A 72089-nucleotide genomic window follows, 5' to 3' on the forward strand; every position below is an offset into this window, starting at 1 on the left:
ACATCATGAAAGACTAGTTTCTCTGATCTAGGCAGATCTATCCTTCTCAAAAGTATATATACACTGTTAACATTCATGTGTGGTTTCATTTTTGTTCAATAAATTTGGGAAGTATTGTACCTACACCCTCATTCTTAAGACAGTCACAAAGTGTGTAGCACATTGATAAATTCGAGAAGTCCTGCAATAAAGAAGGTTTTTCAACTCATTTGACCAGAAAAAACTTATTTTAAGGAAGACTTTTGTGTCAATCAGGAGACACTTAGCAAGACTGCTATATCAAACAACAGATAAACAATTGATAAACACTATTAAATGCTAATGGAGAGTCACTTTCCTCTCCAAGAACACTGGGTCAGAGGCAACTTATAGGTCTTTTTTTTCTCTTTAATTCTAAGATGCAATTTTTCCTGGTCACTTGTCTTGATCACCAAAATATCCTCAGAGAAGACCTTGAAGTTTGCATCTGGATCCAGAAGGTGAGTATATACATCTATATATAAGGTGTGCACGTGTATGTAATATGTATATATAAAACATTGTATATAGGATATATGCTGTGTAACTACAGTTGGCTGACTACAGATCTTGTGCCACATGGTCCTAACTCTGGGAACCACAGTGCCATAGCTGCTGAGCATTTCTGGCTGCTCTCTCAGAAAGAAAGTTAGTTCTGGATATTTTCCCAAGTAAATGTTCCAGCCTCAGAGTCACTGATTGTCATTATTATCATTATCCCATGTCTTACAAGTGACACTTTGTATGTCACAAGCCTTGCAGAAATTCTACAATGTGATTTGCTTTAATAAGTTCAATCTGGTTCTTCCAGAGAGGAGAAAATCTATTAGTGAAAGCATCTTTCATATTAGTTTGCTTTTTTAGGACAGAAAAGGTAAATGACTTTAGAAGTGATCAAAACTATTTATGTACACACCAGATAAGTTTACTGCTAGGTAAATGTCTACAAGCTATTTCCTAAAATGGTGAAGATTGAGAAGAAATTAAGAGTAAATTTTTGGTAACTGTGCCACAATTATATGCACTAATTAAAACATTCCTACCCTCCCGTTGCATTACCTCCAGACTGCTGTAAATTCATTTCAACATTATTAAAGTATTTCAGAATATATTTTATTTTTATAATAATGAATCTGATATGCTCTGATAGTCTTTGGTTTACCAAAAATCATCCATACATCATTCGTTCCATTCACTTAAAGCATCATCTTCATGTATAGGTATTTCTGTTGGCGATTGGTCTAGAGAAGTTGAATCCTTGTATCTCACAGAACTCAGCTCAGAATGTATCTCAGTGGTAGAGGCTTTCGCCCCCCAGAAAGACTTCACTGCCACCCTGGTGGAAAAAGCAAAAATGAAAAGAAAACCATAATATGAAATGAAAACAAAAACTAAATGAGATTTATACTTATACTTCCTGCATACAAATATGCCCTTTATTTACAATTCAATTTAGCTTGAAATGCACCAGTCACATTGTGACGATAGATGAACTTTTAGATTTACCAGAGTTTATTATTTATACAGACAAAACTATTGTCATAAAAATGAATTAGGAGGTTACTATAATAGCAAAATTTTGAAGTTGTAAGAACCACAACTGGGCAACACAAATATTCACTCAAAAACTGTTTTTTGGGGAGTCTTTTTTAGCAATTACCTTATGAAATTATAAAAATTGCATTTAAAAGCTCCCTTGTGGTTGGGGAAACAAGTCATGAGACTGTTTTTAAAAGCATCTTCATAAGAGATGGGGTAACTGAACAAGGATAGTTGGAGGAGTGCAGGGAGTTGGACAGTCTTAAGACACATGCAGGAGATATCCTGGGCAGGGTTTGCAAGTCACTAGATGAGGGAGGGGATAATGACAAGTATGTAAACCAAAGGTGACAAAGCATCCCGGCCATTCACCTACCAATTTATAATTATGAAGATCAATACAAAGATCACAAATACACAAATAATGACTCCTATGGTTAGCACAAAAACAAGGACTGCATCAGTGTCTGGCCTGTTTGATCTTCTCATCTGCAATTCTAAAGAAAATACATACAATTGATGATTATTTCTACTGGAAAGAAACAAGAAAAAAGAAAATGGACATCAAAATGGAAACTTTATATTTGAAAAACAACTCTAGAAAAATACATCAAGAATTAGTAGAAAGAAAATTATTAATGAACTTGCTCTCCATATTAGAAATATCCTCTTAAACATGCAAAAAATGTTGAAAGAATTTGACAATGAACACCTATATTCCCATCACCTAGATAGTCCCATTAATATTCTACTGTTTCTCTATCCAACCATCTTTCTATCAATCCATCAATTTATGGATTTATGTTCTCAGGCACTTCAATATAAATGGAAGACATCTTCCCACTTTTTCCCAAATTCTTCAACAGGCATATCATTACTTAGAGTACAATATTTCCTTAATTTTTTCCTTTGAGGTAAAATTTTCCCATAATGAATTATACAAAGATCTTAAATGTACATTCACTTAGTTTTGGCAAATGAAAACACACAGGTACATTTAACTTTAATCAATTGCAGATCAAGGACATAGAATATTACTATATCCCAGATGCTCCCTTGAGCCTGCTTCCCAATTAACGACTACCCATCCTCCAGGTGCAATTACCGATTTTCTTTTCCACACAGATGGATCCAGTCTGTTCTAGAACTTCATAAGTATGGAAACATACATTGTGTGCTCTTTTGTGTAAGGCCTTCTTTTATCCTGCACAATGTTTAGAGATTCACCCACGCTGTTTTGGGGTTTTTGTTGTTGTTTGTTTGTTTGGTTGGTTGTTTTTTTTTTTTTTTCTGACAGTGCTGGGGATTGAAGGCAGTTCCTTAGGCATACTTGGCAAGCACTCTACCACTGAGTTACATCCCTAGCCCTGCAACTATAGTTTTCTTCTTTTTTTATTCTGAGTAATATCACACAATTTGTTTTATTTTCCCATTGTTCCAGTTGTAGGCTGTTAGAAATAAAACCCTGTGAATATTCTTGTTAAAGTCATTTTGTGAACATAGACTTTCACTTCTCTTGGATAAATACTTGAGAGTAGAACTGCTAGGTCATGTGGTAAATGTGTGCTTTGTTTTCTAAGAAACTATGAGACCTTCCTCAAACTGATTGTACTGGCTGTGTCTGTCTTGCAATTTCTCCCAGATTTTGGTTTGTCTACTCATTTTCCTAATGATTTATTTTAGTGAGCTGGAGTTTTTAATTTTGATGAAGTCTAATATTCAATGTTTTCTTTTATGATGATGATTATTTTGTGAGATGTATCTAAGAAACCTTTGCCTATTACCAAATCATGAAGATGTTTTCCTATTTTTCATTCATAAAGCTTTATGGATTTAGTTTAGCTTTTATACTTAGAATTAGGATACATCTCTAATTTTTGTATATGATAGAAGATTTGGGTTGACATTGTTTTCCATACAAAATCCACACACTGTTCTTAAATAAGAATTCTCTCCCATATCTTTCTGTTCTTTCTGCAAATAAGGCTATTAAAGACACAAAGCTAGTCTACAGTAATAACTGTTACATTGCTATACTGTAAACTTGTGGAAAGATAATTTATACCGAGTTTTAATTATTTTGTGACTTATAGATTTATTGTGGATCTACCTGGTTGGTCCTCAAATTCTAGAATCATAAAAAATTCATGCAGAAAAGGACCACAGAGACCATTTGAACCAAATATCATATTATATATATATCATATATATAAGTAAAGCAAGATCCAGGGAGGTTTGTGATTTGTGAATGCTATGTTTTAACTGTGTTAATATTTTAATTTTGGTAAGTACCACTCTGTCAAAGTTGTCACCTGAATGGGTGATCTCATTTGCTTATTTTTCTGGATTTTCTTCCCTGTCCTCTAAATATCAAGGATTGTAACTCTATTCTTCTTAGCAATTCTAGAGCTATCAACTCAATTTATTGAGCTCTCTCACTAAATGACTTCAAGTATAATTGGGTAATTATATTTATATTTGTATTCCAAATATAAATTAAAAATCTTTTTATTTTGAAGTGATTTTAGATTTACAGAAATGGTAGATTTTTTAAATGTAAATAAAAGATAACTTTTAGGACTAAAACCTGATGAAAAATGCAAAATTCATTTCCATTTATCCACTACCTACAATACTAGCCAAGAGAGGTTGGAGAGTGAGGGATATAAGGATTTAGGTTACTATTATAGTAGTCTACTCTAAAGGGTCACATAGCCTACTTTTATATTTAATATTTTTAAAAAGCTAAATTTCCTATTGAAATTTTCTAATGAAAAATAGGCTGAATTTCAACAAACCTTATGCATAAATCAGTTTCCATGCCTATCACAAAAAAGTACTACAAACTGGATGACTTAAAAACAGCAGAAATTTATTGTTGCATATGTGGTTTCAGAGGTTAGAAATAAGGCTCTAGGGTAGCATCTTTTTTGCCTCTTCAGTTTCTGGTAGCCCAAGACATTCCTTGGCTTGCAGTAGTATAACTCCAACCTCTTCTATTTTCATGTGCCTGTCTCCTCCCTATCTCTATGTCTTTACATGACATTCTTTCCTGTCCTCAACCCTCCTCTTTCTCTCTCCCACCCACCCCCTACTTCATCCAAATTTCCCTCCTCTTATAAGGACACCAGTCATAGTGTATTAAGACCCAACCTACTCTAATATGACCTCACCTTAATTAATTCCATCCACAATGACACAATTTTCAAATATTGCCACAACTGAGTACTGGGAGATTAAGATTTCAAAGTATCTTGGGGAGGTACAATTTAATCTACGATAATGCCTAATACAGAAAACAGCTATTGTGGAAAATATGATATATAAAAAAATGGATAGAAAATTTTAATTAACTAAACTATTATTTACCCTAAAATATTTCAATTCCATATTTGTTTCAAGCTAGTACCACATTGTGCACATTGGACATTTCTAACCAAAACATTTCTTTGATGTCTAAACAGCTAAAAAGGTCTATTAAAGTGGTGTTCCCAATTGTCACTTAAAAAAGAAACTAATAGATACCGAAGCATTCTGAAAACATTTTGTTCTTTAACTAGTACATGGCCTAAGATGACAGCACTACTCCCAGAAGCCCTGGGCTGCTACAAGAGAGAAAAGTCAACTTTGTCTCAATAAAGGACAGGTATTTGAAGGTGCCTTACTTTGGCACTACCAAGTATGTGTTCTTTCTAATCATGAGAGGACTAAACAATCCTACCAGGGACCAAAGCAATGAGGATAAAGTCCAAGAATGGCATAGATATCATAAACTAGGGCAGGTTGAGATATTTTTTAAATTTGATAATGTTCTTTTTCTCCTTTGCCTTTTTTAGCACTTTATTGAAATTATCTTTTTGATGACACCTGACACACCAACAGAGTATTGGTTATTACCTTTCATCATGAAGATTATTTTAAGTTGTTAACTAAAGAACACATCAAAGAAAGTTTAAATAGTACCCTACTTTCATTTCGATAAGAAGCATTAGGTTGTGCAGTTGCCCCAGACTACAGCAGAAGCAGTTTATTTGGAGTTCAGAAATAGCTTCAAAAATCTATAAATTCCCTTAAAATTACAAATCACTTTTGGCATGTTTGTATGTGTGGATATTTTTCTGGGACAAACCTCCAGAGTCTTTATTGAATTCCCAAAAGAACTTGTGGCCAAATCCCCTAAATTCCTAGCAACAAAGAGGATAATATTAAAAATGGTTAAGAGCAACTAAAACAAAAGGAAATAATTACCTGGACACAGAAGACATAATGGATTAAACTGAAAGGATGTGCACGTGGATCTATCTCACAAGTGAAACGCAATTTCTAATATGCAAAATTATGTTCAGGACAAGATTTGCCTTTTGTGACATACATCAAGAACTGTATTATTATATCATCAAAATATTTTCTTCAAATAAATATTTTTAAGGAGAAATGCTCTGACATCATGTTTCATAATTGCATTTATTTTTCTGCACCAAGATTTTTGTAAGCATTCCTGACACTTCTATTTGCCCATTTTTATTTTTATGATGGAAGTCAACAGAAGAATATATTTCAAGGTAAAGGACTGTTCTTTAAAGGGTCAGTTTCATCTTGGAACTTAATGGAAAGGCAAATTCATGTGTCAGCTCTAGCCCAGAACTACTGAGTCAGAAGGTCTAGGGGTCAGACTAGTAAACCAAAACACTGCTGGGCACTTACCATTTGTTGTATAGATTGTGAATTTAATAGTTGCTATTATTTCACCATTTTCCAGGGTTTCACACTCAAAAGCCATAGGGTGAACATCTCTTCGAACTTCTAGGACTGCTGAATCATTTGGAAGTACAACAGGTTGCTATTTTTTAAAAAAAATAAAGTGTCAACATTCTTCACTGTATTAATATTAGAGAACAGTTTATTTCCTTTAACAAAAGAAGAGTCAGCACTGATTCTCTTAGTCTAGTATGGGTTTGAGCATACACAAGAATTTTTGAAGTTAGATAATCTAGACTTCAAATCCAACCCTAGCACTTCCTGTCTATGTGAGTGTTGACAATTTACTATCCCTCAATTACACATCTATAAAATGGTATATTGGTACAAATTACCTCATAGTGCTGTTATGTGTATTAAAAGAGACACTAGCACTCAAGGTACATATGACACTTAAAAAAACTTTAATTAATGTTAGTCACTGTTATTATTATACAATTCATATATAAATCAATGAAAAGCTTGTTTCCAAAATAAATACTTTACAAACAGACTAAGATGAAGGATAGCCAATAACCCCAGAACTCTGAGCTCTCTCACGTCTGAAAGAAAACTTCAGATTCATCAGCTCCTCCACCAAGTTAAGGTATCACCAATACACAGGCAAACTAATGTACAATGACTAACCTTTAAATGAGTTTTTCATAGCACAAAACAGCCCCAGAAGCCTGGGTGCTGTGACTGCTACACTAGTCTGCTACACAGTGGTTCACTCACCCTCACCCTACCCTCAATCCCATTTCTGCTTTTGTTTTCTTTTCCCCTCTCTGAAAAAAGCAAAAACCCAATGCAGAGAACTGCAGAACAAGTTCCTAAAGCACCTAGGTTGTCCTGGACCCACCAAAATTTGTGAATGCAGAACCTCTAACTGGCACCTGCCTGCAACCAGAGCTGCTGAACCCTAACACTACCAAGAGAAATACAACCCTTTCAGGTGAGCATGTGCACTACATGCTCTGGAGGAAACCACATAGTCCAGTGCAACTTCCAGGCAGACTGCACCCCTCACGGACAAAGCTGTTAACCTCATAAATGCAGGGGAAATTCCAGCAATGCCTGGTGAGGGAGAGGCAGGCCAGCAGCAACTTTCTTTAAAGTGCTGGACTGATCCAGCCTATGTAGGTGTGGAATGGTCCAGCCTGTGGAGCCTGGGAAAAAGAACAATTTGACCACCTTGGAGAAACTGGTAGCAAGCTGAAACTAACAGCCTTCCCAGAGAAGAGTGTTTGACCAAACTGATGAACTCCAGCTCCCAGGCTTGCCCTGTGGACAAAAGGGGCTAGCCAGTACTCACACATTAGTAACTCATGGGACCACATCAGATAACCCACTTACTCAGACAAGCTGACTCTGACTGTCCACACCCCTCAAGAAAAGCCTGGGCTTAAGGGGCACCATCAATTGCCATATAGCCAGGCATATCCACCCTAAGGGCAAGGGACCCAGAGAAAGCCTCTGTCTGAAGGGACAGCACCCAGATTCGAAATTAGAGGAAAGTGCCAAGAACACTCATTGAACTTAGAGGAAACCCACTCCTCTCCATAACAAGAAAGAAAATATGGAATATGTACATACATACATTTTTTGTTACTTATCTCCTTTTTCCATGCTGTTGAAATTCTAATTTACTTAGCCCTCTCTTTTTCTATTTTTTCTCTTCCCTCATTTTTTCTCTTTCCTTCTTTTTTTACTTCTTCCTTCTCCTTATTTTCATCTCTTCCCTCTCCTTTTCCCCCCACTGTCTCTATCTTCTCTACACTCACCACTCACTACGTAGTCTATTATATCAACTTTGCATATTACTTTTGTCCTTCCTTCCCTCTGCAATCCCTAACAATAGTACCCTCCTCCACACAACTGAACTATACCTTTATACACATTAGGGCCTTATTACCCCATAGCACCCACACCTCAAACCTCTTCTCTTCCTTGCCCCATCCCCCTGTCTCCTATCCCCATCATTTTAATGATCTAAGTATCAATATCTATGAAAAATCTTATCTCCTTAATACCCACTGTTTATAGGTAATACTGCCAGGATTTTATATTTATGTAAATAACTGATTTAGCATTGAATCCATGAATTTGTTATTACTGAGTTACACCTACAGGTCAGTGAACAGAAATGTTACAACAACCTAGCTAACAACTAAGTCAGCCATAGCCTCAAAATTAAGTGAAGAAAATGTTAACAGGTGATTAAAATCTCCCCACCTCCAACTAATCAAAAACACATGAGTTTTTTATTAAATTTCAAAATAGAAACATGAGGAATAAAAGAAGACAGGGGAATATGACTCCTCAAAAGGTTAACAATCACACAATAGAGGATTTGGTGGACAGTGAAGGGGATGAATCAGTTGTTGAGGTCAGAAGAATGGTGATAAAAATGTTTAACAAGCTTAATATGGAGCTTAGAGCACATACAAAAACAACTCAATGATCCCAAGAGAATACAGAAAAAAATTTGAGAAGACAGAGAAATAGCTAAATGAAATCAAAGAGGATTTCACCAAGCACAGGAACAAAACCAAGGAAACTATTTAAAAACAAAGAGAGATAAAGGAAAGAAAGAAGGCATTTTGAGGAAAGAGGGGCTTAACAATGATATGGAAAGTCTCAAAAAAAAAAAAAAAAGAATCAAACAGAAACCTTGAAAACAAAAATTTCCTTAAGTCAAATAAAAAATACAGTTGAAAGACACTCCAGCACAAGGGAACAAGTGGAAGACAGAATTTCAGGGCTTGAAGACAAAATTGATATTTTTTTTGTTTTGTTTTGTTTTGTTTATTGTTTTATTATTCATATGTGCATACAAGGCTTGGGTCACTTCTCCCCCCTGCCCCCAGCCCCTCCTTTACCACCCTCTCCGCCCCCTCCCTCTCCCCCCCCTCAATACCCAGCAGAAACTATTTTGCCCTTATCTCTAATTTTGTTGAAGAGAGAGTATAAGCAATAATAGGAAGGAACAAGTGTTTTTGCTGGTTGAGATAAGGATAGCTATATAGGGAGTTGACTCACATTAATTTCCTGTGTGTGTGTGTTACCTTGTGGTTAATTCTTTTTGATCTAACCTTTTCTCTAGTTCCTGGTCCCCTTTTCCTATTGGCCTCAGTTGCTTTTAAGATATCTGCTTTAGTTTCTCTGCGTTAAGGGCAACAAATGCTAGCTAATTTTTTAGGTGTCTTACCTATCCTCACCCCTCCCTTGTGTGCTCTTGCTTTTATCATGTGCTCAAAGTCCAATCCCCTTGTTGTGTTTGCCCTTGATCTAATGACAAAATTGATATTAAAGAAAAAAACCAAAAGAATACTTAGAGAAAGACTTAAGAGTTGTGAAAGAAATATGCAAGAACTCTGCGACTCCATCTAAAGACCAAACCTGTGAAACACGGGCAACAAAATGATAGCAGAAAACTTTCCAAATCTCAAGAAAAAGATAACATGCAGGTACAGGAAGTCTTTAGGACACCAAACAGACATGGCCAAAAGACAACCTCTTCACAGCATATTATAGTTAAAATAATTAGCACAGAAAACAAGGAAAGAATATTGAAGGCTGTAAGGGAAAAATCAAATAACATATAAAGGTAAAATCCATCAAAACAACAGCAGATTTTTCAAAGAAATCTTAAAAGCAAGAAGGTCATGGAGTGAGGTATTTTGAGCACTGAAAGAAAACAATTTCATTCCTAGGATATTCTATCCAGCAAAACTATCTTTCAAAATTGAAGGAGGAATAAAAACCATCCATGATAAACAGAAACTAAAACAATACATGACCACTAAAGCAGCACTCTAAAAAATTCTCAAAGAAATCCTACACACAGAAGATGAAAAATAAACATAGTCCTGAAAGGATAAGAATTATTAAATCTCAAGAGAAGAGCAGACAAGTAATTAGAGAATAGCATAGAATTAACTGTACACACACACACACATACACACCCTTATATAACAAAAACAACTAAATGACAAGAATCACTGCATAGTTCTCAATAGTAACACTGAATATTAATGGCCTCAACTTCCCCATCAAAAGAGAGTGATTGGCAAATCAGATTAAAAAGGAAAATCTGACAATTTGTTGTTTATAAGAAACCCATCTTATAGATAGAAATAAACATTGCCTTAGGGTGAAAGGGTAGAACAAGATTAACTAAGCTAATGACCCTCCAAAGCAGGCAAGAGTAACTATATTTGTATCAGCTAAAGTAGACTTCAAACCTAAATTAGTCAGAAAAGACAAAGAAGGTCACTTCATACTGATAAAAGGAGCAATACATCAAAAGGAGATAATAATCGTTAACTTATATGTGCCCAATGTAGATACACTTGACTTGGTTAAACATACACTACTGGACTTAAAAACAAAGGTAGACCCTAACACAATAATAGTGGGAGACTACAGTACTCCTCTATCATCAATAGATAGGTCATCCAGACAAAAATATCAACAAAGAAACTTCAGAATTGAATGACACCAGAGATCAAATGAAACTAACAGACATTTACATAGTATTCCATCCTGCAACAGTACAATATACATTCTCAGCATTCCATGGAACTTTCTCTAAAATAGATCATATTTTAGTCACAAAGCAAGTCTTAACAAATATAAGAAAACTGAAATAACCTGCTGCATACTATCTGAACACAATGGAATAAAACTAGAACTCAACAACAAAGAAACAGCATAAAATACTCAAACACCTGGAGACTGAAAAACATGTTTATTTATGATCAGTGGATCATCAAAGAAATAAAGAGGGAAAATAAAAAAGTTCCCAGGATTTAAGGAAAATGAAAGCATAATCTACCAGAATTTATGAGATACAGCAAAGACAATGTTAATGAGAAAGTTTATATAGCCATGAATGCATATATCAAAAACATAGAACAATCTCAATTAAATGACCTAATGCTGAATCTCAAACTCCTAGAAAAACAAGGATAAGCTAAACCCAAAACTAGTAGGATAGAAATAATGAAAGGGCCAAAATCAATGAAATAGAGACCAAAAAATGATACAAAGAATCAACAAAACAAAAATCTGGTTTTCTGAAAAGACAAATTAGAACCCCTAGCAAATATGAATAAATTAAAGGAACAGACCCAAGTTAATAAAATTAGAAATGAGAAAGGGGTGATCACAATGAACACCAAGGAAATCCAGGGAATCATTAGGGATTACTTTGAAAACCTATATTCAAATAAATTGGAAAATCTAGGAGAAATGGACAAATTTCTAGACACATATGACCATACAAAATTGAAACAAGAGGATATAAATCACCTAAATAGATCCATAGCAAGCAATGAAATTGAAGCAGCAATAAAGAAAATCCCAAAAAGGAAAAGTCTAGGACTTGGCTGATTCACTGCTGAATTCTCCCAGACCTTTATACTAATAATCCTCAATATTTTCCATGAAATAGAAAAGAAAGGAACACTGCCAAAATCATTCTATGAATCCAGTATTACATTTATCCCCAAATAAGACAAGGACACAACAAAAAGAGATAGTTACAGGCCAATCTTTCTACTGCAAAAATCTCTCAATAAAAAACTGGCAAGCCAAAATCAACAACATATCAAAAAGATCTGACCCTATACCATAATCAAGTTGGTTTCATCCCAGGGATGGTTCAACATATGTAAATTGTTAAATGTAATACAACATATTAGCAGAAGCAAGGACAAAAATCACATGATCATCTCAAAAATGCAAAAAAAGCCTTTGACAAAACTCAACATCCTTTCATGATAAATGAGCTAATGAAACTAGGAATATAAGGAATGTACCTCAACAAAATAAAGACTCTATACAACAAGCCTATATCCAACATCATTCTAAATGGGGGAAAATTGAAACCAATTCCTTTAAAGTCAGAAATGAGACATGATGTGCATTCTCTCCACTCTTATTCAACAGTTTAGGAATTCCTACCTAGAGCAATAAGACAGGAAGAATTAAAAATAAAAGGAATTCGAATAGGAAAGGAAGAAGTCAATCTATCCCTATTTGCAAATAACATGATCTTATACCTAAAAAACCCAGAAAAACTCCATGAAAAAAACTCCTAGATATCATAAACACATTCAGCAAAGTAGCAAGGTACAAAATCAATTTATAAAAATCAGTAGCCTTTCTAAATACCAACAATGAACAGACTGAGAAAGAATATAGGAAAATAATTCCATTTATAATAACCTCAAAAACAAACCTGGAAATAATGTTAATAAAGGAACTGAAAGACCTCTACAATGAAAACTGTAAACCACTGAAGAAAGAAATTAAAAAAGACTACAGAAGATGGAACGATCTCCCATGCTTATGGATTGGTAGATTCAATTGTGTGAAAATGGCTATATTACCAAAAGCAATCTACAGGTTCAATGCAATAACATTCATACAGACATTGAAAAATCAACCCTAAAGTGCATATGGAAGCACAAAAGATCTCAAAGAGTCAAGGCAACCTGAGCAAAAAGAGAAACACTGCAGGTATCACTCTTCTTGACTTCCGACTATACTACAGAGACATAGCAATTAAAACAGCACGGTACTGGTACAAAAACAGTCATGAAGACCAATGGAACAGAATAGAAGACCCAGATATGAATCCATACAGCTACACCCACCCGATTTTTTAAAAAGGTGCCCAAAATATATGATAGAGAAAAGACAGCCTCTTCAATAAATGTTGCTGACAAAACTGGATACCTGCATGCAGAAAACTGAAACTAGGTCCATGTCTCTTACTCTGTATAAACATCAACTCAAAGTGGATTAAGGACCTGAATATAAGGCCTGAGACTTCAAAACAACTACAGGAAGTAGTAGGAAATACACTGGAACATATAGGCATAGGCAAGGACTTCCTAAATAGAATTCCAGTGGCTCAGCAAAAGAAATGATGACAAATAGGACTGTAAAAAACTAAAAAGCCTCTGCACACCAAAAGAAACAGTCACAAGACTTAAGAAATTGCTCACAGAATGGGAGATATTCTTTGCCAGCTACTCATCTGATAAAAGACTAAAAAATATCCAGAATCTACAGGGAACTTAAAAAACTCAACCCCTAAAGAATAAACAACCCAATGAAGAAGTGAGCTCATGAATTGAACAGGGAATTTTCAAAGGAAGAAGTGCAAATGACTAATAAATACATGAAGAAGTGCTCAACTTCCCTGGCCATAAAAGAAATGCAAATCAAAACTACACTAAGATTTCATCATCCATTTAGAATAGCGATCATCAACAACACAAACAACAACAAATGCTCTCAAGGATATGGTGAAAGAGGAACCCTTACACACTGCTGGAGGGAATGTAAATTAGTGCAACCATTATGGAAAGCAGAATGGAGATTCCTTAAAAAACTAAACATAGAACTGCCATATGATCCAGTGATACCACTCCTGGGCATCTACCCAAAGGAATGTAAGTCAGGATACAATAGAGACACTGACGTTTATTGCAGCACTGTTCACAATAGCCAAGCTATGGAAACAACCCAGATCCCCAACAACTGACGAATGGACTAAGAAAATGTGATTGATTGATAGACAGATAGATAGATAGATAGATATAAAATAGTTTTATTCATTCATAAGGAAGAATGAAATCATGAGGTTTGAAGGCAAATAGATGCAATTGGAAGACATCATGTTAAGTGAAGTAAGCCAGACTCAGAGAGACAAAGACCAAGTTTTTTCTCTCCTATGTGGAAGATAGATCCAAAAGATAAACATATACACAAAAACAAACATGATCATATACAAACTCATATGCAGAACATGTTTGTAATAGTGGAACTACTTTATAGAACTTGGGGAAGGAAGGAAAGGAAAAAAGAATGATAGAGAGTCAACAATATTGAAATACAAAACATCTGTGCAGGTAGAAGATATACCTGTTGAATAATAGGGGGGTAAGGAAATGGGTTAGGGAGAGTTATGAAGGGGTTGAACTGACCAAAGCAAAGTATATTCACAGTGGGTATACATTGAGACACCCCTTTGAACATTGATTTTGGAATTAATAAAGAAAGACAGGACTATAAAATAGGTACAGTTGGAGGAGATGAAGGTGAGGGACTTCATATACCTACACAAAATAGAATGATTAAACCTCTTGCAATTGCTTTACATGTGGCAGTGAGGGGTTTGTGGGGGGCAGGGAGGAGATGGTGGGGAAGATCTAGCCAATGTATAATGTAAGGCTATTTGGAATTGTCATAATGAATCCACTTTGTACAATGACTATATCCTAATAAAGATGGGGAAAAAAGCCAAAATAAATACTTCATATAAAATGGATGTATTAAAGTTCTGTTTAGTTGCCCCAAGAAATATATAAAGGTTTAACCTCACTATGTGAATTCCAATAAAAATAAATGTATATGATTTTTTTTGGCAGTCCTGGGATTTAAACTTAGGGCATGTGCTTGGTAGATAAGCACTCATCTGCTTGAGCTATGCCTCCAGACCCTTTTGCTTTGGATATTTTTGAGATAGGGTCTTGCCTTTTACACAGGCTGGCATGGAACATGATCCTTCTATTTATGCTTTCCACCATAGCTGGGATGACAAGCATGCACCACCACATCCAGCTATTGGTTGAGATAGGGTCTCACAAACTTTTTAACTGGGCTGGTCACAAACTGTCATCCTCCTAATCTCATCCTCCCAAGTAGCTAGGATTGTAGGCATGAAAGCTGCAATTACAGAATTTTTAAGTTTATTTTTTAAAACTGCTTTGAAAGAGCAGTTTTCTGAGAGTCATGAGAACTGAGAAACAAATTTTGCCACCCACTAGAAAACACCAGACTCTACACATTCATTACTTACTTGGTCTGGTCTTAGAAGTTTCCACATGTACTTGAAACGATTTGCAGGAGATACATGAACACATGCCAGTCTAGCACTTTCAAGACTTTCTGAAAGTGGTTTACCCCCTGAATAAAAAGAAAAATTAAATAATACATAAATATCATTGGGCATAAAATTGCTTTATACATTATACTACTTTTTAAAAGCCATCCTCAATTATACCAAATCTTATAATTGAGTATAGGGGATATGAGGAATGATGGACGCGAAGATAAAGTCATGAAGTGAAGCAGGTGAGGAAACACCATTGTTATCTTCCATGCAGAATAAATTGTGGAGCAGAGGTAAAGGCAATCAACTCAGTGGTCTGTTACACTGAACTTTGAGATTTGTTAGTAGCTTCCAAGTTACAGGTTGGGAAACTTCATTACAGACAGAATAGCATAGAGACAGAATAGTATACTTTGATATAGAATAGCTCTCAGTTTCCAATTTAAGATTTACCAATCTACCAATAAAGTGCCATGACCAAACCATCAAAAGTATTTCACTATAGGACCAATTCAACCACAGACTACTGAGTACTCCAGTGTACTACAAAGGATACATTTATTAAATTTTAGACATCACTGAAAAATGTAAAGCAAAAGCAGAAAGTTCTTCAGAGTTACGCATGTCTAGAGAAGAAGTGAACATTTTATGATTCTCATTCAGTATGTCAATTGATTATCTCCTCACTCAGTGGCAATCAGAGATTAAGGACATTCCCCAGAGTAAACTCATCCCCTCAATCACCCTCCAACCTGAAGTCCAACTCACAGCCACAATCTACAGGTCCACGGCATTCTTCTACCCGGACGATGCACTTGGATTGACCTCCAGGGCATCCATTTGTTAATATAACTTCTCTAATGCCAATACCTTTGGTAAAAGAAGGCAAGTATTATGGAAAACCAATTGCAGAGGGTTATTGCTTTCCCATTTAGGTCTGTCTTCCTCCTTTTCTTTCATTCTTTTTCTCTCTTTTTTGAGACTTTTCTCCTAATTTCAGAAGTTAAATTCCTAACTTCAGTGTGAAAATATTTAGTTTTCTTAAGCCTCTCATTCTGAATTACTTCATAAAAATAGTATCTCCTCAAGCAACTTAAATAAGGAAAAAGATTCCATAAGAAAAAGGATTTCCATAAGAAATGTTACCATAAGAAAAAGGATTCCATGAGCATATACATGTTTGAAAATTATGTATATTAACTTTAAATGAAATTAAAGGAATCATTACTGCCTAAGTTTTGGAAATGTTTAATATGCTAGCAAATTAATGTTACTGTGTGTGAATTTTTTTGATCTAAAATACATTTATAAATATAGTTGTGGCATGTCATTTTTTATTGGCAGCATTTTTCCTTTATACAATACATAAGATGTGTTTCTTACAGCTGATTTGATGAAATACACAGGATTTCCCAAACTTACCTGATCATGGAACTTTTTGGAGTTGGGGAAGGGAGCTTCTGGAGGGAATTCCAGAATCATATTTTACCATAAACAATGCTTTTTTAATATTTAGATTGATAGTCTCTGCATTAAATGCAGACAGGATAACCTACTAATAACCAAATTGCAATTTCCAGCAAGATAGTCTTTTTAGAATTGTCACACATTTTTGTAACAAGAAATCAAATCTTTACTAACAGGTCCTAGAGCTCCACTCAATATGTCTTTTGTTCCCAGAATTGATGGAAATGATAACACTGGATCAGCAGCATATTCAACCATGTCCTGTGATAAGACTGCATGGTCACAGGGTAAGGAAAAGTCCATGGTTAGTTTTTTGTTGTTGTTATTCTGTTTTGGTGGCACTGAGTTTTGAACTCAGGGCTTCATACTTGCTAGACAGGAGCTCTACCTTCAGGTGTGGCGTCACACCTCCAGCAGCCCTTTTGTGTGGATTATTTTTGTGATAGAATCTTATATTTTGCCCAGGCTGGCCTATTTTGTACTTAATGCCATCACTGTGGGGACAGGTGTACACCCCAGTGTGTAGCTTTTTTGGGTTGAAATCAGGTCCCACCAACATTTTCTTTTTTTTGCCTGAGCTTTTCTGGAACCACAATTCTCCCAATCTCAGTCTCCCATGCAGCTAGGATTACAGGTATGTGCCTGGTGGAATAGTCCATCTTGATTTCCTTGACTACCAGATTCCCTCTTTCAGACCTATGAGATGCTGATCATAAAACCCATTCTCCAGGAAAAGAAAGTCTGCAGACTAGACTCTGACTCCCTACAAAGTTAGAGTAAAAACCAATGCAACAGTAACTCTAGCCTATAATTCCAGCTACTTGGGAGGCTGAGATCAGGAGGATTGTAGTTCAAGGCCATCCTGGGCAAATAGTTTATGAAACCCCCATCTCCAAAATAACCAGAGTATAATGAACTAGAGATGTGGTTCAAGTGGTAGAGAGCCTGTTTTGCAAGCACAAAGCCCTGAGTTCAAACCTTAGTTCCAACAAAACAAATACAATGCTTCTCAAACTTAAGAGAGCATCAAAATTGCCTGGAAATCTTATCAAAATGCAAATTCTGACTCAGTCTGTCTTGAAAAGATAGAAACTTCCACATTTCTAACAAGTTCTTTATGAAGCTGATGCAGCTGTTCTGTGGATCTTTTTGAGTACCAAGGGAAAGGACTCTATATCAGATCCCAGGATGGAAGGATGGAAGAGGAAAGGTCTTATATTATTAAAAGAGATAGCTAAGAATGGCTTCAGTGTGCCCCACTTGAATTTATGAATGGCACATCTTTAGTGGCATGTCCGTGTTCCAAAATGCATAAATATTTCCCAAGCAAGTATTCTATGTATCTATTTAGCTAAATAAGGAACACCCAAAAATCTGCCTAGGTATAAAAGAAAACTTTTCTACTGCTAAAATATTGTTTTAGGAGTTAAATACTAAGGTGTTTTTCTTTTCTACCTACTAGTTATTAATTGAAAATATTTTTAATATTTTAGATATGAAATGTTGAGGGACAGAAAGTAGGATATAGGTAGTTAGGGAAAGATGGCAGATTCCACGTGGCACAAGTAGTGCAGGGGCTTCTTTGTCCCAACATGCCCTATGCTGGGAGGTCCCCTGCACTTCTGTACTCATGTGGCACTCATGCACACAGATGAGGGAAAGACTGTATGGCCAGAAAGTGATGGACGCCTAGGCAAATTGAAATGGAAGGCATACCCCACGCCACCTAGGGGAGGGGGAGGGAGGATCTTAAGAAGGGAAATTCTGGGGGATGTCATCAGACTACAAATTCCTGGTCCCTTTCTCACTGGAGAAGTTCCTGCTTTACTTCCACTTTCTATTTCCACAATAAATCTTTGCTAAACTCTCTCACAATTTTCCTGCCTCTTTATTCTTTATCTAGTGGAGAAAAAGAACCTGTACTCCTAGACGGTAGCAACTTTGGAGGCTCATCCGGGAAACTGAGAGACCATCAAGGACCACTATCTCAAGGTAAGTATATGCCAAGCATATACTGAAGAGGAAAATTGGAAAGTGGCCGTTGATTGTCCAGCACTCCTGACATTTGCCAACTTGGAGTGCCCCTTGCCACAACTAGCACAGCTGAACCTCCCAGCAGGTGACCCTTTCTCCCATTCTCTCCCAGAAATGAGAGGTAGGGCCCACTGTCCTAGGCAGAAGTGGGGCTCCTTCTTTTCAGACATTTGGTGAAGGAGTCTGTCTCCCACATTCAACCAATAGATACATCATTTGTGCCTTCTTTGAGTCCCCTACCCATTCTGTTCACCACTTTTCAATTGTTTTTCTCCTCCAGAAGGCTCAGACATGTCCTCTTTCCTTTAATTAGACACTTGACCCATCACACCCCAACAGTACCCCACATGGCTTCAAAATACGTACAGGACTTGATGGCCATGGGAAAAGAGGCAGTCCCTTAAGTGTTAATTAGCCAACTCCTCTGAGCAATAAAGGGAGAACTGGACAGACTCCAACACTGGACCCTAAATCTACCCTTGCCACTCTGCATAGCTATCTGATCACAGGACTATGAAGCCCATTACAAGGCCGACTTCACCACCTCCTCAAGGCCCTTCATTTCTGAAGCCCTATTTAAAATCATGGCCATTGGCAAATGGAGAGAAGAGATATCGGGGATAAAAGAAACAGAAAGGGACAAAACTCAGGCAGGATCATACCAGTAATGGTGACCCAAATCCAGACAGGTCCCAGAGCAACCCTAACTTCTGGTTGCATAGGCAGAGGCGATAGTCAAAGGGGAAGATGTTGACCTTGTAAAAGGGGTCAGGACCTTTTCGGAGGTGTCCTATTAGGGAGACTTGACTCATTGTGTTCTTTTTCTGTCTCAGATGGGCATGAGCTCCTCCAAGATCCCTGAAGGATCCCCCTCACCTGCCTGCTAAAACACTGGGAGGACCTAGATCCCCAGAGCCAGAAGAAAAAGGCCCTAGTATTTTATTGTATTGAGGCCTGGCCCAAATACCTGTTGGGAGACAAAAAAACCTGGCCCAAAGGCAGCAGCCTTAATTACAACACTATTCTACAATTAAAGCTATTCTGTAGAAGGGAGGGTAAGTAGATAGAAGTTCATTATGTCCAGCTTTTCTTTTACCTGAGGGATCACCCTGAATGGGCCAAGAGATATAAACTCGACTCCCAGAGTTTGGCTATGGTCTACTCCAATGTTCATTCAAATGCCTTCAGTTAAATTGAAACCTTCCCTGAGGCATCTCCTAGTGAGATGAACAACCCTCCCCTAAAGACTGAGCTTCTACCCCGAATGGCTGCCCCACCAACTGGGACAGGAATTTATCCAGAAACTGAGGAAGTTGGAGAATCAACTGGAACCCTGTCCTCCTTATCTGGGAAACAAATATACTCAAAGGAAGGAGTTTCATAGGCCTCATCCATGAATGTTTCCCATGAGAACAATACCAGGGGGTGAATATGGGCCTGAGTTTGTTCATATACCCTTTTCTTTTAGTGAGCTAAAAAAAGTAAAAAGAGACTTATGGAGATATACCAATAACTTGGATCACTATGGCCAGGTCTTCCAGCAACTTACCCAACTCTACAGCATGACCACATTACTATTAGACTCTTAGCTCCCTAGAGAAACAGAGGGTCCTCAGTCAGGTGGTAGACACTGGAAACAACTATAATCTGCCAGAAGGTCCCAATGGACTATAGGAGAAATACCCACTGGAGATCAGGCTGTTCCCTTCCAGGACCCCAAACAGGATATGGAGGATGAGAGACATGAGTGGGAAAGAAATAATTTCATATATTGCATACTAGAGGGATTGAGAAAGGCTAAGGTAAAGGACCTAAATTACTCCCAGCTGGCTGCCATCCACCAGGGTAAAACTGAGCCTTCATGGTATTCCTTCAATAGTTGAAGGATGCCATCCAGAAACATACTAATGTGGAACAAGGAACACAGGAGGAGGAGATCATTCTAAATGATAAATTTTTGACACAATCAGCCCCAGATATTCATAGAAAACTCCAAAAACTGGTGGCTGAACCAGGCAAGTCATTGGATCAGTTGGTCCAGGTGGCTACCACTATATTCTATAATAGGGACCTGGAAAAGAAAAGGAGAAAGGACAAACATCAGGAGGTGATGATTGAGGCCATGCAGGTAAATCCTTCAGGAGCACACCCTAACACATGGGCCTACTTCCTGTGTGGACAGGAAGGCCATTTTAGGAGGGTCCCCACTCCACCCCACCGCAAAGGCAAAGACCACCTCTGGGACCCTGCCACATCTGTAAGGGGAACCCCTGGAACTCTATGCACCTGATACCAGACAGGATAGGGTTTACTGCCTTCTGGGGAACAATGATGGGTCCCGGAGCCTCCCATTCAGGTTCCTGTAACTGAGGTTAAAACAGAGGAGCCCCAGGCCATGCTCATGGTCAAATAGTGAAAGATCAGCTTCTTACTGGACACAGGCTTTTCGGCCTTACCCTTTTCCCTTGAACTCCAGTCCAAAAAATAAAGTAACCATTTGGGACATATCAGGCCAGCCCCTAGCATACTATTTCACTCAACCTCTTGCCTGTTCATGGGTCTCCACTTCACTTCCGTCACTCCTTTTCGATAGTTTCCAAGACACTGATCCTGCTTTGGGGGTAGGACCTATTATCCCAATTAATAGTCCAGTTCCTCTTGCCTCCTGGAGAATGCTATTGCCTGCCCTTAATAGAATCTCAGATGGACCCAGCCATATGGACAGAGAGCTGTTCTGGCCACAGTGTAGCTCAAAGACTCCTCCCAATTCCCTTATCAAAAACAGTACTCACTGAGACCTGAGGTCAGAGAGTGCCTGATACCCATTGTCAAGGGACTTAAAGAACAGGGGCTCCTGGTTGAATGATCTAACCATATAATACCCCCCCCGCTTAGGAGTCAGGAAGGGGTCCAACAAGTACAGGTTGGTCCAGGACCTCTGACTGATTAATGAGACAGTAATCCCTATCCACCTTGTAATCCCAAACCCCTATACCCTCTTGGCTTAGATACCTCCTGATACTACCCATTAATTGGTTTTGGACCTCAAGTATTTATTCTTTTGCACTTATTTATACCCCAACAGTCAACTCCTATTCATCTTTGAGGACTCAATCCGAAAAAACAGGTCAAGTCACTTTGACAGTTCTTCCCCAGGGGTTTAGAGATAGCCTCCACCTGTTTGGATTGGCTCTCACTCTGAATCTAGTGGAATAAGCCTACCTACAAACAGTTCTGCTTCTATATGTGAATGACCTCCTTCTTTGTGGGCCTTTGGAGGACACCAAGTCTCAGGCTACCAAGTCCCTTTCCGAATTTCCTAGAAGATCAAGGAAACAAAGTATCTAGGGATAAGTCTCAATTGTGCCAGACGATTGCCTTGGGGAATGACTGGATACAGCCAATGTTAGCCTTCCCCCTTCTTAGGACCCTAAAACAAAAGCCTTTTGGGGGGTATTGGCTATTGTAGGATTTAGATCTTGGGCTATATATATCTGGCCCCACCCCTGTATCAGGCCCTCCAGGGGGCTCAAAAGTACTCCCAGCCATTCATTGAATGGATTGCACTGCCACTAATGCTTTTCATCAATTAAAGAAGGCTCTAGTGAGGGCTCCTGCCCTCAGCCTACCCACACAGGATGCATTCTAACCATACAGCCTCAAGAAAAAGGGACTGGCCCTAGGAGTGGTAACATAGCACCAACGGCCTGCCCCCAGCCAAAAGGATATCAAGTAAAGAATAGATCAAGTAGCTAAAGGATGGCTAGGATGCCTACAGGTGGTGGCCACTGTGTCTTTTGATCCCTAAGGCCCAGAAGTTTGTCTTGAGTAGGCCCCTGACAATTTACACTCCACATAATGTAGAAGGAATTCTAAATTCCAAGGAAGGTTTATGGCTATCTGACAGCCACCTTCTCAAATACCAGTCTCTTTTACTAGAAGGATCTGAGATCACCTTCCAAGCCAGCCAAAACCTCAAGCCTGCCTCCTTTCTGCCTGATGGTGAAAGGAAACCTGAACATTCATGCAAGGAAGTATTAACGGAACATTATGCTGCTAGATGTGTTCTCACTGACCACTCCCTGGACAATTCTGACCTGGTACTATATACAGACAGGAATTCTTTTGTTAGGAACAGGATCAGACATGCAGGATTTGTGGAGGTATCAGATTTTGGCACGATTCAGTCAGGTCCCCTACCCCCAAACACTAGCACTCAGCTTGCTGAACTGGTAGCTCTTACAAAGGCCTTGGAATTATCAATAGGAAAAAGGGTCAATATCTACACCAATTCCAAATATGCCTTCCTAATCCTCCAAGCCCATGTAGCTAATTGGAAGGAATGGGGAATGCTTATCACCACAGGGTGCCCTGTTAAGTATTCACAGGAGCTCCTTTCCTTCTTAGATGCTGTTTTACTACCCAAACAAGTGTCAGTAATCCTTTGCCCTGGCCATCAGAAAAGGAATGACACTATAGCCAGGGGAAACTGAGCCACTGACGAGGCTGCAAAAAAGGTAGCCATGAAGGAGTTCCTAGCCAGTTCTCTTCTATGAGAGGAATCCCTAATTCCCCCAAGGAGGCCCCACTACCAGATGAAGGAAGCCCAACAGGTCTCAATCCTCGATCACAGAGACTGGTGGATCTCACCTAAGAATAGTCTACAGCTTCTTAGGGCACTTTAGTGGAAAGTCTTAAAGTTACTTCATCAACTCTACCATATAGGATTGGAAAGTACCCTAATCTTAACAAGAAAAAAGTTCAAGGGAGTAGGGCTCAATGACACAGTTCAGCAGGTAGTGCAAGGGTGTGAAATATGCAAAGAACAAAACCCTCCAGGCCCCAGGGACACAGAGACAAGGGACTTACCCTGGTGAGGACTGGCAGTTGGACTTTACTCATAAGCCAGGAGGGCCTAGCTCAAAATTGTTGCTAGTGCAGGATGGGAAGAGGCCTTCTCTTGCAAAACTGAAAACTTTAGAGAAGTAATCAAAATTCTAATAACTGAAATCATTCTCCAATTCAGCCTTCCTAAAAATCTCCAGAGTGATAATGGCCCTGTCTTTAAAGCTGAAGTAACCCTGGGGCTCTTGAGATCCTTGGGGATAGACTATCACCTCCACTATGCTTGGCAGCTACAATCCTCTGGTAGGGAGAAAAGTCAGCTCTTAAGGAGATAACTACCAAACTCATCCAGGAAACGTAGTCCCCATGGATCAAACTTCTGCTACCACACTCTTCAGACTTAGAAATACCCCTGGGAAGCAGGGCCTGACTTCCTTTGAGTCTTTATATGGCAGGTCATTTCTTACTAATGACTTCCTTCTCAATCCAGAGACAGCTCAATTGGTGTCCCATATGTCACCCAACTTGCAAAGTTCCAACAAATGTCCTCTGAGATCTGAGAAGGAATTCCCAGGGAACAAATGAGTGGACTCCCTCTATTTTGCCCGGAGGACCTAGTCTTGATTAAATCTCTAGACCCCGGCCAAAACTTAAACACGTCCCCCAACAGCAGTGCAGGTGGCAGAACTAGACTCCTGGATTCACCATTCAAGGATAAAGCACTGGGACCCTCCAAAGAAGGATGTCCAATCGCCATTGGACCAGCTGACCTAACAGTTCCAGATAATGCTTTCTCCTGAGAACTTACCAGGGGATTCAAGCTACTCTTCAAGAAGCAGACTCCTACTTCTCAGATAAGTGATGCCTGAATTTTGGGGGCCTTTGTTGTCTTTGGAATAGTCATAATAATTATTTTTGTGGGGGACATATTCTGTAGCACCCTCTAACTGGACTATCCCAGAGAAACTCTCCTTTTGCTTCTCTTTTTCTTCCATATCTACTCTATTTTGGGGTCTCCTCTATGTCTGAACCTTCGACAAGCTCCTCTTCAAAAAGGCTCTGCCCAATTCAGCTAGGTAACTATGTTCCTTGCATTCCTTTCTCTATTCTCACTTTTCTCCCCCCCATGGGTGGCATCTGGGAGGAAAATTCCTTCCTCTCCCTCTCTTAAGTCTTAGCCAGAGAGAACTCCCCTCTAAAAACTGTTGGCTCTGCTATGAATGGCCCAATGCTGGCAAAATTCCTGAGTGGTTTATCATCAATTTCACAGAATCTTTTACATCTCATTCACTCCCTCTTATAGGGAAGCCTTTAAATTTTACTGTGCCTCTAATTTCCTTAGCAGGAACCACTCTCCTCCCTAGTAGCCTGCCCCCCCTCCACCTTGTGTTGACAGATGTCTCTGAGTATTTGTGGAATACTAGCACACTCTGATTTCAATGTGTCAAGGGACCTCTCCTGCCAAAATCCTAAAAGAACACATGACCCAAACTGCAGTAATATGACAGGCATTCCTTGTCCTTATCCAGGTGACACTGTCACTTGTCAACATTGTAATGGCACCAAAGAGATGTATGTTTGTACCAAATGCCATGATTTCCAAGCTAGCAATTGTACCATCATCAGACAGTATCTCTTGGATCCTACTGCACTATATGGGGCACAGCAAGACCTGCAATTATACCCAGACACAGATTTCTAGGAGTCTACTTAATAATTATATACAGAACCTCACCTGCAAGCTCTGCCTTAGAAATCCCTATAGGACAAGCACCAGGGTGTCCCTGGGAATTTTTCAGCTGACCCTAATCTAAATCCCTCCAACTTCTCTACAATGAAGCTACTCTGTTAATCCCTGGGTTACTTATTCACTGGAGTAACTCTCAATGCCACCAAATAAGGAGCCTTTGGACTCCAATGCTTACATTCTTACCACCGGACAATTAGTTCCTAATGACAAACAGGTTACCTTCTGGAATAACTCCATCTTTCAAACTATGGAGTTCTCCCAACAAACTGGGACTTCTATTCACAGGAATAAACAGGAACCTGTAACCTTAATGGTCTTAGGAATTAAGCCCTGATACCAAACTTGCAGGACTGACCTATGGTGTACTGGCCAATACCATGCCTGCCACCAATTTAACTCATGCTGTGGCACATGTGGCAATGGAAATTGGGCTCAACTTTAAGGATATGCAAAAATCTCTTAACTCTTTAGACAAGATGGTCTTGGACTACCATCTGACCCTTGACTTCCTATTAGCCAAGCAAGGCAGAGTCTGTGCCCTAGCTAACACTTCTTGCTGCACTTACATAAATACCTCAGGAGTAGTGGAACAATGTACCAAATAAATTTTAGAACAAGCAAAATGGCTCAAAGAACAGTCCCTGGACTCTCAGGTGACTAGTCAGTATGGGCCCAGAACCAGTCTTGGTTACCCTCTGTTACTTGGTTCCTTCCCTTTTTAGGTCCTATAGTTGCCATATTGTTATTTCTGTGTCTTTAACCACTACAAAGTTTGCTTCCTCTTGTTTAGAATCTATAAAACTCTGAATGATTGTACATGCAGAGGTCCAATTCCACTAAAGCCATATGGATTGTCCTAAATCCCCCTCAGAGGAACCCTGGCTGGCCGTCTAACTCTGTACCCCCACACAGCAGGAAATGGTCATTGCCCCTGATCCCTAACAGCAGTTAGGGTGCCATCTTAGAAGAGGGAATGAGGAACAGAAAGTAGGATATAATAGTTAGGGAAAGACAGTGGATTCCATGTGGCCTTGGTGATGCAGGGGCTTCTTCTTTCTGACATGCCCTGGGACTGGGAGGACCCCTGCACATCTGTACTTGTGCAGCACTCATGCACACAGATGAGGGAACCAATCAAAGGACACTTCTCACCTTCATGCACATGGATAGGGGATACAATCAGAGACAGAGAAGGACTATGTGGACAGGTGATGGAAGCCCAGGCAAACTGAAATGGAGCGTATACCCCACACCACCTAGGGGAGGGGAATGGGTGGATGATCTTAAAAGGGGAAATCCCTGAGAATGTCAGCAGACTACTGGTTTCTGGGTCCCCTTCTTGTTGAATAAGTTCCTGCTTTACTTTAACTTTCTATTTCCACAATAAATCTTTGCTAAACTCTCTCACAATTTTCCTGCCTCTCAATTATTTGTCCAGCAGAAAAAAAGAACATGTACCCCTAGAGGGTAATGATATTACATTTTTGGTTTATTTTTCCCTTAGAATTTACAATCTAACATGTTACATCTTTTACATATTACTTGTCTGTCTGATCCTACTAAAATATCCATTCCTTAAAGGAAAAAAGTTTTGTTTGCTTTGTTCACTGCTGTATCCTCAGCACCCATAACAATGCCTGACACATATTAAGCAAAACATATTCTTAAAAAAATTAAATGAATAAATATATAATTCTGAAGTATGCCTTTAAATAATAAAGGACAGTATCAATTACTGGAGCGCTCTTAAAAATAATTCTATACTGTGAAAATTTCTCAAGCAAGCATTAAAAGAAAGATATAAATTACAAATGAACAAGCACATAGCTGGGCATGGTGGTGTACACCTGCAATCCCAGCACTCTGAGCCAAGAGGACTGGGAGTTCAAGGCCAGCTTGGGATACATACCCAGACCCTGTCTCAAAACAAACAAACAAAAACAGGTTAATTATAGAGATTCTTCTCATTTTGACTTTGATTCATTGCAAAGATAAGATTAAAACCAGGTTTCACATTACCTTAAGACATAGAATAGTGGTTGCCAGGAGCTGGGGGGAGGGGGAGTGCAGATTTAGTGTTTAATGGGTGTGGAGTTTCAGTTTAGTTTGTTTGGGGCTGAAAAACTCTTAGAGATGGATAGTGGTGATGATTGTACAATATGAATTTGTTTAAAGCCACTGAATTATACACTTAAAATGATTAAAATGATAAGCTTCATGTTAGGTACATTTATCACAATTTAAAAAGTCTATCTTAAATAAAAACAATTCAGGTAAAATTTTTGACCAAAATTCTGATCTAGCTCTGCATGGATTTTCTGCCTTCTTACCTTCCAATTATTGTTCCCTTTATCAAGGGTGAGTCTACTTGAATAAACTTAATTTCACTTATAAATTATCTATTGTTTCCCAATTCATGGCAGTGGTTATCAAAGAATGATCCTCTAACCAGTAAAATCAGCATCATTATAAACTTGTTAGAAATGCAACTCCTTGGTACTATCCACAGGCCGAGTGAGTTAGAAACTCTGGGGTAGACCCAGCAATCTGTTTTAATAATACCTGCAGGCATTTAGGGTAGATGTTTAAATTTGGGAACCTCTTATTTATTATAGCATAGCCTTAATCCCAATCCTATATGAAAGATTTTATGTACAATTTCTATCCACTGAATGATCAAAACAAGTCATATTTTTTTAATATTATCTTCCTCACAAAGCCAATCCTTCTTTTCTCTAAGACATGACATACAAATTGGAGAAACAAAGAATTTGGAATAGACTATTATAAATAAGCATATTTCTTGATAGATTTGCCAACACAGTATGTGGGAAGATATCTGTGAAATGCATAGGAAAATCTCTCATATTTTGAACATCTGTGACACAGAGAAAATTTTACTCGGGTGAAGACAGTTTATGTGCAATAATAATAATAATAATAATAATAATAGTGAGTTGGCTTAAAATAAAATTTAAGAGGTTACAAACTGAAAATACCTTACCTTTTGAAGCAATCAACCTAGTGTTGTGTATAAATTACAATCGGACATAAAAAGCAATGAGAGATGAATGAAATTACACAAATTACAAGTAAACAATTGCCCCCTTAGCTGTTTTTACCTTCCATCCCCCCCCAAATTGCAACATGGGTAATTCATCTACTCTAGGCTACTTACCACATGTGACTGTGCACATTCCGAACTCTACTTCTTTGACTATTGTCTTGTTTGAAACTAAATGTAAAGTGTAAAGATACATTATTTAATCATAAAATTTTTCAAAGTGAAAAACCTCTTACTTGGAGATAGGGGACACAAATATAAATATAGCCCATGGATAACAGATATATTTTCAAATTTTTCTACTTAAACCAACAAAGCCAAGCCATTCCTGACACATCTACTGTCATTATGCACATGAAAAGCAGCCAGGGCCTTTAAAGGAGTCCATTCAGTTAGGAAACAACTCACAAAGGAAGTTTGTGTTTAAGCCTTACATGTAACTTAAAGGTTTTTTCATCAGCTAATACATGGTAAATTAAAACTATTGCAAGTCAGAAAAACACAAAAAACCCTTTGAATTATAAAAAACACTTTTTCTAGTCTCTATTTTCCAGAAACAACAAAAAATGAAGTGCATATTTCCATCTATAAAGGAGTCTTTTTACCAAGTATGCACTAAAATTACAAAAGTTATAGGTTGGTCTTACTCATTTTCCAGGTTAAGATGATAAATTTAAATATTTCTTAGAATTTTATTTAGCAGGGTAATCTATAACTATTTGAGAAGCTAAATATTCTTAGTTCTTAGTTCTAAATCACATATTTCCTTCTTTCTTATTTCTGAAGTTTGACGTGAATTCTACTAAGTCTTCATGGTTCAGATTAGGACTTAAAACTCAATAGAAAAACAAAATACAAAATGAGGTGTCAGAGATAATTTTTAGAAGAAACTATATCTTGGAGTCACAAATTACATGAAAAGTACATTGGACTTGATGTCCAAAGAGCTTTTTTTTTTTTTTTTTTTTGCAGCACTAGAGTTTATACTCATGGCCTACACCTTGAGTCACTCCACCAGCCCTATTTTTATGATGGTTTTTTTTGAGATAGGGTCTTGCAAACTATTTGCGTGGGCTGGCTTGGAACCACGATCCTCCTGATCTCTGCCTCCTGAATAGCTAGGATTACAGGCATGAGCCACTGGTGCCCAGCCAGTGAAGAAGAGCTACTTCTACCACTAATTAGCTGTTGGAGTTTGAGCAAATTAATTAAATTCTGTCAGACCTAGTTAAGCCTTTGAAAAATTTGTAAAGGAGAACCAATCTCATTTGATATTATAAGAATTAAGATAGTGTGTGTAAAAGCATTCTATAAATTGTCTAACATCATAAACGTGCTTCAAATATAATAATTACTCAATTCAAACTCATTTTACCATTATTAATTTCATGTTATTAGATTTTTTCTTATTTTGACTATTGTAAAACTTCAACAGTTTCATAAACACTTTATTCTGTACTTGCAAGTACCAAACCCTGTACCATGAATACATAGTAAGCACTTCATGCATGTAAGTAGATCAATATTGACTTTGTTAAACAAATGATGTAGGCTATCACGAAGATCAAGTTTGAATTCACATTTTTATGCTTGGAATGCTTGAATACTTTCAGCTGGCATGAGATATAAGTTAAAGTTAAATCTGGAGCATAGAAAACCTTGATAAGAGAATGAGTACTGGATTACTTTTAAACATAACCACTTTTCAAAACCCAATAATCAATTATCTCTACTACTCACTATCTATACTACTTTGGAAAATTACTCAATTTCTCCTAACCTGAGTTTTCTTGGAGAGAAAAAAAAAAAACCAAGGAGACTGAATCAGATAGTTTCTAAGGTCCCTTTCATCTTTAAAGTTCTTTAATGTATTGGGTTTCCATTAGATCATTCAGTGATTTTTTTATGGGATTTCTTTAATGGTAGGTCAGGGAAATTATGTGTCTAGATTGCATTATACACCAATGAGTGAAAAAGAAAACTATAGTTTGGATGTCAGTAAAGTTTGATGTGTAACTGGTTAAAGAGCAAGATCCACAGATGGTAATTAATTGGTTGGTGGCAATGTGTAGGTGTGATGTGTCACTGGGTTCTGTCCTATTCAGCCTTTCTATTAATGACCTGTAAAAGAATCCTGATACCATGCTCACTGAATCCAGGGTTCTGCAAAGCCAGGAAGGATAGCAAATATGTCTGATGATAAATCTGGACCTTAAACTGACAGGGTGAAAGAATGGTCAAATCTAACAAAATGTAACCTTAGAAGAATAAAGTCCTGTAAGTACAGTGGAAAGTCAGTTGTCCAAAAATACTGTATGGGTTGTCTTAATTTGATAGTAAAAAAGGTAAAAGTGAACCCAGAGTTCAACAGTGAGTTCACTAGGAGACAAGAATGCTGCCAGGACTCCCTAAAAACCGACTGGGCCTTAGACTGCACTGATAAAAGCCTGTATTCACAATGATGCAGGCAATGATCCTGCTCTTTGTGATCTAGTCAGATACTGGAATTTCTTCTTCAGTTCCAGATTACCATACTGTAACTTTTGGTACCCATCACCAAGGTGCAATGATAATCTTTGAGTTTATTTTTTGAGAGATGATTTGTAACTTTGGTATTTCATTACTTTTAATTTCTGTTAGAATAAAAGAAAAACAGGGACTGGCAAAGTGGCTCAAGTGGTAGAGCACCTGCCTGGCAAACATGAGGCCCTGAATTCAAATCCCAGTGCTGCCAAAATAAATAAATAAATAAAAGCAAAAGAAAATATAGCTATATTTTGCAGAATACAACTTTTTATAGAATAAAACTCATTCAATACAGCCATTATTATGTAGGTCTGTTAGAACCTTTTATAAATCTAAGGGTATATTTATATAAAAGATATAAAATATATTTTAAAAGATATATATGACAGAAAGAAAGGTATATACTTAACAAATATCTTTGATGTCTTATTTATCTTGAAACATTTTATAATTTATGATGATGTTATGTCATCACTTATCACCAATTACAAACTATGTCTTTAAAAGTCTAACATAATAAAATTGAGGAATGTTTGGAATTGCCTAGAAAAGATGATGTAATTCTGAAATAAATCATAGCTATTACACCAGTGTTTTCTTATTGCTTTGTGTTCTTTCAGGAATATATGAAACAAGTCTAGCAGCACACTCCTTGCAATATATCTCTAGCTTTCATTGAACAAAGTTGAGATCTCAGAATTTTTTATTGTTTTCCATAATGGCCAAAAGAAGAAAACTAACAAGAGAAAAACATTCAAAATTATTAAATGAATTAGAAGATGAACACAAAGATGGACAGCAAAATATTAGATGATAAGGATAATGGTAGACTTGATTATTTAAGCAAAATCTTAGTGAGAGATGGTATCTTAGATGACTATTCTGGAAGAATACTCTGTAACTTAAGAATTGATGAGTAGCTAGGTGTCAGTGGTTAATGCCTATAATCCTAGCTACTTGGAAGGCTGAGATAGGAAAGATTACAGTTTGAGGCCAGCCCAGGCAAATAGTTCAAAAGACCCCCATCTCAAAAATAACCAGAGCAAAATTTCCTGGGGGTGTGGCTCAAACAGTAGAATGCCTGCTTTGCAAGCACAAAGCTCGTGAGTTCAAACCCCAGTCCACCAAAAAAAAAGATAAGTGAACATTTTTGTATTCTTAAGGAAAAGGACATAGGGTACATCTTTCAAGAAGAAGTATTTGATCCTAAAATACTTTGTGACAATAACCTTTACCATACTGTTTTTCTAAAAGGATGTGGACAGTATTCTTTTCTTTCTTCATGATATTTATGCACCAACATTTATATGAAAAGATTTGTAAGTGGACAAATCATGATGGCAGGTGTGTATATAAAGGTGACAGAACTGGGCATGGTGACTCACATCTCAGTAAGTGTAGCTACTCAGGAGGCAGAGATAGGGAGGATCAATGGTGGAGGGCCAGCCCTGGCAAAAAAGTTCTTGGGGAGGATCAATGGTGGAGGGCCAGCCCTGGCAAAAAAGTTCTTGAGACCTGATCTCAATAAGACAGAAAGCAGTAAGACAGGAAGAAGAAATAAAAAGAATACAAATTAGAAAAGAAAATGTCAAACTATCTCTATTTGCAGATGACATGATACCTAAAAGACCCTAAAAACTCTACCAAAAAACTTCTAGATATCATTAGCACCTTCAGCAAAATAGCATGATACAAAATCAATTTACAAAAATCAGTAGTAGCCTTTCTATACACCAACAATGAACAGACTGAGAAAGAATACAGGAAAACAATTCAATTTACAGGACTCAAAAAAAAAAAATACCTGGGAATAAACTTAACAAAGAATGTGAGAGACCTCTACAAGGAAAAGTATAAACCACTGAAGAAAGAAATCGAAGAAGACTACAGAAGATGGAAAGCTCTCCCATGCTCATGGATTGGTAGAATCAATATTGTGAAAATGGCTATATTACAAAAGCAATCTACATGTTTAATGCAATCCCCATCAAAATTCCAATGACATTCATCACAGAGATTGAAAAATCAACCCGAAAGTTCAAATGAAAGCACAAAAAAACTCAAATAGCCAAGGCAATCTGAGCAAAAAGAGCAACACTGGAGGTACCATAATACCCAACTTCAAACTACACTACAGAGCCATCGCAATAAAAACAGCATGGTACTGGCACAAAACCAGATACGAAGACCAGTGGAATAGAAGAACCAGATATGAATCCATGCAGCTATGCCCATCTGATTTTCAACAAAGGCGCCAAAAACATACAATGGAGAAAAGACAGCCTCTTTAACAAATGTTGCTGGGAAAATTGAGTATCTGCATGCAGAAAACTGAAATTAGATTCATGTCTTTCAGCCTTTACAAGGACTAACTCAAATTGGATTTATAAGACCTGAAACTTTGAATCTAGTGCAGGAAAAAGCAGGAAATACACTGGACTTAATAGGCATAGGCAATGACTTTCTAAATAGAACTCAAATGGCTCAGCAACTAAGAGAAAGGATTGACAAATGGGACTACATGAAATTAAGAAACTTCTGCACAACAAAAGAAATGGCCACTAGATTGAAGAGGCTACCCACAGAATTGGAGAAAATCTTTGCCAGCTATAAATCTGTCAAGAGATTAATAACCAGAATATACAGGGAGCTCAAAAAACTGAACTCCCAAAAGATCAATGACCCCATGAAGAAATGGGCAAGAGAACTGAATAGCGCTTTTTCAAAAGTCCAAATGGCTAAACAACACATGAAGAAATCCTCACCATCCCTGGCCATAAAAGAAATGCAAATCAAAACCATGTTAAGATTCTACCTCACACCTGTTAGAACAGCTGCTGCCATCAAGGACATAAACAAATGTCATCAAGGATGTGGAGAAAAAGGAACCCTCATAGATTGTTGGTGGGAATGTAAATTAGTACAACCACTATGGAAAATAGTAGAGATGCTCCTCAAAAAACTAAAAATAGAACTGCCATGTGATATGGCAATACCATTCCTAGAGATATATGCAAAAGAATGTGAGTCAGGTTACTAAAAAGGCACCTGCACACCCATGTTTATTTCAGCGTTATTCACAATAGCTAAGCTATAGAAATAGCCAAGATGTTCCACTACTGATGAATGGATTAAGAAAATGTGGCATTTATATACAATGGAATTTTATTCAGTCTTAAAGAAGAATGACATGTTGTCATTTGCAGGTAAATGGATGGAACTGGAAGCATCATTTTAAATGAAGTTAGCCCGGTTCATAAAGCCAAGGGCCACGTTTTCTCTCATATGTGGAATATAGGCCCAATACAAATACAGCAATATTATGAAAAACAGGTCACGCTGAGGGGAGGTCACATACAAAAGAGGGGAAGGGTAAAAGAAGAAAGTTAAGAAGGTGAATATGGTTAATATATTTTCTATACGAGAATGAATACAGAATTTTTAAACCTGTTGAAATCGCCGTAAGAAGAAGACTAATGTAGAAAGGAGAAAAATAGAGGGGATGAACCAATTTGGGTTATAATACATATATACATGGAAATGACATGTATACAATGAAACACCCTGTATAGCTATTTAAACAAACAAAAATGTAATTTTTTTCCACAAAAATGGGAAACAGAAAGGCAAAACAGGGACTGGTACCAGTGGGAGGGGGGAGGATATAAGGAAAGGGTGTAGGAGGGTGAATGTAGTAGAAATATTATGTATTCGTGCAGGTAAATGGAAAAATGAGACCTGTTGAAACTATTCCAGGAATGGGGGAGGGAGAATAAAGAATGATGGAGGGGGTGAATTCAACTATGATATATTGTAAGAACTTTTGTAAATGTCACAAGGTACCCCCAGTACAATAATAAAAATAAATAAATAAATAAATAAAGTGGTGTGGCACTGTGCACCTGTCAGCCCACTTCAAGTGAAGTTAAATAGGAGGATCACAGTACAGGCTGGCCCCGGCATAAACACTAGACCCTATTTGATAAATAACTAATGCAAAAAGGGCAGGGGCCATGGCTCAAGTGTCAGAGCACCTACCTAGCAAGTTGAGGTCCTTAGTTAAAACCCTTGTACTATCTAAAATAAAAAAATAAAGCTAACAGAAAGAATATAGACAAGGAAAGGAATAAAACTCATTGAACTAATCATTCAAATTGGTGAAACTAAAAATGAGCTCGGGTTGGTACCAGTGGGAGGGGACAGGATATAAGGAAAGGGTGTAGGAGGGTGAATGTGGTGGAAATACTGTGTACTCATGTATGAAAATGGAAAAATGAGACCTGTTGGAACTATTCTAAGAATTGGGGAGGGGAGATAAAGGAGAATGACGGAGGGGGTGAATTCAACTAAGATGTATTGTAAGCACTTTTTAAACATCACAATGCACACCCAGTACAATAATACAATAAAAAAACACAAAAAAAATTTTAATGAGGTGGGAACATAGCTCAAGTGGTAGAACACCTGTCTGACATTTGTGAGGCCCTGAGTTCAAACCCTAGAACTGTAAAAAAAAAAAGATAAAAACTAAACAGTTTGCAATTATGCAGCAAAAAAGATGTCATCCCCCTCAACAAAGTGTTTTGAGAATACAAATGTGAAAAAAAACCAAAGTAATGATACATTAGATTCTACTAGAGATGTACTTGAAATCTGGAATCGGTGTTTACGTGGATACAGTCCAGGTTCAGCTAAAGAGCTGAACTTTCAAATTACTTACTTTACTCTGTTACTTTCAAATTACTCTGTCCAGTTAGGGTATGTACAGCTTCAAAGCTAGGCTATATGGAATAAGGTTTTGGGCTTTGCTATGTTGAATTCTTATTAAAATTTTGAACAAAATTGTTTTCTCTAACCCTTTATTCTTTCTTTGTAAATTATTTCTAAACAGACTTAAAAGTGAAAAAAATTAAGAGCCCATTAGGACTTTTACAACAATTCTGGAAAATTTCAGATATTTGAAACCTCTGATTGTTTACAGTTCTAGATTCTCAATCTCTCCAAGAATACTCACCTATGCATCTATTATACACATAAGTTTCCAGAGGGTTCAGACTCCCTGAAGTCCACTGATGTGGACACTGAGAGAATAAGTAACTTACCTATGTTTGAATTTGAATTTGAATGTGTGGTATTATCAGTCCATCACCTGGGGTTAGCCTAAATAATATTGGCATTTTACATCTAGCCATATCCCTTCACTACTTCAATACTAAGATTGTTTGATTACTTTAAAAGCTAGAGTGAAGCAATACTTATTAGAACATGTTCTCTTCTTCTTCACATTTCCAAAGTCAAGGACCTTTTTAAGCTCTTTGTAATGTTATCAAGGCCATACAAAGCTGTATCAATCCCACTATTAACCTCAGGTAGTCAATTGCTTTCTGATGCTGAGGGCCACTATCTGTCATCAGGAAATAAAAGGTAGGCTAATAGACAGCATACCCACTCCATATGTATAGATTAAGGAGACACAGAATGCCAAGGCTATTCAGAGAATCTCAGCTGGGTCATTGGGGGGTGGGGAGGGGGAAGGGAATCATTCTCCCTTAAAGGCTGCAAACCTGTGCAACTGACCTTTTACCTTTCCAGCATGTGAGTTGCTAATCAATACAACATGCACAACAGCTTGTCAAGGTTTATTGCGTAATGAGCCAGCAGTATCAGGCAAATTTATGTACCAAGCACAGGCTTGTTCTCCTTGGCCTTTACCCGTTACCACCTAACAGTGCCATTGGTTGGATCACTTGTTAGGTGTTTTCTACTGCCACCCTTCCTTTGTTTGAAGTTAAACATACACTTAAAACACTAACACGCTGTAAAGGTGGTGAATGGGACATGGGACTTATGGTCAATTTAAACGTGTCACAGTAAGGGGAATTCTGACTTCCTTGGATTTCCCATCCCTAGGGCAAGTGTAGCAAGGAAGAGGACTTCAAGCAACTTGGAACTTAAAAGAGCAAACAAAAAAACCTAAGAACAGGAAGGGAAAATGACTGCAACAAGAGTCAAAGTGATTCCCCACGGTGGGAGGCTGCCTCCACCCAAAATTGTGTTTTTCTGTCTGCAAAGCACATTTAAAATGTTTCTGTATATCCGCTGGTTGGTTTATGCTGCGGTAGCACATCCTTCTTCAAGGCCCTACGGTGCACAAATGGGCATACATGGGGCTGATGTGGATGCAACAGGGCTCTACAGATGGAGTCACAGGCGTCTGCCCTCCACCGGGCCCTCACCATCCTCCTGAACCACGTCCGGGGCCTGGTTCTCCGGGGGAGCCTGGCTATCCGAGATCTCGCTGTCGCTCTCCGCCTCTTCCTCCTCGGGCTCGGGCTCGACCTCGGCCTCACCCGGGCTCTCGGCCTCGGCCTCGTCCTCGCCCTCTCCGTCGCCCTCGCCCTCGTGGCCCAAACCGGGATCCTGGATGGCGGTGCCGTTGGCCCCGCACGCGGACTGGAGGCCCGCCAGGAGCAGCCAGCCAAGGGACAGCAGCACCTCGGCGGAGCAGCCCGCGCCCCCGGGGCTCATGGTTCTCGGCCTGACGGCTCCTGAGAGAGGTGGTTGGAAGACAGGTGCTACGCCACGCGGGATTCGAGCCCCACGCCGCGCCCAGGCAACCTTTGAAGCGTCACGGCTCGTAACCACTTCCCGCCCACGGGACCGCGCCGAGCTCGACGCCGAGAACGCGCGCGGGCGATGCGGGGGAGGCGGGGGCGGGGCCAACGCCAAGTTCACGGCGGCGGTGCGTCCGCTGCGCATGCGCTTGCCAGGGCCGCTCTGGCTGCGGGCTGCTTGCTTGGTCCAAGTTTACCCAGCTGCCTGCCAACCTCTTTCCACGCCCTCTAGATTTCTTCTAAGGCATGCCGTTGTGCTTCCTGCGCCCTTTCCAAACTAGACTCCTTAGCCCCTCCAGTATTCTTCATGGGTCTCAAAATTATCCAAAATACCCAACTTGGCATGTATCAAGAAGGTTGTAGCCTTATTAAGTGTGATTGCCTCAAACTGGATCCATAACTGCAGATGAGGTTTGGTCAGCAGTAGATGTAGGGGAGCAGTCTCGTTCTTACATCTGCATGCAACTCAACCATGTATTCACATTTTAAGATGTTGGGCAGCACCATCAGCCCTGGGCAGGGCTCCTTAGAGATAGACTGGGTAAAGGAAGGGAAAGAGGGAACAGTTGTCAAGCTAATTTGTGCCTGTTACGTTTTTTGGATAACTGATGTTTTGGGTACTAATATGGAACATTCTTGGTCATTTCCATTTTCTTGTGTTTGGCATTTATTTTTCCCCCTCATGGGGAGATACTTTTCCTCATTCTCTTGTCTTCAAGTATTAAGTATCTCTCCCCAGTTTGTTTTGGAAAATACATCTCCTTCAGGTCACTGTCAAAAATGTTAACAAATGCAACAGTTCAAGTATAGAGCCCAATGAGGTCAGTGTGACAAATGCTCCACTAATCCATACATTGATTCAGTCCAGACACTGATTTAAGAATCTATTCCTTTACCAAAAAGGAGTTCATGTCTTTTACTAAGGTTGAATCAGACTAGGAGCAAAAATATCTTAACACCTTAGCATTTCCACTTGAATCAGTAGAAAATTTTAGAGCTTAAGTATAATTCTCCATTTCCTTATGCAATATCAATACATCCAATTATGTCATAGAAAGAAATGTGATTCAACTAATTTCCTCCCATTGGCGGTGTTAATTTCAATGGTCTCATTAACTCAGATTTCTTCTTCAGGAATAGAATCATAGAATTTTTGAGCCAGAAAGAGGCTTAGAAATCATCAAAATACTCCAAGTCCTTCATTATTAAGTGAGGAGATTAAGAAGTGCTTTGCAAAGCTGGGTCTCACAACCATATCTCCTGAATGCTCAGTCAATGCTTGGGGATCCTTACAATTCAGAGTCAACAACGAAGCTGTATCTAATGGGGTCTTTGGAGTCAAGTTCAAGCACTGAAAGCAAATTAACTTTGAGAAGTTTTTTGTTATTCCAAGTTTGATTTCCTCAAGTTGTTATAATGTAGTAGCTTATTGTGTTTGAAAAGATGCATAGGGTATGATACTTTGAGGTTCAATATTTAAAGTCCTATGCCACATGTTATGAAAAGTCATAAACCTCAAGTGAACTTGAGACATGAACCAGCTTTTGGAACATTGATAACATCCAGTCTCAGCAGATTATAAGCAAGGAACATTGAGGTCCTTCAGAGCCACTTATTTGTAGCAAAGGTAGGTTATTTAAAGGGCTGGGTGTGTGGCTGAAGTGGTAGAGTGCTTGCCTAGCAAGCATGAGGTCCTGAGTTCAAATCACAGTACTTCCCAAAGAAAGTTAAAATTTTTATTTGATTTTTTTTCTCACAAAGCCTTCAAGTTTTGAAAAGACACAAACTTCTAAAAATGGTCAGTATTAAAGTTGGAATTGATATTGATAAGGATTCTCTGGGAATGTTTTATATGAAACAAAATATGATCACACCTGACAATACTTTTTTTATGCAGGACATTAAACTGGGAAATCTTTAAATGATCTTGAAAAGACCCTTGTTTCATGACCAAATGAAAGAGCCAAAATTTTTCTTTTTTCAATTCTGAGCAAAAAGTCCAATGTTGGAGGTATCCCAATTCCCAACTTCAAACTATACTACAGTGCCATAACAATAAAAACAGCATGGTATTAGCACAAAAACAGACATGAAGACCAATGGATGGATCAGAACAGAAGACTCAGACATAAACCCACACAGCTACAGCTGATTGATCTCTGACAATGGAATCAAAAACACACAATGGAAACAAGACAGCCTTTTTAACAAATGTTGCTGAGAAAACTGGATATTCACATGTAGCAGACTGAAACTAGATCCCTGTCTTTCACAAGATCAAAGACCTTAATATAAGGACTGAAATTCTGAAACTACTCCAGGAAGCAGTAGGAAATACACTGGAACATATAGGTATTGGGAACGACTTCCTAAGTAGAACTGAAAAGGCTCAGCATCTAAGAGAAAGAATGAACAAATGGGACCGCATCAAACTAAAGAGCTTTTGCACAGCAAAAGAAACAGTCATGAGACTCAAAAGACAGCCCACAAAATGGGAGAAAATCTTTTCCAGCTATTCATCCAATAAGGGACTAATATCCAGAATCTTCAGGAACTCAAAAAACTCATCCCCCAAAGAATCAACATGCCAATGAAGAAATGGGCACATGAATTAAACAGGGAGTTCTTAAAGGAAGAACTCCTTCAAATAAAGGAAGAACTCCAGCAAATACATGAAGAAGTGTTTAACTTCCCTGGTTATAAAAGAGATGCAAATCAAAACTACACTAAGATTTCATCTCCCCCAGTTAGAATGGCCACATTCAAGGGCAATAACAACAACAAATGCTGGCGAGGATGCGGTGAAACAGGAACCCTTATACACTGTTGGTGGGAATGCAAATTAGTGCAGCCATTATGGAAAGCAGTATAGAGATTCCTCAAAAAGCTAAAGATAGAGCTGCCATATGATCCAGTGATACCACTCCTGGGCATCTACCCAAAGGAATGTAAGTCAGGATCCAATAGAGACACTTGTACACCGATGTTCATCACAGCACTATTCACATTAACCCAAGCTATGGCAACAACCCAGATGCCCTAAAACTGATGAATGAAGTGAGAAAATGTGGTATGTGGGGAGAGATTATGAGAAGACTATGAGAACTTGACATAAGCACAGTTGTGCTCAATGATCTACAGGCTGAGTTTGTCATGGCTCCAGCTGCAGAAAGGGGTGAAGGTAAAATGCAACACAGCTGCTTTTTCTAAGTTGTTTACATTCAGAGAAAGAAGTAGGAAAGAAGGTTTCTCTTGTTACAATGCCACACCCCTCCCTGAGAACTGTTGCTCCACCTCCTTGTTTACAACTGGATATAAAAGACTCGCTGAAGGAGGACAGGGTTTTTGATTGGTGGGCTGCTTGCAAGAATGATGCTGCTGCCGCTGCTGCTGCCACTGGCTGTTGTGTGTCTGCGAGTCTGAGGACCCAGACTTTAAAGGGAACTTGGGACAGTGCAAGTCTAAGGAAAGAGATTTTAAAGAACAGAAAAGAAGAAAGACTTTAGAAGTAAGGTTTTAAATATAGAGAAAAAGAAGCAAAGTAAAAGGAGAGTTAATAGAGAAAAGAAGCAATAAAGCTGTAATGCTCTCCATCCAAGTGCCCAGCACACCTGGCCCCAGCTTTGTGCATGTTTGTCTGTCTTTTATCCTTTCTGCATCTCCAGTCGCCCCCAGTTGGTCAGGTAGTGACAGAGCTATGGAGAAAGCTCGTGACAGTGGTATACATACACAATGGAGTTTTACTCAGCCATAAAGAATAGTGACATGTTGGAAAGTAAATGCATGCAATGGGAGGACATCATGTCAAGTGAAGTAAGTCAGGTTCAGAAAGACAAAGGCCCCATGTTTTCTCTCATATGTGGAAGTTAGATCCAAAAGATAAACATATACACAAAAAACAAACATGATCATATACAAACTTATATGCAGAACATGTTTGTAACAGTGAAACTACTCTGTGGAACTCATGGAAGAAGGGAGAGGAAAAGAGAATGATAGCGCATCAATAATATCGTAAAACATAACATCTGTGAAGGTGGAAGATATAAGGAAGTGTATTGAAAGCTGTTGAAAATGGGGGTGGGAGGTAAAGGGGTAAGGGAGAGTAATGGAAGGGGTTGAATGGACCAAAGTAAAATATAATCACAGAGGGGATACATTCAGAATCCCCTTTGAACATTGTCTTAAATATTAATAATAAAAGACAAGACTGTAAAATAGGTTCTGTGCATTTGGGGGTGATAGTGGGATGGGGAGGGTGAATGAAGGAGATTAAGGTGAGGGTATATGGTTGATGGACTTCATATATATATGAAATAGAACAAAGAAACCTCTTGCAATTGCTTTGAGTGCAGCAGGGAGGGGGTTAAGGGGGAGAGCCGGTGGGGGTGACCTAACCAATGTATAATATAAGCCTATTTGGAATTGTCAATATGAATCCCCCCATATGAATATATCCTAATAAAAATTTATAATAACATTTTTTTCTTTTTTGATTGCTCAAAAAAATAAGTAAAAAATTAGGCAAATTGTTGAGTGTTTCAAAGTCAGTTTTAGGATCTCTCATCTTTAAGATAACCTGCTTTTTGAACACAAAATCCATAAACACTAAAATATGCATTTAACTCAAGAAAACAATAATGGCCTAATAAATAAATATCTCCGAAGGGAGTTCAAATAGGTCTCAAAGAGGAACCAAAAGCTATAAAGAATACTGAAAATATATCTACAGTAGCTACAATACCAAAGACCTATAAAATCATGTGTTCCTTGTATAACAAATTAACAAATTGTGTGCTTGTATAAAAAAGGTGTAATATCTGTTCTCAAGGAACTTATACCCACTCTATGTGAAGCTACAAATAAATGAAAGGGAAATTTTTAGCCGGGGTATAGACAAGGTTGACTTTACTCTGACCTATAGATACCAAGGAGCAGGAATTCCAGCCTCAACCCCTGATTTTGTAGTTCTGACTCACCTTCTCTCACCCTCTGCTCACCTCATCCTCCTCTCACTGAGCTCTGCCCAGTTTCTACAGGGCAGGGAAGAGAACCCTGTCTCTTGTGATGCCCTGCCCCTCTCTCCACCCATGGTATTGCACCCATCCTGGTTTTGCCTTTACTGAGCTGACCTTGCTTGAGCTCACTTAGCAGGCCAGTTGGCAGGAAAAAAAATAATTCTTTTATCCCATCTCACTTCTCCTATCCTAGAAGAGTCCATACTCTGAAAAGAAAGACCAATTTAAAGTTTTGTAATTCAAGGCCTAAGTAAAAGGTCACCATAAAAATAAAAGAAATGGTCATAAGAATGAAATTACAAAGCAAAGATTAGCAAAATGGAGAGGCTGGCCACCTCAAAGTGGGACAAGGGAGATGAATACATAAAGGGATTAGAAGTCAATAGACGTTTTGGTTAAGCAAGTTAAGTTGGTGGTATCATCAAAAGACAAGTGGAAATATCCAGTGGGCAGTTTGAGATGAGTACACACAAGTTAGAAGATGAAAACCACTGCCGCATGTTACAATATGAAGTGTATGTGTACATCCAATTAATATAATGCTCTAAGCATAGCTGTGACATTAGAAACTTTACATGGTATTTATGAAAATAGCTGTCTGGGAGATGAATTTGATTTTCCCTTTAATGTACTTGAATTAGTTAAAAAAAAAAAACTTTCAAACCACTTTTGTGATATACCCTGCCTTTAGGGGAAAAGAATTTTCTTTTCCAGAAGCAAGATCTCAGGAGCAGGATTTCTCCTGGGTCTTTTTTGTTTATTTTGGCACTCTTACCACCTGCTGTGTCCTAATTCTCTGTCCATTGCTATGCAGTGGAAGGATGTTGTAATAGAAACTACAGGAAGCCCCCTGGAGTTTTTATAGGAATAGTGGTTTCACATAGTCACAGTACAGCCTCGTAATTCATCACATGCTATGGACTTCTTGCTCTTCTTCTAGCCCCAGGCTTTCCTGCCCCCTGGCTTTCTCATCTAACACAGCTGCCCACAAAGTCCCTCCTCTCTACAGGCCTTCTTAAGGCAATAAGAATTTATAAGGTTTAAGGGAAGTGTAGTACACAAAGGATGTTCACTCTATTTTAATAGGAAGCATTGAAAAACCCATTGAAAATTTAAATTGTTCTGTAGAAATTCGGCCAGCATTTTGAGATAGAAATAAGTATCACATTGTGACTAAGTCTTGATAGAAGACACAGTGCTCTCAAGTTTCTCTCCTTTGCAGGCTGTGTCAGCCACATTTTCTAGGATTGAATAAGGTGCTCTGTTTGTATTTATTCAGGTTATACATGCACAGCTTCACTCACAGCTACATGTGCCCAAATTAATCTTCAAAACAGAATTCCAGAATTTATGCAAACATTCAGTTTCTCCTCCAATTTTTGTGATTCTAAATTTTGGTTCTTTTCCTTTTGAGTGCATGGTAAGAATAAGTCCTCTTGTCTTGGTTACTGAGGAATGAGAACCATCCATGGTCCCATTTCAGTACTGCTCTACCCACCCCCACACAAAACCCAATTTCACTATTTTCCTGTTTCAGCCATCTATCTCCCCACCACACACACAAGAGTCGTGGCCCTCAGCCTGCTTTCTAAACACGGACTCCCAGGTGACAAGATAGGCTGTCCTGGACTTCTGATCTCAAAGATTTCCCTGAAGTCTCCAGCTTTCCTTCTAATTCTTCTCCCTGCTACCACTACAGTCCAAATCCCACAGGGTGTGACACTTCCCCAGTTCCAGGATATTTATTAACAACACGTGGTATATACAAGTCTATTATCTTTTGATACCTTTAGATGTAGTTACACCCAAACCATTATAATTTCCCCACATGTACACTGAGGAGAATCATACAACTAGCTGTCATTAGGTTTTAGGAGCTATTGCCTGGCATCATTAAATATCGGCAGCATCTAAAATACCTCAGTTCTCCATTTCACATTCAACTGGCTATTGTACAGGACTGGCATTCTGAGGAAGAATGCTGCAGAAGTCAGCAATAATAAAAGTTCTGCATTTCCCCAAACTCATAAGACTTACCTTAAAACTATGCCGGGTGTTTTGAGATGCAAATAAAGAGCTTTTTCCCCAAGTGACATATATATATATTTTTTAAAATAGCATTTTGGAGACATCCTAGAATAAGCTGAACATATCTAAAGTATACACTTGGGGAAGTTTTGACATATATGTGTATACTTATGAACCCATTACCACCATGAAGATGGTGACCACATCCATCATCTCAGAGAATTTCCTCATCCTTCTCCTCTATGCTCTGTCCACCTGTCTAAGGCAACCACTGAAGTGTTTCTGTTACTAACAGATTAATCTGTATTGTTTTGGAATCACTCGATATGTATTCTTCTGTGTTTGGCTTCCCTTACTCAGCAAAATTATTTTGAGGCTAATCTTTGTTGTCATGTGTGTGGTAATTGTTCATCCTTTATATTCTGGGTGGTGTTCCAGCATATGGACAATAACACAACGTGTGACACCTTTCCCCTGGTAATTGACAATTGGAAGATAATTCTAATTTGGTGCTATCGTCAACAAAGTTGCTAGGAATAGTTCACGCATGTTTTTGTGTAGCCACATGCTCTGTTCTCTTGGGCAAACAGTTAAGCATGGAGTGGCTAAATTATATGGTAGATGGATACGTAGCTTTTTAAGCAACTCTCAAGCCGTTTTTCAATGTGCTTGTATGATTTTACATGACCATCACCAGTGTGTGACAGTTCTAATTCCTCCACATGCACACTGCAACTTGATCTGATCAGGTTCATTTGGTTTTTCATTCCTTTACCTGTCTTTTTAAGAGCAAAAGTCTTACATTTTTATTTAGTCCACTTTACCTATTTGTTCTTTTATGGGTTTGGTTTGGTGTTTTACCTAAAATTCTTTGCAAGGTAACAGAAATTTTCTCATATATTTCCTTCCAGCAATTTTAGGATTTATATGTAGGTTTATGATCCATTTTCAGTCACCTTTTGCATATGGGAGTTATGGACCGAAGTTCATTTTGTATGTGCAAATATGCAGCTCTCCAGACACTTGTTGAAAAGAACATCACTGAATTGCCTTGGCACTATTGTCATGGATCAATTGTTCTGATCTGTGTGAGTCTATTTCAGGACTCTATTCTGTTCTACTAATCTTATTTGTCTATTTTTACTCCTTGCTCTGTGTTTTGATTACTCTAGTTTCAGAAGAGATGAAGCAGCTTTTCCTCCAGTATGGAGTGAGTATGTTAGTTCTGAAAAAAGAAGTCTGGTATTTTTTGATTCATTCTTCTTAATTTAGGAAGAATAGACTCATTTTCATGAAGAAGTATTTGGACTCTTGAACAAGGTAAATTCCTTTAGGTTTTATTTAACATTTCTCAGTAGTATTTTATAGTTTTTATCATATGAATCTTTTCCATCTCTTGTCAGAATTATCTCTGAATATTTTATATATAATGGTTTTATCAATATAATTGCTTTTGTACCAATATCTGATTATTCATTGCAAAAGTAAGGTAAAAAAAATCTGTGTATTGTGTCCTACAAGCTTGCTGGTTATTTACTAGTTCTAGTAGAGCTTTTGTAGAATATTTTGGATTGTCTACATATACAATCCTGTCATTTGTGAGTAAAGATACTTTTCTTTTAATACTTCTATTTCAATGTGATTGCGTTTTTTTTTATTTTTCCTGATAGGGCAATGGCCACAACCCCTAGTTTAATGTTAACCAAGTGATGAGGGTAGGCTTTTTTTTTTTTGTCTTTTTTCCCAGTCTTAGACAGATAGCATTCATTCTTTCACCTTAACTGTACTAACTTTAGGTATTTTGTATTTGCCCTTTATCAGATTAAAGAAATTCTGGGTTTTTTTTTTTTAATGGCATAATGGAGTTTCAACTCAGGGTCTTACACTTGCTAGTTAATCTAGATTTGAACTCAGGGCCTTGCATTTGCTAGTTAAGTGTACTTACTACTTGAGCTGCACCTCCAGCCCTTTTTGCTCTAGGTTATTTTTCAGACAGGGTCTCTTGCTTTTTTGCCCAGGGGCCAGCCTTGGACTATGATCCTTTTACTTATGCCTCCTGTGTAGCTAGTATTAAAATCATGCATTGCTTTTTGAGATGGAATTTCACTAGCATTTTCACTGAGCTGGTCTCAAACCACAATCCTCTTGATATCTGCCTCTGGAGTAGCAGGGATTATAGGGGTGAGCCATGGTGCCTGGCTGAGGAATTTCTGTTCTATTACTAGTGTTCTGGGGAGAAAAATGATCAAAAATGGATATTTATTTTTTCAGATTTTTTTCTGTATGACTAGAGGTGTTTTTTTTTCTTTAGTTTGGTAATATGATCAATTATATTAATTGATTTTCTTATTCTAATTCAACCTTGCATTCCTAGAATGAAATTCACTAGTCATGATGTATTACTCTTTCATATATTGTTGCATTTGATTGGACATTTTCTTTAGAAGTTTACATCTGTATTGATGAACAGTATTGGTTTCTAGTTTTCTTGTAATATCTTTGTTTAGTTTTGGTATCACTGCAATGCAGGCACTGAGAATGCAGAAAGAGATGAGGATGTTCTTTCTTGTGTAAAATTTTGGAAATTCTTTATAGAATTGGCATTATTATTATTTTAAATGCTTGGTATAATTCACCAATGAATTATTGTCCTGGATTTTTCTTTATGGGAAAATTTTTGACTTCACATTGCATTTTTTAAGAGACATAATGAGGTTTCTTCTAGAGTGTGCTTTGGTAGTTTGCGTCTTTCACAGAATCTGTCCGTTTCAGCTAAGTTGTAAAATCCATAGAGACAACAGTGTTCGTAATATTTCCTTATTATTCATTTGATATATGTAGAATCTATAGTGATATCACATCTCTCATTTATGGTATTGGCAATTTATGCTTTCTCTCTTAGTCTGGCTAAAGGTTTATCAATTTTATTGATATATCCTCAAAGAACAACCTACTGGTGCCAATGACTTTCTTGTTTTTATGCTTTCTAGCTCATTGATGTGGTCAATTAAGTTTTTTCCTTTCTTCTTTGATTATATCTTCTTTTTTTAATTCCTTAAATGAGAGGTAAGGTTGTTGATTTTGAATCATTCTTATTTTTTAAAATATAGTCATTCAGTGTTAGACTCTTCACCCAAGTACTTCATTAGCTTCAGCCCATAGTTCTGGATGTGCTGTGATTTCATTTTCATTCTGCACATAAAATTTTCTAATCTCTATTTTGATTTCTTCTTTGAACCATGGACTATTTAGAAGTGTGGCATTTAGTTTCCAAATACTTTGGACTTTTCTAGTTTATTAAATTTCTTAATTGATTGTATTATAATAAGAGAACATACTTTTTATAACTAAAATTCTTGTACATTTGTTGAAATTAGTTTTATGGCCTAGCGTGTGGAATAAATTGTTTAATGTTCCATGTTCCTTGAAAAGAATGCACATTTTGTTCTTGTTGGGTTAGGTCAAGCTGGATGGTAGTGGATGTCAAGTCAACTCTCTCTTTATTAATTTTATTTCTACTTGTTCTATCAGTTATTGAAAGTGGGGTATTGAAATCTTCAATGATAATTGTGGATTTGTTTCTTGCTTCTTGTAACTCTATTAATTTTTAGGGGCATACATATTTAGGATTTTTATATTCTTGTGATTAATGACCCCTTATCTCCTGAAATAACCTTCTTTATCCTTGATAATTTTCTTTTCTCTGGAATCTATTTTTATATTAAAATAGTCAATCTAGCTTTCTCTTGACTAATGTTAGTGTGGTATATCATTTTCTGTGCTTTTACTTTTATCTTTTTTGTAACTTTATATTCATTTAAATTGTGTTTTGGTGGACAACATATAGTTGCTATTTACTAAATTAGCTTTATATGTTTGGACAATTTAGATGCAGTTGTACGAAGTAATACAGAGAAGTCCTTCCTGTATTTTACCTAGTTTCCCAGTGGTAAGATCTTACAAAACTGTAATACAAATATCATCCAGGATATTGACATTGATACAGTCAATATACGGAACATTTGCTTCACCTCAAGGACTCTTCTTACTGCTCTTTTATAACTGGCCACATCTACTTCTGTGCTGCTCCAACTCCCTTCTGAATCCCTGGCAACCACCAATCAATCTGTGGTCCATAACTATAATTTCATCAATTTGGGAGTATTATATAAATGGAATCACACAGTATGTAACCTTAGGAGATTACCTTTTCTTTTTTTAACTCAGTATGTGTACTGGTAGTTTGTTCCCTTTTATTGCTGAGTAGTATTCCAGTATGACTGTAACACCATTTGTTTAAGCATTCACGCATTGAAGAACGTCTGGGTTGTTTGCAGTTTGGGGCTGTTACAAAATAAGTTGTTATAAGCAATCATATGCAGATTTCTGAGTCAATATAAGTTTTCATCTGTCTGGGGAAATGCTAGGAGGATAATTACTGGGCTGTACTCTAAGTATATATGTTTATTTTTAAAGAAACTGCCAGATTGTTTTCTAGAATAGTCGTACCAGTTTACTTTTTAACAAGCAATGTGATCCAGTTCATTCACCTCCTTGCTAACTATTTTTCTTATTCTAGCCATTTTGATAGGTATATTATATAGTCTAAATGCTAGTCCTTTGTCAAACATACAGTTTGGAAATGTTCTTTCTAGTCTGTAGCTTGTTTCTTCATTCTCTTAAGAGGGTCTTTCATAGGCCAAGTGTTTTCCAGTCTATCAGTGTTTCCACAGACAGATCATGATAGGGTCAAGTCCAGGAACTCTTCACTTAGCCCTAATCCTGACGATTATCTCTTAATCTTGTCCAGAAGTGTTACAGTGCTGTATTTTATAGTTAAGTCTGTGATCTGCTTTGATTGAATTTTGCTTAAGGGGTGAGATTAGCTTTTCCCCTTAGCTATCCAATCACTTCAGCAGTTTCATGAGTTGATTGTGTTTACATCTTTGTCACAGATGGGGCGATCATATGTGTGGGTCTATTGACTATAGCTACAAAATTAATCCTGAAATGGTATAAACTCTTCCCTCCCATTGTATTCTTTGTTCATGTCCTTTTTTTTTTTTTTTGGTTTTTCTAGTTTCCTTGCCTTTTTATAGAGATTTTAGAATAGTCTGTATGTATCTACAAGAACTCTTGCTGGAATTTTGATAGGAATTGTGTCAAACCTGTTTGTCAATATGAGGAGAATTGACTTTTTTACTATGTGAATCTTCCAAGCATGAACATGGTATTTATCACCATTGTTTTAAGATCTTCCTTGATTTCCTTCTTCAGTATTTCACAGCTTTCGCCATATGTCTTATCCAGGTTTTATTAGAATTGTACCTAAATATTTATTTTTTTTAGCAATTACAAATCATACTGTATTTTTAATTCAGTTTTCCATGTGTTCATTGCTTAGATACAGGAATAAGTTTGATTTTGTACACTTATCTTGTATCTTATGAACTTGATAGACTCACTCATTGTAGGAGATTTTGAGCAAATTCCTTGGGATTTTCTATATAGACAAGCAAGTCATCTGCAAATAGAGACCATTCTAACTCCTCCTTTCTACTCCATATATATTTTGTTTACTTTTCTTGCCATCCTGTACTGGCTAGAACTTCAGGACTGGGTTGAATTAGTGTTGAGGGAGCAGACATTTTTGCCTTGTTCCTGATGTTGGGAGAAAGGCATTTAGCCTCTCACCACTAAGTATAATGTTAACTGTCGGTTCTTTGTAGATGCTCTTTTAACAAGTGAAGGAAACCCCACTATTCTTTTCTTGTAGAAATTCTTATCATGGATGGGTATTGAATTTTGTCAAATGCTGTTTCTGCATAGTTAATATGTTCATGTATTTTTTTCATTCTTAGCATATTGATATTTCTTTTCTTTTCTTTTTTCTTTCTTTTCTTTTCTCTTTTTTTGGTTTAGTGATATGGGAATTGAACTCAGGGCCACACACTTGGTAGGCAGGTGCTCTGCCACTTAAGTTGTACTCTCAGCCCGTTTTGCTTCAGTTATTATTCAAATATGGTCTCACGCTTTAGACCAGGGCAGTCTTAGACTGTGATCCTCCTACCTACAGCCTTCCATATAGTTAGACTCACAGGTGAAGTACCACAACCAGCTTCTTGATTGAGATGAGGTCCCACTAACATTTTGCCCAGACTGGCCTTGAACTGCAGACTCCTTTCCTGTGTTTCCATTACAGAGATGAAAATCTAGGAAACTCAGATCTCTAGAAAACTCCATTTGAATGTCTTGATAAGGTGTTGGTCTAACTTTGTATGCAGTGCAATGATGAGGTTAGGTCTCATTGAAAAGATTGGAACTTTCTCTTTAAGGACCCAATTTTGAAGCTCTGAGTCCACATTTCCTGTTTCAAATACCACTTTTGATTCAGTTACTAGAACTTCTCTGAATGTTTATCATTAATAGACTAGTAGGTAAAGTAGTTACCTTAGAGGAACCAAGAATTAGGCTAATAGACACTATTATTAGACATCTTTACAAGGCATTAGATGACTCTCTCAAAGGATAGGGAATGGATGAAAAATCTCTGCACTGCACTCAGTTTTTCTGTGAACCTAAAACTGCTCTGAAATACTCAGCCTTTGGGATGAGGGTGTAGCTCCATGGTAGAATGCCTGCCTAGCCAATAGGAGAAGGGGGACCAGGAACTAGAGAAAAGGTGAGATCAAAAAGCATTAACCTAGAAGGTAACACACACGCACAGGAAATCAATGTGAGTCAATGCCCTGTATAGCTATCCTTATCTCAACCAGCAAAAACCCTCGTTCCTTCCTATTATTGCTTATACTCTCTCTACAACCAAATTAGAGATAAGAGCAAAATAGTTTCTGCTGGGTATTGAGGGGGTGGGGGGAGAGGGAGGGGGTGGAGTGGGTGGGAAGGGAGGGGGTGGGGGCAGGGGGGAGAAATGACCCAAGCATTGTATGCACATATGAATAATAAAAAAAATTAAAAAAAAAAAAGAATGCCTGCCTAGCATGGGCAAGGCCCTAGGTTTGATCTCTAGGTTTTAAAATCCTAACCCTTTTAGAACTTAATATATTACATGAATAGTTTTGAGTTTACAGAAAAATTGAGCAGAAAGTAGAGTTTTACTTGTACTTCCTCAATTCCACCCCACCCTTCAAGTTTCCCCTGTTTTTAACATAAGTGGAATAAATTTGTTACAATTGATGACCCAGTATGGATACATGACTATTAACTGAAGTCCATGATAATGTAACAAAGTTCACTCTTTGTGTTGTACACATGTATCTACAAAAATAAGGTGGAGTTATCATACAGTTGTACTTATATAATGTGTAGAATTTTCAAAATGACTTTTTTAATTTCCATATCTTCTCATAGATTAATAGCTCATTTTTTATTGCTGAGTAATATTTCATTGTATGGATGTATGGCAGTTTATCCATTTATTTATTTTGGTTGATTTCAAATATAAGCATTTGTGTGAAGGTGTTAGTGTAGACGTAGTTTCCACCCTATTTTGGTAAATAACAGACCACAGTTACTAGATGATATAGTAAGAGTATGTTTTCCAAAGTCATTAAGCCATTTTGCATTTCTCCCAACAGTGAGTGAGAGTTCCTGTTGTTCTATGTCCTCACCAGAATTTGGTGTTTCTGTGTTTTGGATTTTAGGTGTATGGTAGTATATCAGTGTTGCTTTAATTTGTGATTCCCTAATGGCATAAAGTTAAGTATCTTTTCATATGCTTATTTGTAAATATTCTTTAATGAGTTGTCTGTTCAGAACTTTTGTCCATTTTTAGTTAGGTTGTTTGTTTTCTTGCTGTTGAGTTTTGAGAGGTTTTTTTGTGGGCTTTTTTTTTTTTTTTTTTTGACATTAGCCCTTTGTCCTATATGTGTTTTGCAAATACTTTCTCACAGTCTGTGACTTGTCTTTTCATTCTTTTAATAGTATCTCTTGCAAACCAGAAGTTTTAAAATTTTAATGAAGCCCAACATCAGTGATTTCTTTCTTTTGGTATTGTATCTGAGAAATCATCCCCAAACCCAAGTTCCCCTAGATTTTTGTCTTCTATGAATTTTATAGCTCTGTATTTTACCTTTAGGTCTATAATCCATCTTGAGTTAATTTTTGTGAAATATATAAGTCTAGATCCAGATTCATGTTTTCCTTTTCTTTCTTTCTTTTTTTTTTGATGTATCCATGTCTAGTTGTTTTCACACTGTTTTTTGAAAAGACTATTTTTTTCTTTTTCTTTTTTGTACTTTCTCCATGTGAGGACTTAACTTGTTTTTAATTAGCATATGTTAATCATACAAAATAGTATTTCATTATTACGTTTGCATGCATGTATGTGATATATTTTGATCATACTCATCCCCTGTATTACCCTCTCTTTTCCCTTCTGCTGCTGGTACACATCATCTTCCCAAACAGACTACCTTCTAGTTTCATGTCTTTTATTTTTTATTTTTTTAATTAATGTTGTGCTGGTGTACATTCTGGAATTTACAAAAGTCCCTGCAATATAGCCTAGTTGAATTCACCTCTTCCATCATTCTTTACCCCCCTTCCCCCTTTCCTGGAATAGTTTCAACAGGTCTCATTTTTCCATTTACATATGTGTGTACACAGTATTTGCACCATATTCACCCTCCTACACTCTCTCCTCTCATCCTCCCCCCTCCCAATGGTACCAACCCCCCAGACAGGACCTGTTCTGCCCTCCTGTTTATGATTTTATTCAAAAAACAACATTTTCATTTGTTTAAAATGGGATTTTCCTCATGACCTTTCCATGTATATGTGTATTATAACCTGAATTGATTCATACCCTCTATTTTTCTTCTACCTTAGTCCCCTTCTTATGGTGATTCCAACAGTTTTAAAATTCTGTATTCTTTTTTGTGTAGGAAGTGCATCAACCATAAAGAAGGAAGTTAAGATTATCCTTTCTCTATTGGATTGTCTTTGCTCCTTTATCAAAGATCAGTCGGCTATATTTGTTCAGGTCTATTTCTCTGCCCTCTTTTCTGCTCTGTTGAACTCTGTATCTCTTTTTTTACCAATGTCACATTGTCCTGATTACTGTAGCTTTATAGAAAAATCTTGGTGCCAGGTGGTATTAGTCCTCTGACTCTGTTATTCTCCTTTAAATACTGTACTGGCTATTCTGAGTCTTTTGTCTTTCCATGTAAAATACAGAATTAGTTTGTCAATATGCATAAAGCAGTTTGTAGGAGCTTTAATTGGGATTGTATTGAATCTACAGATAAAGTTGAGAAAACGTGATTTCCTGAAAATATTGAATCTTCCTATCCCTGTAAATGGAGTATTTCTCCATGTATTTAGATATTCACTGATTTTTGTAGTTTTCCATATATATATGGAAACTATATATATATATATAGTTAGATTTATACTTGTTTTTTCTTCTTAGTACTAATGTAAATGGCACTTTTTATTTTAAATTTTGATTTTTTATTGTTGCTATAGAAGGAAGCAATTTATTTTATATATTGACCTTATGTGCTACAACCTTGTTAAATAACTTATTCATTCCAGAGCTTGTAGTTATTGTTGATTCTTTCGAATTTTTTACATAAACAATAATGTTTTATTTCTTCTTCTACTATTTATATACCTTTTATTTTATTTTATTGTCTTATTGCACTAACCAGGACTTCCTAGAATGATATTGAGTAGGAGTGGTAAAAACAGCTATCCCGATTGCCTAGTTCCTACTTGATCTTAAGAAGGAAGCATAATTTCTCACCATCAAGTATGACACTGAGTGTGCACCACACAAATGCAAGATGTTAATGATACGGGAAACCAAGCTGTGTGGTAGGCTTGAGGGAATATATGAGAATGCTCCGTGCTTTCTGCTCAGTTTTTCAGTAAGCTTAAAACCACCTAAACATATATGAACTTTTAAAAGACATTGTTTTGGGATTAGTTCTAGATTCACATCAAAATGAAGCTGAAGGCACAGAGATTTCTGATTTCTATATTATTCCCACACCAGTCTTTCCTGTTATCTACATCCCCCATCAGCGACACACTGGTTACAATTGATATGCCTGCACTGACACATTATCACTCAAAGCCCATCCCATAGTTTACATTAGAGCAAACTTTTGATTTTTCATAGTTTATCGATTTGTACAAATGTATGATAGCGTATATAGGAGCTCCAGTGGTGCAATCGGTTAGTGTGGTACTTACACGATGGCATACATATCTAGCCTTATAGCATTGTCTGTGCCCTACAATTATTTAAATTTAAATTAAATTTATTTTTAACTGCTACCAAAAAATATAAAAATTATACATATTAGTGTGGTGTTTGCCATGAGATGTTTTGATACATGTGTAAATTGTGGAATATTGGTAGGGGAAGGTGGCTCAAACAAAGTATACGCATGTGAGTAAATGTAAAAATGATAAAATAAAAATAAATAGAAAAAGAAAACACAGAAAAAATAAATTGTGGAATGTTTAGATTAGGTTAAGTATATCTGTCTCCTCAAACATTTATCATTTAAGGTAAAAACATTCAAAGTACTTTTGTCTAGCACATTTTAAATTTTAAATTTACATATTTGTTATTTATTTATTTATTTTGCAGTGCTAGAAATTGGGCATACTACACAAGTGCGCTACCACTGGGCTACATTCCCAGTCAAGTCAATCTTTTCTTACCCCTCCCTCCCTATCCTACAAATTTTGATTTAAAATTTTGAAGGAAGATAAAGTAGGAAAAACAGTGAGTATAGGCCTACCCAAACTTTTCTCAGCCTGATCATGGTAGGGAGTGATCTGGAAGTGTTAGTTACCTCCAGCCTTACTAAGATCGTGGAGCACAAGATTTCAATACAGCTGTTGCCCAATTATGACTATGGGACCTGTTGGGAAATTTTGCCCTAAGAAAAGAAGAGGGAGAAAGTATATTTTAATCATACCTTCAGTTATTTTTAATTATAGAAAAATCATGAGCTATATGCTAATTTATTAATACATTTGGAAATAATTATTTCTATTGCAAGATGTAGTAAAAGTGCACTACTCTAAAAATGCAGGATTCAAAATAAGTTGTTAGAAAACTTTCTTAAAACACTTCGCCCATAAGTTTTTATTTACTTGTATGAGTGCCATGAAAAATATTGCATATACTCAAATCCAATAATTTCATTATTGGTAATTTATACTATGGACTGAGTTTATTGGATTAACCTACTACACAAAATTATTTATTACTGCATTATTTATAATGGCAAAACATGCAAGCTATCTGAATATCAATATAATAGTAGAATGATTAAGTGATATTTGTACAATTCAATAGGATGTAATGAAGCTGTAGTAAATCATGATTAAGAAGTTTGATTATCACACTAAGATTCCACCTCACCCCTGTTGGAATAGCCATCATCAGCAACACAACCAACAACAGGTGTTGGCGAGGATGCGGGGGAAAAAGGAACCCTCTTACACTGTTGGTGGGAATGTAAACTAGTACAACCACTCGGGAAAAAAATTTGGAGGCTACTTAAACAGCTAGACATCAATCTATCATTTGATCCAGCAATACCACTCTTGGGGATATACCCAAAAGACTGTGATACAGGTTACTCCACAGGCACCTGCACACCCATGTTTATTGCGGCACTATTCACAATAGCCAAGTTATGGAAACAGCCAAGATGCCCCACCACTGACGAATGGATTAAGAAAATGTGGTATCTATACACAATGGAATTTTATGCAGCCATGAAGAAGAACGAAATATTATCATTCGCTGGTAAATGGATGGAATTCGAGAACATCATTCTGAGTGAGGTTAGCCTGGCCCAAAAGACCAAAAATCGTATGTTCTCCCTCATATGTGGACGTTAGATCAAGGGCAAACACAACAAGGGGATTGGACTATGAGCACATGATAAAAGCGAGAGCACACAAGGAAGGGGTGAGGATAGGTAAGACACCTAAAAAACTAGCTAGCATTTGTTGCCCTTAACGCAGAGAAACTAAAGCAGATACCTTAAAGCAACTGAGGCCAATAGGAAAAGGGGAACAGGTACTAGAGAAAAGGTTAGATCAAAAAGAATTAACCTAGAAGGTAACACCCACGCACAGGAAATCAATGTGAGTCAATGCCCTGTATAGCTATCCTTATCTCAACCAGCAAAAACCCTTGTTCCTTCCTATTATTGCTTATACTCTCTCTACAACAAAATTAGAAATAAGGGCAAAATAGTTTCTGCTGGGTATTGAGTGGGGGGAGAGGGATGGGGCGGAGTGGGTGGTAAGGGAGGGGGTGGGGGCAGGGGGGAGAAATGAACCAAGCCTTGTATGCACATATGAATAATAAAAGAAAAAGGAAAAAAAAAGAAGTTTGATTATAGTTGTAATTATTGCTACCTATTAATTAATTAAGGTTACATTAGCTCAACATAGCACTCTCCAAAAAAGAATGAATGCAAAACTTTAAATATCCCATCATGCATCCTTCCCATCTAACCTCCACAGCTTTGTCCAGGCTCACCCATTAGTTTGGAGTCAATGAATCAGTGTACAAACACAAGTATGGCGACATCATGTGTGAGTATGCAGAGACAGGGGTACTGGCCTTCCAAGGCACATGATGAGACTTAGGATTTTCTGTTCCTTTTCTCCTCCTCCTCTTCCTCCTCCTTTTCCTCATCCTCCTTTTGAAACAAGGACTGGCTGTGTAGCCCAGGCTGACCTTGAATTTGTAATCCTCCTCCCTTGGCCTCCCAAGCATTGGGTTTACAAGTGTGTGCCACTATGCCTAGCAAGATGTAGGATTTCTATTGCTATTTATATAATAAACATCTTATCTCTAAATGGTGAGCATGCTTTGTGTCTCCCAGTTCATCAGGATGTAAGAGACTTGTGACTCTTGAGCAGTCCTCCTGACAGTGCCTACACTGACAAGAATATCTGAGAACTCAGGTGCTTTTCCACATAGTTCCACATCCTGACCATCCCCATCTCTACTTCCCAAATAATCACCTTTTAAAAATCACATAGATAGTTGAAACAGATTTCCCCCTTAGGCAGTTGTCTCAACCCTCTTGGCTTGCTGAAATCAGTTATCAATGATGCTCAAACTTAAGTCGCATGCATCCATTACCTGGGGATCTTGTTATAAGGCAGACTTCGATATGGTAGATTTGGGGTGGGGCCTAAGATTCTTCTTTTCTAACAAGCTCCCAGGTGATGCTGATGTTGCAAGACCAAGAACCATGCTTGAGTAGCAAATTTCATTTGAGTAACTTACTTACCTAGCGAATCCAGATAGTCCTTCATATACACACCTGCATACACTCATATATACATGCGTATATTTCATATACTTATATGTGTACATGAATATAATTAATGTACTTGTATGTGTATGTCTATATATGCCACATATATAAAGAGATAATCTCTGTAGTGCTCTATAAACTTTGGCTCTCAACATGAAACAAATTCTGGAAAAATGCCCAGTTTATAGCACAATTTATGCTATGTAGGCAATCTAGTTTTCTCATTTTTGAAGCGAAGATAATTAAAAGAAGATAACTTACTTATCATTTCTAGATTCTATGGGGAGAAAAGAAGTGAAATGTTGAGTTAGGTCATCTTCACAGAGGTTTGACTTGTTTTAACAGTAAAGACAAAATCTGGTTATAAATGTTTTAAAGCATTAGTAAACTCTAGTAACAGTTACTGGTAGAACGGACATCTAGCAGTCTTCTTTCTCGTAGACTATGCTCAATAAATATTTGTTCAGGAAATGCCACAAGAACAAATTTGTGAAAACCTGCAGCCATATCTTTGACATGAATCCTATGCAGCAATTTTCAAGTACTGGTTGAAAATATTATTTTTCTTAGCGTTCTCACATGATAACCTGATTGACTACAAGTATGATTAAAGCATTCATTTTTGTGGAAGTCTTAAATCAGAGAGATGCTGTTTTCTGTGACATAGAGTTGGAATTGATGATATCTTCCAGAGCCAGTGAGTAACTCTTAACAGACTTTTATTTTCCAGACACTGTCCCCTGCAAAAAAATACTGCTGAGAGGTCAGGGTACATCTGTCTGCAGGGAGTAAAAAGACTATCTGAAATACTCTTTCTCACTTCTTTCTTTGCATAGATAATGCATTGCTTTCCCCCACTGAATAGGGATTGTTGCCATAGTAATGTTTTAAGAACACTCCTAGATCAGTATTAGAACTGCAGAAGGTAGCTGAGATATTCTATGCAATTTGTGAGTCTAACACTATACCCCTCTCTTGTTTATTTGCTCAACTGTAAATTAACACTTGAGCAACTCCTCACAAATGGGGTAGTGCCGATCTGGGTGCACCAGTGTGCCAGGATCCCACTGTCCTGTAAAATGGACACTGACTTTGATCTATCTCAAAACTTACTTATGAAAATTAAATATCTATCTCTTTTCATTGTCTTATTCATCTTTAGTTTCCCATCGCAATTCCTAACCTACCCTCATAAATAATATCTCACTAGCACACACACCTTGCAACAAAATATGACAAATAAGTTGCGACTGCCTATATTACAGAATGTTTAGAAATAGGTGGTTTAGAACCAAGAGCTAGAAGGATAAAATACATACCAATTATGTGTCTGTTACCTTCTGTAACAAAGCTACTATGGACAGGCAGTGCTTATTATGTTACTACATAGACATTTATTCCAAGAGAGTCCATTATCCTGGAGTGCTGCTAAACAGAGCTCCTGGAGGTATCCCAATAATGGATGTGCATCTGAGGACCTAGGTAAGAAGGGGCCTGGGTTCCAGCTGCTGCCTGCTTCCAGTCATGTGACTCTGAGAAAGTCGTGTCATCTTTCCTGTGTCTGCTTTCACATGTATGAAAAAGATAGAGCTGTACTCCACAGAGTTCCCATCTGACTATAAAATCCTATGGCTCCCTAAAATAGAATAAGTAAAGGATATCTTCATTTTTCTTTGGTCTTTTGCTTCACTTTTATATTCCTTGATGATACTGTGTTGGTTCTCACTGAAATTGGCACTCTGTCTGTCAAAAAGACTGAGTGTTTTCTCAGTCATGCATATTATTAGGAATGAGCTCAAACAGTCTGGGAAACTGGAGATACTTGTTACTTCAAATTTTTATATATACATATAGTAGATAACTTAAAGATGAGCATTATTACCAAGCAATTGGTAAATTTCCTTAATTTTTTGTAGATCCATATGTAGAAGTAAAATAATGCTCTGACATCAATGGCTTCTAACCACCTATCCTAGATTATTTCTTGATTGTAGCCTCGATTGAGATTTCATAAAGTTAGTCCATTGACCTATAAAATCACAATCAGCCTTTAAAATGCAAACTATTCTCAATATAAATCATCCTTTGTGTAACTAGTTACTACAGTCATTTTAGTTATATGAAAAGGGCTCAAAGTGTGGTTTAGAATGCTAAATTATAATTGAAATTTAAACATTTTTTGGCATATAGTTGACTGTGCCATTCAGCAAATTCCTGTTTATCTACATTCTGGCAATGTGCCATTTATCCAGGTAATTGAAAATTGACTATATTTTTACTTGTCTGAAATTTTCTTTGGTTTAGTCCTTTTCTCCCAGACATCTCTAGCAACTTAGTCTTTCCTCAGCAGGGTATATTTCTATAGTTGGAAAAAACCAATCAATAGTTAGAAACAATGTTGTATGGGAACCTTGGATATCTAGACACTATAGAAGTAGTAATACTACATGGGAAGCATATTCAGAATCTTTCTATTCACTTAAATTAAATTGGATGAAGAATTGTGGTAACTTCCATAAGTAAGCAGAACTTTATACTGTTCTGTGACCATCATTCCATCAACATGGTGGAATGAGCCAACCTAAATAGTTCCCCTCCCTGCATCACTGTCTGTACACTCAAATCCCTAGATACCCAAACGCTAGAGGAAAAAAAAAGCCAAGAACATAATATGATTTTAAGATGCACACAATGATAAAAATGCAGGAAGCAGAACCAAAGCCAAAGCAGCAGTGTGCAATGGCCGTGTTACCTAGCAGCAGCCTATAGGGATCGAATGGAATGGAGGGTGTTGGGATTGCTCATTCAGGGACGGAAAGTCTTAAAGTTCAGCCTGGGCTGCACAGGAGCCTGGAAGCCTACTTTGGCCCTAACCATGAAGCAGCACTGAGTGATCCAGAGAAAAGGAGTCAGGAGACCTCTCCACTTACCCAAGAAAGCCTCAAGTAAGGTTGTTCTTCTGGGCCCTTGGGTTAGAAGACTGTCACCAGAAGTTAAAACCCCAGTTCCGTGATGTATTTGGGTGTGGATTTATGCTAAGTGCATGATAGGAGAGCGCCAGGCCAAGAAACAGGCCTAAAAGTTGGCCCAGGACCATTGGGACCTTCAGGCCCAGAGGAAGGAATTCCAATTCTGGGGATCTGGGAAGGTTTCCCTGAAAAGGTGGGGCTTTAAGGGTAAAGAGAATTTCAATGTAGAGAATAGGGGAGAGGTGTCTCAGGTGGAGCTTTATCTGTGCAAAAGCTCATGAGAGAATATGTGACAGAAGCTAAAAAGCTTGTCAGGAATGGGGGCTATAGATCAGTGGTAAAGAACTTGTCTAGTGTGTGGGAGGCCCTGGGATTTGATTCCTAGCACCTCAAAAAGAAAAAAAGTTAGCAAGGAGGGTAGAAAAAGGAAAAAAGTCTTAATTGAAGGAAGGAGTAGGTTAGGAGTACAATATGGTCAATTTTATTTTCTTTATAAACATAACTGGTATTGTGTCCAACTCAATTGCAAATGTCAGTGAATAAGGCCAGTAACTAAGGCTTGTTACTTTCTGCTATATAATGAGCAATATGAATAATGGATGGCACAAATGAGTGAAAGGGTTATTTAATACTAGCTAAGACCTCTGAGTTCTCTTGGGCAGATTATTGCCTGTCATTGAATAAATAAGCCCTTAGTGCTATTCCCCTACAGCTTGCTACAGAGAAGGCCAAATGAGAAGAAGCTTAGCTTTCACATAATTTGCAGCATTGGTCCTTGTTAATTTCAATTTGAGACTCGTATTTGCAACCTTTTGTTTGTCTAGTATGTCTTGCTTAATCATAAACAGTCTCTCACCAGATCTTTTTCAGCTACATTGGAAGATTACTACCTATCTTTTGAGACTTTCCTTGGTAGCTCCTAAAATATAGTTGGTATAGCCTACATAGTTTTCCCTAAGAGTCAAACCATACCAAAGACTCTCTAAACTGGGAGGACATATGGCCTGCTGTTTGGCATCATATGGAGTCACAGAGAAACTTAATTTTACTAATATAGATCAGGCTGTGGAAAACTTTTTCAGTAAAGAGCCAGATAATAAATACTCTAGACCTTGTGGCAGAATATTGTCTTTATCACATATTCTTTGTTGTTTGATGTGTTTTGATTTAATAGCACCTAAAAATGTAAAAACCAGTCTTAGCTCACAGGTTATACAAAATCAAGCTAGGGACAGATTTGGCCTACTGACTATAGTTTGCCAAGCCCTGATATTGATTAATTCAAGGAATACAACATTTTCGGCATTTAATTACAAAGCAGTCCGGAGCTGGCATGAGTAAATGACTAAGACCCTGAGGGATGACTGTTGAAGTGCTGAGACCAACTGAAGAGAATGTTAAGAACACAAGACCACGCTTGCCTGAACAACCACAGCATCCATCAAAAAGAAATCATTTTCAAAGTGAAATCATGCTTGCATGACGAACAGCAGAATATCAATCCAAACAGATGTGTAGGAGGCAGTGGAAAATCAGTACCATGGAACAGTGGATTATTTAAAGCCAATGAAGTCAAGTGTCAGAGAAGATGTATAAAAGAGCCTGGAATGGAAACTCAGGAAGACAGTATAGCAAAATGAAACTGCATCCTGCAGCATCAATTGTCAATTTCAAGACATTTAAGGTGATCTGGCCACCTGCAGTATAACTACTGATAAACTTATGCAAACAATGCTATTATTCTGTACAAGGAGGGAAGAGAGATAAGAAAGGGGAGAGGAAAAAAAGGGAAGAAAGAAAAGTAAGAGGGTGTGATGAGTTAACTTCACTGGACCACAGGACACCCATGTAGAACTTAGCTTAGAGGGTCATCTCATGGATGCTGACACAGGACACCCATGTAGAACTTAGCTTGAGGGTCATCTCATGGATGCTGATGCAGGACAGATGTAGACCTTAACTTAGAGGGTCATCTCATGGATGCTGACACAGGACACCCATGAAGAACTTAACTTAGAGGGTCATCTCATGGATGCTGATGCAGGACAGATGTAGAACTTAGCTTAGAGGGTCATCTCATGGATGCTGACACAGGACACCCATGAAGAACTTAGCTTAGAGGGTCATCTCATGGATGCTGACACAGGACACCCATGAAGAACTTAGCTTAGAGGGTCATCTCATGGATGCTGACGCAGGACAAATGTAGAACTTAGCTTAGAGGGTCATATCATGAATGCTGATGCAGGACAAATCTCCTAGGTCAGAGACAAAAGACCTTATTATTCACAGCACAACAAGTAGCCTGAGCCTCATGTTTGTATCAGTACTTCTTGTTAGCCAAGTTCCAGGAGTGAACAGTGTGGCCTGGATAAAAACTGCATATACTTTGGGTTATGTCACTGTGAGATACTGAACACACAGGAACCCAGAACTTAGGGAAGCTGAGTCTTTTCTATTGGATAGTGAGCAAACCTACTTAATCATTCTCTAGAGAAAGACATTATCTTTCATATATTGGATTGTAATCAAACCAATTACCCTCTCTCTGTTCCAGGGGGAAAAAGCAGCTTAATCTTCTAAGGCTGACTGTTATACACTCATCCTTAAAAAAATAGTCCCGAACAAAGTCCTTTGCTTAATAGACATACAGAAACTTGAAAGAACTTTGTTTTCTCCCAACAATATCCAACCTTTATTTCTACACTGTTTTGGATTCTGATGAATTTTCCCGTGAGTATTCTGCTCCATCAATCATGTTGATTAATCTATACAAGGTCTGGGATTAAATCCATTTGATTAGTCTCATATGGCATTTCATTCTCAATGGGACTCTAAGCAAAAGATGAGGCTACCTTGCAGCATAGACCTCAACTCTATCCACTATGGTCCCAGACCTAACCAGCTGAAAATTCCTACAAACCACCAGGGTCTACCTTAGAAAGTAAAGTATTGGTATTTGACAATTCCATATGACCTGGGCATTAATCCAAAGTATAACAGAATGTATTAGCAATTGCACAGATTTTACCATGGCTCATAGTGGGGAGAGTTTGGGGCTATTCTTAGCAACCATGGCCAGTGAGTTGAGGCTGAGGTTAATGTCTTCCAAGACCAAAGTGGTGTTTCCTTAAATACTTGAAGGTCTCTCATGACCATCCATAAGGTACAAGTCACTGTCTTTTCATGGGAGAGACACATTAATGCTGGATTCTTACATCAAATAGGAACACAGTTTGACAGTGCCTCCGGTGCAGGCTTCTGGTAGGCCTTAAGGTACCTAGTCAGTTGGAATAATTTACACTAGTCTTTGTGTTTAGTGGGCATAGTGAGAGCAGTCAGTCCAATCTGTTCTGTTTGTCTAAACCTTGTCACACTCATCTGCCTCATGGAAGGACAGAGAATGAGAGTAAGAAAGCCATCTAGAGGTAGCAGGTGTTTTGTGAGGGTCATCTCCTACTCTTTCTGGTAGACTTCTCAGAGAGTTTAAAAGGAATGATAATTAAATTATGGCTGGAATCATTTAGAGGAGAGGTGTTTGCAACAGTTTGGAGAAATACACCACCTATTTTCCTTCATGAGGGAAGGCTTGTGGGGTAGTTCTAAAAGACAAAGATAATTAATGCTCTCTCTGCTATACCTACCCAGATGCAGGGATTGTTGCTCTCTACTGTCAAAACCAGTGTGCCCACTTCAATATCTGTAACATTTTTTCTCTAATTATCCACTACTCATACCCAGATTTTTCATCTGATAGGGACCATGGTCAAGAAGAAAAAGGGCGCTTTTGTAAAACACAGAGTTTATCACCTATCATGCACCTTCCTTTAGCCTGTGAGCAGCCCCCTCGACCCACAGAGACTCAACATGTAGCATCCTCAACCAAATGGTCATTATCCTGTGATCTAGGACTGCATTAGTTCAACAAGAAAATCTAGGCAACTGACAGAATAAGTTTGAATTTTCTTGGTCACCTTTTGGCCAAGTTGCTACTCAGAAGTCCACCAACCAGATTGGCTTTAAGTTTCCATTTGGAGAACAAAAGAAATATCAGTCCCAAGAATAGTCAGACAGAATTCAAATTCAAAATAGGACTATACCTTCCATCCCTTTTTATTATGATTGGTGCCCAGGAAGTGTCCAAGAATCTGTTCCCTGTCTGAGAACAGTTACATTCAATGACTGACTACCTTACTAAGAAATTTGGATGAGGAAAAGTTGAAGGAGATTGTTATAAGCTTCCCAGCGTTACCATAACAAATCTCAGCAAAATGAGTGGCTTAAAACAATAGAAATTTATTCTTTCACTGTTCTGGAAGCCAAAATCTAAGTGTCATCAAGACTGTCATCTGAAATCTCTACAGAAGAATCCTTCTTTGTATCCTCTAGCTTCTGGTGGCTGTAGGCATTCCTTGGCTTGTGGCTGCACAACTCCAATCTCTGTCTTCACACGCCCTTTTTCCCTGTGTTATGTTTCTTCTCTTAAACTTAAGATGTGATTGGGTAATTCAAATGATCTTATCTCAAGATGCTTACTTGAATTGTATCTTCAAATACTCTTTTTTCAAAGAAGTTTAAAATTCACAGAGTCAAAGATATGCATATATATTTGAAGGCCACAATTCAACCTGCTATAGGAGTAGTGTCAAGGAAGAAAATCTATGAGATTTCTAGAAATCTCGTTGAGGCAATTTTTACGGAGGCCATTCCAATGCTCAACATATTAGAGGCTTGTGAATGGTGTAGCGTGTGGAAGGACCACTAGATAACCTATTAGCCTTGTTGAATGGCTTTGTAATAAGACGTACATTGTTGTTAGAAAGCCAAATGTGTTATGCATATTTTAAGGCTCACAACAGTGTGGTTGGAGTCAGTTGATCAGATTGCAACGGTGACACTGAAACCTAAAAAAGTGTCTATAGCAGTGAGGTACCACTGATTTTCCCATATTCCCATTAAGGGACAGTATCAAAGATTCAATGTGATGCATGAATCAAGAGTATGTGGAGGTTTGGCCCACACAGTGTGGTCACTGACACTGTGAGACAAATGGCTTAACTTATGGCCAGAGTCACAAGCCTAACATATAGTGGCAGAGCAGAAGCATCAACTTCTTTACTTTGTCCCCAGTGTAAGATGGGGGATGTGTTGCCACACCTGGTGGATGATGGATTCCAACAGCAATGGTGACAAATTGGCCTATGCAGGCTTGAGCAGTAGTTAACTTTGGTTGATTTCATCAAAGAGTAGATGCATATGATAGACTTCTACGCAAGTGAACCATATTGTTTTTTAACATAGTCATGGACCCAATGAAGGGTGTTTTTAATCTTCCAACTGTCATTTTCCAAGTGGAAAATGAACATTGGGAGAACCCCTGAGAGTTGGTAAAAATGTAGCAGCGTTCACTGAGGCTAACATTGGCTAGAGTTTTGGGAAAGCCTTAAGCTATCTCCTCTGATAGGACCGACTGGGTCCATTGTGTCCCCACATCACTGAACAGCCACAGCAGACCAATCAACACTGCTGGTTTCAGTTTTGCTAAGCCATCAGTTAACCAGACCTCAGCATCTCTGGCAGGAATTAACAAACTTTTTTTTAAAAGACCAGACAGTAAATGTTTTAGATTTGTGGACTAAATGTTCTCTGCTACAACTATCCACCTTCTCCATAGCAGGGTGAAAGTAAGCACTACACAAATGAATGGGCATAATTGTGTTCCAATGCAGCTTTATAAAAGCAAGTGGTCAGCCTGCAGGTTGTAATTTGCTAACTTCTGATCTAGGGGAACCTTTCTGAATCCAAGGCCCTATTAATTCAGTGGCTTTGCTTCAGATGATACAGTGGAGGGGTTGGCGGGGGAATAAAGTTCCGCCACAGGAAGAGCTGCCACTTTGTCATGCAAAGTTGAGATTTTGCTAGAGCGAAGATGGTCACATTCTTGAATATGCCATGTCCATTGACACCAAGGATTGTTGGACTCTTTCCACCTTGTTAATGGCTGAATCCAAATTGGACCTATCCTGTAACGGGAATGTCAGATGATAGTCAAAAGATTTCCCTTTAGTGTTGAAAAGAGCCAGATAGCAAGTTAATAGCTGCTTTTCTTTCTTTTTTTAATTTTAAAGTGTTTATTTGCAGGAGCAAGGATTCATGAATTGTTCAGCTGCAATAAAAAGGTGGTTCAGGAGGTCCACCAAGGGAAAGCAACAGGGAGGATTTTTACCAGATAGATATGGCAAAGGAAATATGTAATTGGCTACAGTTAAACAGTCACCTTATTTTGTCCATCCCATTGAAAAGTTATATAATTATAATTTTGTTGGCTGCATCTGATTGGTTAAGCCTAAGGTTTTTGTTTGTTTGTTTGCCTTTTCACTAACCTGGGTACAGTCTGTGCATTTTAATGGACTTCATCATGACATTTTCTTACATGTGTATAATGTATTTTGATCATAATCACCCCCCCATTACCTCTTCTTATTCCCCCACCCACTGATCATCTTCCTTTTTCCCAAATAATCTCCCTTCTACCTTCATGTCCTTTTTTTTTTTTAAATCTAGATTCTGCAGATAAGAGAAAACATGTGACATTTGTCTTTCTGAGTCTGGCTTATTTTACTTAACATTATGATTTTCAGTTCCACCTATTTTTCTGAAAAATGACATAATTTCATTATTCTTTATGGCTGAATAAAACTCCATTGTATATATATATGCCACATTTTCTTTATCTGTTCATCAGCTGATAGGTAGCTAGACTGATTCTATAGCTTGGCTATTGTGAATAATGTTGTGATAAAAATGTGTTTGTAGGTGTCTCTATTGAATGCTGACTTAGATTTATTCAGTTTATACCCAGGAGTGGTATTGTTGGATCATATGGTAGCTGTATTTTTAGTTTTTTTGAGGAGGCTCCATGATGATTTCCAGTGTCTGGACTATTTTATATTCCCACCAGCAGTGTATAAAGGTACCCAACCTCCCGACACATAGCCACCAATATTTGCTGTTATTTGTTTTCTTGATAATAGCTATTCTGATTGGTGAGTTGGAATCTCAATATAGTTTTGATTTGCATTTTGCTGATGAACAGCTGGTTTTCAAAAAAAAAGTATCTGGTATGTCAGGGAGGCAGCAAGTTCAAAACCCCTCGGGGCATTTCTAGGTGAAGGCTGCGTCACTTTACCAGAGGTTCCAATCAGCAAAATTATCAGTCAGTCACAGAGACTTCTATCACAGACTTTTTGCTATTAGTTTTTTTCTTTCCCTGAGCCCTTCTTACAGGATTTGCAAATTGGCTTAAATAAAAAACCAAGTAAAATGCCCAAGTGAGCAACTCAAAAAGCACAATAAGGAGCTGGGTCTACTTTTTGGTGGTGGTTGTCTAGAGGCAGCAGCTTTTCCTTGGCTGATTAAGGGATTAAATATTGTGAACCCATTTCCGTGGTCCCAAAACACTTTACTTTAGAGAAAAGGTCCCTGAATTTTGTCAGGGATTATCAACTACCTCTGCTGGCAAACATGTATATCCAGCCAAAACACTGTAAACTGAGACTTCATGGATCTCCCTTTCTCCTCCTAAAGTTCCCCAGCTCAGTGAAATGAGCATATATGGACTCCAGGCATCCTTACAGCTCCAATCATCTTCTTTAAAGCAGCTGAGGACAAGTTTGAGGAAGACAGAGGTGGTGAGATCTACGGAGGGTATGAGATTTTTACCCTACTCATTAACTAGCCAACCAGTCTGCCAGTTTCATGGGTGCAGGCGGAAAACACAAGACTCTGGGTTCAGAGCACAGCAAACAACATGAGCTTGGTATTTGTGTTGCTTCTTTTGCCCCTCGAATCCAACAGGAGCCATGTGGAGGGGCCCAATGGAATGTTGCATACAGCTCAAGTTGTGTAACAGATGAAGAACCATGAACTTAAGGAACTCAAACCGCTTGTGCTGGAGAGTAAGCAAACCTACTTATCCTCTGCTCCAGAGGGAGACACTGTCTTTCCCAGGGCTGTTTACTATATAAATACTTTTGAAAAGATAGTTCAAAATAGAAGGGCAGTTAGTGCTGCTTCTCACAAGACATACAGAAATGCAAGATACTCATGGAGAATTGTCTCTGAACACCCAGTACTTCTTTCTACTCAACATTACCTCATTTGTTTACTTTTTTATTGCCAGAACATAAGCTCCATGACAGAATGGACTGCCTCTGTGTTGGTCTCTGCTCTTCCTCTGACATCTAAAATAACACCTGGCACACAGCAGAAACTTCGTTAAGTACTTGATCAACAAATCTACCTCTCAAAATCTTACTTGTCCCTCAATATCTTGCTTACATGACCTATCTTTAGAGGAGCCATACCAGAATATGTAACTGAGATTTGCTGTTCCAGATACCTGAACTTCCATAGTGCTTCTTATACCTTTAATGTGGTGCTTATAAACAGATCTTTCTTCTTATAATTCTTTTTATATTTGTCTGACAAGATTGAAAAATGCTTGAAGATGGGGATGACTGAGCCTAGGGTGAAGCAAATGAAGAATCTTGGTACAAAATTTAAAGAGGCTCTCACTCTCAAGTTCAGGCCAGTGTGCCCCAGGCACCTTGCTTGTCTTGCCCCAGTCCAGCCTTGCTTATTTAACTTTGTCCCCTCAGAACTCACCAAGGTGGTTCTCATCTTGTAGAAGTTGTTTCAGTGTTTGTTCAGTTAAAGTGCATAGGGTCTCAAAGTGTTCAAAACCCATTCATATAGTACCTGCTATCTGACCTTTGCCCCTTCAGAGGTATGTTCTCTGCTCTGCTTCGTGGCGCAGAATGCTGACTTGTACAAGCTGCTGCAAAAGGCACTCTTGCCCCTGGTTGGGCTTCATCAGCGGGAGGGCACAAGGAAAATGAATTCAGAGTATTTCTTCTTCATCTCCCTCCCTACAAGATCACTTGCTCCAGTCATCAGTTCTGTCTTACTGGAACAGTTATTCTCTTCAGGTGCCAATAATTCCTCCTATCCCTTGCTCCCTCATGCCTAAGATGGGTCGTGGCTCTTTATCATGGCTAGCTCTGGGATGCATTCCTATACTTTTTGTTTCCCTCTACCCTGCCTGCATTTTATGATGTAGCGCATTTATTAAGTCTTTCAAATTACCTCGTTTGAGTGTAATAAAGAATACCATATTGGGCCTCAATAGATATTTTATAATAAATATGTGAAAAAGCAAAAATATAAAATATATTACTTAAAATTATGTCAAAGATGTCATTTTAAAAGAAAGCTTGACAACAACTATGTGGTATTTTATTGATTTCAACCAAATGAATTTCATTTCAATGGATTGTGGTACCTAAAATTGATAAGGTGATGAAATTGAGCCAAAGAAGAACTTGTTTGAAGACTGGGAAGACTGATGGTACATTGTAGATGATGGGTGCTGAAGGGTGGAGATATTTTTATAATTCACTTTTATGTCATTGATAAGTTAATAGCAAATCTATACATCAAAATGAAAATGTTCATTTAAAAGACTACATAGGTCCAGGTAGCCAGAGCTCTGGTGGTTCTGCCTTCAAAGGCATCCATTAAATATCAAAAAGAAAAAAAATTGCACAGCGCCTTCAATGACTCCAAGAATTATTAGAGTACAAAGGCTTAACAGAGCCTGAAAACTGAAAGAGGCCTTGTCAAAAACAATGTTAATTATTTTAATGATTAACAGTATAAGTATGAATAATCTTAATATAAAATGGCAGAAATGGTCCTAGCTTGTAAATAGAGGGCTTTAACTGAATCGAAAAGGGTTAAGGTTGATATACTGTTTCATCTAGGAAACTCAATTACTGAAAAACAGAAGAATAAATTGATTAATAGGTAGTTTTAACAATGGCTTTATGCTTTGGTCACTGTCAACAGAGAGAGGGGTGATGGAAATCCTACTAACTAAATTCATAACGTCTTAATAAACCCAGAGAATTTTGGATAATAACACTAAGTTTATTTTGATGTGAGGCTGACATGTTGCATTAGATTCTGTCTCTTCTAATACTGTTATTTAAAAAATCTTTGAACAAAGTGAAGCAAGGCAATTCCTTAACCCTTTCTTCCCTACAAGTAATTACCTACAGAAAGATATGACTGCCTCTTAAATTTTAAGCTTGGTTATAAAGACACAGCACAGAATTGAACAATTATGCAGATAATTGAATCCCTGAGCCATTCTCTTTTGTGCAAACAGTCCAAATAATTGATGCAAGGATGAAAAATACAGATTCATTATCTCATTGCTGGACTCACTTTACTAATTGCAAATTAAAATTCATCAACATTTATTGAACAGCAGCTGATTTCTAGGTCTTCTGTGTGCTGTCTCAATCTTCCTAACACCTTTGTGGTGTGGGTGTTATAAATTTCATCTAACCAAAGAGGAATCTGAGACTCAGAGAGGTCTGAGTTTGAACCCATTTTCTCTTACTTTTAAGTTTGGCAAAGTTTCCTTCAGCCACATGATAAATAAATAAGATTTAAACATGAGTGTGAAAGCCACAAGCTCTAGGGAAACGCCCCACCCCAGAAGTGAGTTCGTTTCTGCAAATTCTAAGTGAACAGGCCAGAACATTGTTGAAAAGCCTGTCATCAGCCATACTCAGAGCAGAGTGGGAAAAAGCGGCCCCCACCTTGCTTTGTTGTCTTCGTCAAGTACTGGCTACTTTGTCTGAAAACTAGATAGCTTCCCTAGCTGATTTTTGAGAAATGGAGGAGCTATTATGCATTAAGTGGTCACCATGATTTGTCTAGGTAATATAGAGGAGCTGTTCTGGCAAAGCATATTTTTCTGTAAAGAAAAGCATTTAATTTTCCATACACAAGGTCAAAACTCTGAAAGGGAACAAAGAACAATTTAATATTCCAATGCCTGAGAAAAAGATGAATCCAGAGGGAGAATTCTTCAGGTGCTTGCTTTCTTTTTTTCAGAAAGAAAAGGTTGCATATGATTGAAAATATATGGGAAAACTGAAAGAAGCAGGAGGTGGAAGGAACCAGAACAGAATAGCTGTTGTCTAGAAAAGAGCAGATGGTTCTCAGTTGGTAAGAATACCAATCACATTCCAGTGGTATGTGACTTCATGGAACCAAAATAAATGACATATTGGTCCAGAGAGAAAGCTGCCACAAGTCTAAGCTGGCCAGAGAAATGACAAGCTATGGAATATATTCAAAGAAACATGACTTTCGCCTGCATTC

General features: G+C 37.9%; 1 protein-coding gene across 2 annotated transcripts; it reads right to left on the reverse strand.

Annotated features, from left to right (window-relative positions):
• Positions 1-1197: 1197 nt before the first annotated feature.
• Spaca1 (sperm acrosome associated 1) lies at positions 1198-37419 on the reverse strand. 2 transcript variants are annotated; one of them, XM_020163794.2, is made up of 7 exons: positions 37197-37419; positions 28480-28536; positions 15974-16075; positions 15173-15279; positions 6262-6397; positions 1934-2054; positions 1198-1354 (listed from the first exon to the last, which is right to left on the reverse strand). In XM_020163794.2, exons 1-7 carry the CDS (start codon positions 37417-37419, stop codon positions 1198-1200), a joined length of 903 nt encoding a protein of 300 aa, XP_020019383.1. The 2 variants fall into 2 exon arrangements, with proteins under 2 accessions (XP_020019383.1, XP_020019382.1); XM_020163793.2 differs by having other exon boundaries at positions 37191-37419.
• Between the last annotated feature and the right edge of the window lie 34670 nt (positions 37420-72089).

Source organism: Castor canadensis, chromosome 1 (assembly GCF_047511655.1).
Source record: "Castor canadensis chromosome 1, mCasCan1.hap1v2, whole genome shotgun sequence".
In the NCBI taxonomy this organism is placed as follows: domain Eukaryota; kingdom Metazoa; phylum Chordata; class Mammalia; order Rodentia; family Castoridae; genus Castor; species Castor canadensis.

Coding starts and splice junctions, on each gene's coding strand:
- Spaca1 (XM_020163793.2), bottom strand. CDS start 37,419: ATGAGCCCCGGGGGCGCGGGCTGCTCCGCCGAGGTGCTGCTGTCCCTT. Junction 16,076..28,479: donor AATGTGCACAGTCACATGTG/GTAAGTAGCCTA, acceptor CTTTTACCAAAG/GTATTGGCATTAGAGAAGTT. Junction 6,398..15,172: donor AACTTCTAAGACCAGACCAA/GTAAGTAATGAA, acceptor TTTAAAAAATAG/CAACCTGTTGTACTTCCAAA.